Source organism: Sinohyriopsis cumingii, chromosome 18 (genome assembly GCF_028554795.1).
Source record: "Sinohyriopsis cumingii isolate HCF-2022 chromosome 18, ASM2855479v2, whole genome shotgun sequence".
Classification (NCBI taxonomy): Eukaryota; Metazoa; Mollusca; class Bivalvia; order Unionida; family Unionidae; genus Sinohyriopsis; species Sinohyriopsis cumingii.
In genome coordinates, this window is record NC_142978.1 from 41,539,017 (window position 1) to 41,593,501 (window position 54,485).

The 54,485-nt window shown below is 36.9% G+C and overlaps 1 protein-coding gene across 1 annotated transcript; it reads left to right on the forward strand.

Annotated features, from left to right (window-relative positions):
• The first annotated feature begins 11,750 nt into the window (after positions 1-11,750).
• LOC149776481 (arylsulfatase B-like) lies at positions 11,751-32,566 on the forward strand. The gene is made up of 14 exons (XM_089942409.1): positions 11,751-11,964; positions 13,219-13,330; positions 14,576-14,627; positions 16,682-16,785; positions 17,383-17,489; positions 19,721-19,782; positions 20,878-20,979; positions 21,561-21,624; positions 22,574-22,671; positions 24,477-24,613; positions 25,691-25,749; positions 28,056-28,179; positions 31,451-31,632; positions 32,226-32,566. Exons 1-14 carry the CDS (start codon positions 11,853-11,855, stop codon positions 32,396-32,398), a joined length of 1,488 nt encoding a protein of 495 aa, XP_089798535.1. The 5' UTR covers positions 11,751-11,852; the 3' UTR covers positions 32,399-32,566.
• The last annotated feature ends 21,919 nt before the right edge of the window (positions 32,567-54,485 follow it).

Consider the following 54,485-nt stretch of genomic DNA (forward strand, 5'->3'; position numbering starts at 1 on the left):
TGAGATTACTGGACGTAATAGAAGAATTGGAGATATAATGTATGTCGATCTCAACATGAGCAGAAATACAATTACCAATGTGAGAGAACAAAAGTCAGACGATAACGCGGGAACAAAAAATACGTGGACAACAACAAATCCACAATCAGAACCGAGATCAGTAAATGCGTTGCTAAAGCCGGTGATGGAATGACTGGCAATCTCAACATGAGCGGAAATAGCATTGCTAATTTGAGAGAAACAGAATCAAACGATGACGCTGCAACAAAGAAATACATGGACAACAGCAACATTCCCATGATGACATAGTTAATGACAATGATGGACTGACCACATTCAGATCTGAATATAATCTTCATGTAACCGCGTTTAAAAAAAAATCGTAGAAACATAAATAGAACCATTGATAACTTCTTGGGAATTCCAACGGTCATCAACACCAAGCTCTCAGAAATTCACACACAACTGGCTGATCTAGTCAACGTTAAAATAACAATCGAAATTATTAACAATCAGCTCACCAACATCAACTCAAGAATCAAGTCGATAAACACTGAACTCGATAAAAGTAAAAAGATTGCCAATGGTATAGTTCATGTGACTCCGTTCATCAACATGGTATACACAGTAGCGTCGAAAGCATCAGCATGGTCGCCGCAAAACAGCTCTATCAGATATACCGCTGAGGTAACCGGAGTGTATAGGGAATCTATGCATAGTAAAGTGAAATTTAGAATATTTATGACGTATCCATGGCGTCATCCCATCGACAGACTTTCCGGAACTGTGTCAGTCGTGTTAAATAAAAATACCGAGGAAACATTCATATTGGTTTCAGAAAGCAAAGGCTTAACCTTAGTGACTTACTGGTGGTGTCTGGAATTGTCGCGAAAACACTTCAGTTGTTTACTTAGTATAACATACAATGAATCCCACACAATCCTTTCGGTATAATCAAGCATTTGCGTGGAAGGGATCGCTCGAAGAAATCATCGACAAGCATATAACTAACAAAAAATATCGCATACGTATCGTCGTCATCGACAATATTGTATACGTGGTTTCCCTGCTGGTCGCCGAAACATCGACCTTAATCGGTACGGTATCAGCGACGAACGTGATACCGCTCGTGGTTGGAATCAATGTATCTGTTGTTGTCGGTGCTGCTTGAATACTGAATATTATCGCGAAAAAACAGCTGCATGTATCAGTAAAACAATTGCATGAGCAGACAAATAACCAAAGCTGTAACATATGCCTGTATAAATATATCATCGATAATGTCAGTGGGGTTAAACGACGGTGCAAGATCAATGAATTTGCTGCAGTTATTGATATTTATTATAGATATTACAAGAACGCCAACACACCGTTGCCGACGTTGCCAACGCCACATTTAGAATCAGCCGTATAGGAAAAAAACCACACGACCGGAACAGATCATCACGAACACAACGCCGACGATGGCCACAATGATATCAGCAACGTCAAAACGACCAGAATTCGATACTGGTTGTCCAACTCCGATAAAAGCCACCAAGGGTCGGTCACTTGAGCTCGCACTGGCACAATTACGACTTTCTTACAGTTGGCCAAATATCAGAGAAGAATCATTTGGTGAATTAGACGCCAACAATACACTGGTATTCTCGCATTAAACACGCGCTGATGGAACTGGCAAGCAAGTCCAAGGTAGGAAAGTCGTCCGCGTACCAGCAGGATCATATCAAATGGAACAAATCAATGATCAACTTCGGCGTAGAATTAAACCAATAACAGGAAAAGAAAAGATCGCTATCAAAGTTCTCGAGCCAATGTTGAAAAAGCAGCGGTGGATTCTGTGGAATTAAATTACGCCCTTGACATATATAAGTCGTCTATCAGAATAGTGCTGGGATGGCCATTGGAAGCACCAGTTGTTGTTGAACAAAACCAGAACCACAAAAATCTGATTTTACTAAGGGGAAAATAATAATAAAAGACATCGAAGAATTTTTTAAACCATTATTTGTATGATAATATTGGGGGAAGAGGATTTTTCTCGTATAAATATTTAAATCAAGTATTTATCCTGCACGATGGTCGTACCCTGTCGGATCTACCGGATCCCATACTTGAATATTTTAGAAAACGTGGAATTACATGTGCGTTCATTGAAATATTTTAGAGATTACGTATATAATATAGAGGTTTTATTTCGAAGTACTAAGCATGACCGTACGTGAAATTAATGCATATATTAAAGATTTCCCTAGAAGAAATAATATTGGAGTATATGATAGAAAAAGAATTGTTTTGTTATGCATACATTATGGGCAGCAGAATATGGATTAGAATCGTTACAAAAAACGCTTGTAGAATCAGTGATTAACAAGTGGGGAAATGAGAAAATAGGAGTCCCATGCAAAACTAATTTTCTTGATTATTTTAAGATCACCGAAGACCTGTTGCCCACATTCAAAATACGATGGGTAGACAACAGGAAATTAGTGACTTAATTGACGAATATGTTTCAAGGATTTACACCGCGTGGAAAAAACCGGTAATTCTCCGACATAATAACCCGGATAGTGGTGGTTGTCATGTATCGGGGAACATTGTCAGTATCAACTCGACGATTTCTGTAAATCTGGTCTGTGACGCAGTCGACCGTAGTTATACCTGGTCTGTGCAAGTTTTAAAAGGACAGGCCCAACAGGGATATATTATTTACAGCTTTTCTCCGGATGTCCCGCCGGGTCATTTGAATGTATTGGTGCCCACTAATCCTGTTTTTTACGATGTCATAATCCGTCACTGTCACGAATACGTTTTCGTCAAACCGACCAAGACAGTAATTTATTGGACACACGCGGTGAAGAATTGACTGTTCGTTTCTATGTGCGGGACACACCCTGAACGGCCTGTCTCGGCCTATAGCCAAAAAATTCTTGTTAATTTTGTTGATGTCATTATTTTATTTTGTCGTTAATTTTTTATGTTTGGGCTATTCCTCTTTGGGTGAATAGATTCCAGTGAAAGTTGTTTTTTTTAGATGTCTCGCACGTGCATGTACAGCCGCTCGAGTTTCATATTGTCGAGACAACTATATCGCATTTTCTCAGTGGCACTTGCCAGTGGAACAAATGTAGCTATGGCATGTTGTTCGTGTAAATCCGCCAATAACAATTCCGTTTCACGCTGGAGTAACTTGATAAATCTGTACTGAACCGCGAGTGTATATCTCCCCTCTTTACGTCGCTGCTGTATCATTTAAAAATCTTCTTGGATTTTTTTAACATTGAGTTGAACCGGTAGACAATATTTGTGCAGTTGTTCGATCATAGAGATAATCTCGTTAATGTTCTCCTGGTTTATCATACAACCAATATATTTGTTTAATAAAAGATTTCCTCTATACCAATTCGATAACGTGTTGCTGGATCGTGTAAACTTATCGTGATGAATTCATGTGGAGTTCTCTGATCATGTGCAAAGAAGTTTTTAAAAGTTATTTATGTCCATGTCGCCGAGACACCATGTCTTATGGATATTTCGCAGCGTATGTTTATCAACCCAGTTAAAAATAACCAAAAAATTAAGTTATCTCTGATCACTTTGGGAATCTGAGTATACCGCTCTGTAACGCAAATGAAATATGTCTGCCCCATGAAAATATTCTGGATGGATTTGCTTGTTTGTCAAATATGACATGATCGTAAACCACTAGATTATTGATATCCCCGTTAAGATTCTCAACGGACGGCGCTTCATCGATGTCTGTGATAAATTCCATATCATCTTCAGCTGCTGCAGATTCATTAAATTCCTTAAGAACATTATAGCATCGTTGGTGGCGCTGCTAAACAAAGTTTGTCCCATTTCAGCCACCTAATTATCAGGTTGAGCAACAACTGGGTTTTACCCGACCCAGGTTGACCAATTATAATATCTCGAATGGAATTTGGTACCACTGGACGATGCTTGATCTGTCCTTGTTCACGTGTTGCTGAAAAGTCAATTAAGTTCATATTGTAGAAATATATTATCTATAATTATGAATTTATATTGTGTTCGATGCAAGACAGTCACTGGTACAAAATTTCTCAGAGCAACTACGTTGAGAAATAACATGCAGGTACTTGCATGTAAATTTGTAAAATGCGGCGCACAAAAGCATTAGTTTGTGAGTTTTCCTGTTGCAACAGAGGGATGTGATAGTGCTAAGGCACTCGGGAAGGCACACCTGGAACGCCATGGGCTAAGTATCCTGGGGAAATGCATAATCACTCGCGAATTCGTTGATAAGATCGGCGATGAAAGGTAAAATAATGTTAGGAGAGAATCTCCTCGATCTACCTATTAAACGCAGCAATTGCACAGTGGCGTCGATTTATTACGGACCAAGAGGATATTGGAGAGGTACAGCAGCAATTAAAAAACTCGCCGATGCAGCAGATGTCACAGGAGCTGTATCCGCAGATTGATTGTCAAGACAAGCCATATGGCAAATTTATCTTCCACGCCCCATAACTATTTGACATGGATGATTTGATGTCAGCACGCCCAACGAAGTTCATTAGGTAGATATTTTATTTTTACCACATGACGTACATAAAAGGCGCACATACAAATACGCGTTGAATGTCGTAGATGTTGCAAGTAGATGCAAAGAGGCCGAACCGTTATCGTCTAAAACAGGGACTGAACTCTCATCAGCGTTTGAATGAAATTATTCGCGAGGACCATTACGATGGCCACAGTTACTACAGGTTGATCCTGGCAAAGAATGTCTCGGTTCTGTAACGACGCTGATGCAACAGCATACCTTTAAAATCAGACGTGGACACACCGCGATACGTCGCGATCAGGCAATCGTTGAATGATTTAGTCAAATACTTTCACAGCGACTCTTTGGACGTCAATATGTCCAAGAATTACTGAGCTTTCAGGTTGTCACAAGATGAAGCAGGGTTGGGACTGGATTAGTGAAGACACCCAAAGCAGCTGCGTTAATAAGATGTTTATTTATAAACGCAAATTAAATATTAACAAATCTGACACCATTATAAACAAAAAGTTAAGGAAAATTATAAAGTTCTTAACATGGACCTATCAACAACAAGTAACTCAACGAGAAAACTCAAACATGAATTTAACGAATGGAATTTTAAACAAACATGAATTATACCTCCTATCACCGACCAACAAATAAAAGTATATGATCTACATCCCAATATAAACAAGGTCTTATTAAACACAAAGGGATATACGGATATGTATGAATTCATGAATCTATCACTCATATAACGATGTTGAAATGGGAATGCATGAAATTATGAATCTATCGCTCATATAACGATATTGAAATGGGAATGCATGAAATTATGACTCTATCGTAATTATATATATATATATATATATATATATATATATATATATATATATATATATATATATATATAACTGTCGTTGCGCCCATTTGACTTCCAAGATATATCTCTGGTTCCACTCGCTCCAGTCTATAGTCAAAGAAGCTCCCACGCATGGTCCGCCACTCTCAGTCTGTTGAAGGATCCCTCGAGAGTCCTCACATTCAACACAGACCCGATGGTAGCGAAGCATTGGTCCTTCGCATTGAGAACACCAGTACACTCTTCCAATCCAACGTCACCAGACACAGCTTACACGTCACAAAAAAACCACACAGAGTTCTGTAACTCCACATCACCAAACCATATATAAGGCAGGTAAAATTATAACAACTAAACCGTGTAGTTCATATAACACGGTTAAGTACTTCTGCATTGATATATGTTGCGTATGCGCGCACATGAATTCGTTACCCATTACATTAATCGTTCAATGCATGCAGCGTATAATTAAATTCAATTTGTCTTTTAAGTTACAACAAATAGCTAACTCAAACCAGACTATAATATTTCTAATATCATGGCGTTGTATAACCTAGGTATTGACTCTCTGTACAATTTAGAATAAATTCTAAAACATCTAATATATGAAACAATTCTGTCATATAAAACGAATAGTAATAAAGAATACAAACTTAAATTTCAATGCCTATACAGCTGGAGATTTGCTCCCGTAAAGAGGTAAGCTTTCTGACAAGACTCGTCGTAACGTAATTTGTTTATAGAGAATTTGCTCTATATGTATACTTCCACCATTAATACTGGCCGCCATACATAGCCTATCGTGTGCTGAGAAATGGCGTTAAACCCCACAACAACAACAACTATATGTATAGTAGCTGTGACAGATACAGATATGCGCAGCTAGGTACTTAGGTTTTCGCTGTAGGAAATTTGCACACGCAGCATGAGTTGAGTTGCGTTCAGTATTTCGAAATAACTAGAGCCGAAAAAAAATATACCACCCTCGGCTGACGCTGTACGCGGCAACGAAACCCGAGTACATTTGTGATCACATATACATAAATCATACACAATTCCGTGACACAGGTCTCGTGAATGGGTTGCGAGACTACCTCATGTGGTGGCCGCGTTAAACAACAAGGTTCCGAGTGAAATTAACATGAAACCTGTCGATGAAATTTCGAAAAGACCTATACCATGACGAACATTACCGGTGGATCAACCACAACCAGTGTTGATATTAAAGTAACAGTGAGGTATTTATATGAACATGGTGAACATGAGGGTGGTGCAGCAAGAGCAACTGATCCCTTGTGGAGTGTAACAACACAGTTTCCAGCGTGGTAAGATCTAGTGTGCAGCCACCAATCTACAGACTAGATTCAACAGCTCCTTAGCGTGGATTTGTCCGTGAACAGTTACAAGTATTACATGAAAACACCCAGATATCACCAGATTGGATATGCGCCAACAAAAAACGGTACCAAGAGTCACACGCGCTGAGAACCGAAGCTCCACTACGTCTGTCACATTCAAGACATGTCAGAGAGACATTTTTGCGTGTGTTGCCGAGACTACTATCGATTATGTGGCTGAAACTACTATAAATTGTCTTGTGTCATTAGGAAAATATTGCCAAAACATTATTGTGTTACAGTAGGTGCAATTAATATTTTGTCGTTGTTTCAGCGTCATAACAAATTCCACATCCAGATGAATCTGGCGCTGTTTTAAATATCTAGTATAACCAATGAGGAAAACCAGTGAACTGTTTTTTCTTTAAAAATCTAACCCTATGGAAAATATGAAACTGCAAAGCACCACCTTAAAAAAATATGAAAATTTGTGCAAATATGTTTCTCTTTTTCATATCATCATTCATGATATTCTGAATAAAATGGTACATTAACACTGCTGTCATGCATGAAAATAAGTTAATTATGCTTATTTTGCTCTTGCTTACACAGTGTGCCTTGAGACAGTATTGTATGTATAGTGAAGTGAACTTAAACTTAAATCATGCATTTATGTGAAAGAAATAGATACTGAAAATGTTTCCTTTCACTTGTAATGAAATTAAAAAATCAACGATGACAAAGCGAAAATGAATTCCATATTCTAGTGTTAGAATAAAAAGGAAACATATTAACCTTTGACCTCTATGAACCTCATCTGTTCTATCCCTTTTCAAAACTGTAAGATTTATTGGTGGCATCTCAAGAATAATTGTGGCAAGTTGCGTGTTTCTGTCTCTCACCATAACATTAGTTGCTATGCTGACAGAATGTAATGGCATTAAGAGGTTAGTGTTATAAGTGGTCGGACTGGTGTCAGGATAATGTGACTCTGTAGGACTAAGATAATCTATTCTGGTGTTTGCACAGAGACAAAAAAATCCAAGTCAAGGGGTTACATTATTTGTAAAATGTACAAGTTGTAACCCGGTGATTGTGATTTCCTTGTCTTGGTATAAACACCGACATAGATAATCCTTCTCACCCAATGTTTTCCAATTAAATTTAAATAACTTGCACTTCTGCAATTAAGTTAACAGATTCAAAACACCGTATTATTCATCAGGTATTAGTACTGTTTCTCACTCTTTATAAAGGTTATTAGTTCATATTTTTTTAAATAAAAATCTGTATAATTATCTATGCATAGTATAACTATATACGCTGTTATTAGAAAAGGGGTAAAATTAAAGAAAAAGTTATATTTGTTAGGTGTTGAAACTATTGCGTTATGAGCGTCCCGAGCCATGTGTTACTGTTGTTGAACATAATTTACTGCGCATTGATATGATTATGCTAAGGAGGGCAATGGGGCGACCTGTCGACCCTAAGTAAACAAGTTCTATACATGAAAAAATAGAAACAAAACCATTCGATATTATTACTGTATTATCACATTTGATCAATATGTGTCATTTGAAAAGAACAATAAGTGATTAATGTTCTAACTGTGTAGTGACGGATCAGAATCTAATTCGTTATATTCTTGGAAATTAATGTTTTCTTTCGTGGAAATATGGCAAGTGTTGCTATTACTAGTGCAGTGAATGATACGCTGTATGGAAATCTTCTAGCGTGGGGACTGATGAATGAAACACTCTGATTGGTAAGTGCTGGAATTTTCATTTGTTTACAATTTTTTATTAAACTGGCACTGATTAGAGGTGTTTGACAAAGTTTGAAGAACGTAGGTTTGACGTAACACATTCTAGTTATTGCGATCATTGCGGTAGAGAGAATTTAGAGCTGTTCATTTTTGTTAGTCAGTGATGTGTATAGTCTGTGACTGGAACAATGTTTTCTGTCACAGATCGTTCTACACCGCATCGCAAATTTTATCCTATCTGTAGCTCAGTAAATTTTAAGGTCACCATCATTAAATGTAGCTAACATTATCTAATTCGTTTCACATGAAGTATTTAAAACTAATTAGGTACTTTTAGCTACATTTAATGGCTCTTGCCTGAAAATTTAGCGAGTTAGGTCTACAGATAGGATTAAATTCACCAAGCTATGTGGAACGAACCATAGCTTCTAGCATAATACCAAATAGCTCGACTTCGTATGCGTTCTGCATCTGTCTCTCTCAAAATGTTTTTTTTATGGTGTATTCTCAGTTGGAGAGACTTTAAGTTGCTATATGTTTTTTAGTGATAATGTCTGTTGTTGTTCGATTTTAGAATAACTCCGTCAGGCACAGCAGAAAACAGCAAGGGTTTCTTCTTTTTAAAGTAGTGACTGGGATATCTGTTGTTGTTCGATTTTAGAATAACTCCGTCAGGCACAGCAGAAAACAGCAAGTGTTTCTTCTTTTTAAAGTAGTGATTGGGATATCTGTTGTTGTTCGATTTTAGAATAACTCCGTCAGGCACAGCATAAAACAGCAAGTGTTTCTTCTTTTTAAAGTAATGACCAGGATGATCTGACTGAGACAACCAGACTGAGATAAGAAAATTAAGGTTAGCGAAACAGTCTGTGGCATTATGCCCTAGTGCCAGGCATCACTATAAATTGCCGCAAAGCAGACATCGTAGCGATATGACTGAAAATTGTTAAAAGCTACGTTTAAAATGCAAATGGCACACACATGCTCATAATGTACGTTGTGCAAGCAAAAGCCTACCCACTAAGAATAACGTTAATGTTTGTGCTCTGCAGAGAGCAGATCTGATAATTGCTGAGTACATACATGCTGGTAAAGAATTATATCTTAATGGTTTCAGAGAGATGTTGCTGATATTCCTACACGACAGACACAGTGTATAATTTATTGGACATCCTTTGTTTGTAGTACAGTACAGTTCCACGTGTGTTTTTTCTTCAAATAAGTCTTTTAAAACTGGAAGGAAGATCAACTTATGTGCATTTTCTAAAAATTATAATAGCAAGTTATATTTTTTAGCATGCGTGTGTATGTGTGAGAAAATTCACTGCAAGTAGAATATGTGATAGTGTTGTTTAATTACCCCTTCCATGGCGGTTCGTTATCCACTCTGCCCAAGTTAGCTGATTTTGCCAGAATGCCATGTCTCCATTTTTGTTGATTTTTCCAGTATGTCGTGTCACACATTTTGCCAGAATGCCATGTCGCACATTTTGCCAGAATGTCATGTCGCACAGTGATGTTCTCATCGACACTGACCAGTTTAGATGATTTTGCCAGAATATCATGTGACACCGTTCTTTGTATTTATATAAAGTGTCATACTCGTCAAATTGTAAAATATTGTAATACAAACAGGTTATATTTACAGTATTATGAAATAACTCAATGCAGTGTTGTACTATAATGTCATTTTCAACATTCAATTACATTTATCGTTTAGCATGTCATATATTGTGTTGTAGAAGTTTTTCTATCTCCCAAGCCATTTCACATTATATATTTTCATTTTAGGGTTGTATATATGGGTACACTGCCAGCTTGTCACTGGCTAGGTGTAAATCGTAACCTCCTCGTGCAAACATTGTGATTACCTCATCTGATAAAAATCGCATACTATATGCATGTATGAATCACTCTTTGAAAGCAACATTATGAAAGTATAATCATATGTCAATTCATTTAAAAATGATATATCGTTTAATTGCTTCGTTTAGGAATCATCGTCATCGCCTACTTTTTCAAAATGAAGCACAAAAAAGATAAAGCCAAAATATATACAAATTTCATCATTCTAGTATGGGCTATACAATTTTGTGAAAAAATGTTAAACGTAAATTTGTAGGAAACAGATTTCTCTCGACCCGTTTTAGGATGTATGAATTTCTTGCCAAACTAATTTAAAAAAAGACTTCAAAAAAGCATACACTGTGAGTTAGAATGTCCAGACAAGAGTGTCGCAATAAACATGAGCCTTCCAGATACAAAGCTAATTGACTCTGTGTGTGTGTTTGTGTGTGTGATTTGGATTTTTTACGTAGCTTTAACAATTTTTCAGTAATATCCCTACGATGTCTGCAGTGTGGCAGTTTATAGTGATGTCTAGCACTGGTGCATCATGCTGCAGACCTGTAGCGTGATGTCCCACCCAGTCACACTATCCTGACACCATGCCGACCAGTCCTAACACTAACCTCTTAATGCTGAGCGCCAAGCGATGTAGTTGTCAGTACCATTTTTGTAAGTCTTTGGTATGACTCGGCCGGGGATCAAACACACGACTTCCCGCATCCGAGGCGGACGCTCTAACAACTAGGCCACCGGAGCGGTAATTGACTCTATAGCCACCATTGCATAGAAACTTAATGTGAACGCAAAGCTTAACCAAAATTATTATACCAAATAATGTAGGCCACATATACCAACTTCTCAAGGAATTGTATTGCACTCACCAACTTTCTTTTATCTTACAACTGAAAGTGAATGAAAAACGGACCCAAAAGCAAAAATTGTGGCAAACGAACGAACAGACGTACATTGGTAATACTACACGCTCTTTTACATTTATGTTAGTAAGAAGCTCAATAAAAATGGTACGTTTCATGTAGAAACACCATTTTTAACAATTTACTAGACCCTATGTTCTCGCCAGTTTTTGAACCGTGAACTCCAACTCGGGCTCAAAACCCCTTAATCAAATGGCTATGCCAATATAGTTTCGCACACAGGAAGTGCTCAGGTTAGGAAGATTGTGAATGTTCAGTTAATAACTTTCAACTGCCAATATTTTTAGACTCTGAGCTGAAGTTTAAGTTTCTGCTTAGAAAGATAGGAAAAACCGGAGCCTGGTCAAAAGGTGTTTGCTCATTAACCGGGTAAGAAAGATTGGGTTGAAGGAAGCACACCAAGCGTACTTATCGACCCTACTTATTTACTTAACCTCTGATGAATGATAAATGTGTTTCAGCCGAGACCTTAACACATTAAAACAAGTATCACCTGATCTTTATATATCTGACCGCTAACATCAGTGTAGATGCTGTTTTGTGTCTAGTTACAAGCTGTTCTTTTGCCTCTGGTATGGAGATGACTCGTATCCTGAGCTGTCTGTGCATTTGTCTGTACTGGATTGGCGTTGATGCAGTGAAAGAGTCACAACCAAACATTGTATTTATTGTTGCAGATGATCTAGGTAATCTCTCTCTCTCTCTCTCTCTCTCTCTCTCTCTCTCTCTCTCGATAGAAGTAGGACAATTTTGGTATAAGATAATCATTGGGTGTCGAAATATGACCGTATGTTAGAAATATATCGGCAAAACTCAGTAGTCTGTACAACATGGTGAATCTGACATGAACTGCGAAGTAGACCGATGTCAGTACAAACTTTATGTCATTGATGGTCCAGTGCTTGTCTAGCAATGACAGTTCTCAGTCATCTTGAGAAAAAAGAGAGAAAAATGTTCGATTATCAGACAAGATATCAAATATTGTAAAATCGTTGCAATGCGATTGTTAAACATTGTCTAAATGTTGAGTATTATCAAAATTGGTTTCATATTTATCAGAATTAGTAATATACTCTATTTATGTGAGTCAACCAGGTAATTTAAGAATTGGCGTCCCTTACAGCAGCCGGTATCGACGTCATCTTACTATGAAATTTCTGGTAGTGTTCATACCTGTAAGATAATTTGTTCTTTGCCGTGTTCATTTATGAGCAAAGAATGACGTTATAAACAAAAACTTTGGTAAATGACATTCCGTTATTAACAAGATCACTGTATCTATACAGAGGACAGAATGAATATTCACTGCAACGTATCTGAATAACCTTCATCTAATGAGTTTTAATTGACACTTTTTTGTGTAAAGAGCTCTTCTCTTGTTTAGATGTATTTAAACAATATTCTATCCGTGAAGCAGGAGAAAAATTGAATGATTTCTTAAAGTCTAGATGACTAGTATCGTGTCTCTCTGATCTCCAATATTTCTGCCTTCCAACATTTTTCTGCATAAACTTCATCTGTTCGTTCTCGTTATTGTATGGTTCATAACATAATTAAAGACATATTACGACATGAACAGTCCTGGTAACACTGTTTCCTCAGTTTGAATGGACAACAGCTTGGTTGGTTGCAAAACCATCTCTTCTGTCCTTTATCTCATTCCTTTTCGCAGATAGCGAGTCAAACGTTTTAAAACGATTTAATGACCAGTTGCCTATTATCCTTTACCATAAAATCGAGTTCTTTCTAATCCTCGCAAAACCGTACGTTCCAACGACGAGAAGAACCCACCCTTCAGTAGCATTTCATGGAGATTAGAATATTATTTTTACTTATGATATACAGGACTAAAATACCCCTGTGTACAATAGAGGAAGGGGTTAGCTGTTCTAGATGTTTAGTCCAATTCAGTTAATTGAAACTCGAAAACTACATTTCAGGCTGGAATGACGTGGGATTCCACAATCCTGATATGCTTACTCCCAACATTGACAAGTTGGCCTCTGGAGGGGTCATCCTCAATCAGTCTTACGTCGAGCCCCTCTGCACTCCGTAAGTTTCAGGGGTGGTTGTTTGTAGGACAGAGAATGTTTACAGATTATTATAATGTGTGTGTGTGTGTGTGTGCGTGCGTGTGTATATGTGTGAGATCTGTATGCCGAATTTACTGGTTCTTATTTAATGAAGAGACATAATAAATGGTTACGTCGATTGCAAATACAAGTTATCAGCAGAGTAATTAGATCTGGGTGATTTTATCGCGTTGAGATTGATAGTGGAAGGACATTGGATCATGCGAGAGGGGTTTGATTTGTGTCCTTGCATCGCGTCTAGCTTTGATAGCTGAAGGACATCTTATCACGCCAGACCCGAAGAGCCGAACGTAATCTGAAGTCCTTCGTCTATCAAACTAAATGTGATTCAGTCATCCTGATTGGACTACGTACACTAAACATGTTTCACAATAATAATAAAAACAAGTTTTATGATGTGCTCTATTAATTTCATGTCATGCATCTTTTAATTTACACTGTTCATAATAGCGGTACATGGTTTTCAGATCAGCCACGGGAACAGTAGCCTTCGGCATGAGTTGAATAAGGATGGGTATTTAATACCATTGTTGTTACTAATTCATTTTATCATGATGCGCAGTGTCTCAGATTAAAATAATGAAAGAAAACATCAACAGTACTAATGTTTTATTAGCGGATACTCTTGTATTACTTACATTCAACGTAACCGTGCTATCATTCCCTCCATCCACGTACTGGGTTGCTTACATGCCTCAAAGGCTAACATGAAAACATGTACAACATCTGAAAATTTTAAACTTTATGCAAATAATCACACACACACACACACACACACACACACACACACTTGCCATATGACATACCGTCCAACAAACCAAGCAAGCATGAAAACATCCGAATATCATCAAACATCGCCTTTTTTTAATTATAAAAAAAACGAAACATCAAAACCTTCCCTGCTATACGCCTTCGTTTGAACGAGTAAACAGAACGTGTAGAAAGGACAGTAGCAGGAACAAGTTGTCTGGTCTGTCAATTTATTCAATATAAATGTATTCCTTATATTTATGGTTTATTTACTTGTAATTGTATACCTTTTACTATACATTTATGAATCAATTATCCTAAAAGATGTAATTATATTTGTGGCCTCGATAATCTTCTTTCAATTGAAACAGTTGCATGTAGGAATACACACACTCACATAAAATAAATAATGAGTTGAAATTCAACACTACTAACCATATTGTATTTTCGATAGATCGAGGCACGCCTTTATGACTGGCAAATATCCATATAAGTCTGGAATGCAGGTATGTCATAAATATGAGAATTTACTATCTTATGTGTTTATTCTTTACATTTGTTAGGCAGTAACATATGCTTAAAACCTGAAGAAAAAAATTGGTTAAGACAACATCAATATTTAACAGACAATAATCGTAACTGCGAAGTTTCAGTCACACTACTCGTTTTGTGCCGTCTCAGTATTGTAAAAGAGAGATGGAATAACGGTTTTACAGACTTTTTTTTAAAGCTTCTGTTTAATTGTTTTCCATTTTTCTGTGTATAACAAGAATTATTCGTTACATTAAACTTACATGAGAAAGTTTGACTATTTTGGCTGTACATCAACAATTAGAAGCAACATGTATGCGGTACATTTTCGTTCACTGCGCCACTCGGGCTGTGCGCTTTGCAATTTAAATCTTGCTATTGCCGACTTCTAATCAAAACGGAAATGTTTATGTTAAAATATTATCAGGATAAAGCAACACATCTGCATTTAGTCGCAGTTTAATAGAGAAACGTTTCTTCTTTGCAAGCAAGCTATAACGTCTTTTGGGGTGCATGAACAGTAACGCTCAGTATGACGTAACATTGCGGCGTCATCTTCTCGTACTAAAAACTGACGAGTCTGATTGCTTGGCTGCTGGCTTTGTCCCCTAGGCCAACGCTAAAATCACATTAAGAATTAAGGAAGCCGCTAAATTGTGACGGCTTAGACACATTACATTTTAACGTATTTTGATACATAATGACATCTTCCCCCGTGCTTAATTATAATGTCATCGTTCTTGTGTTCTACCACTGGAAACAATATTCCTATTAGGTTTCTTTATTCCGATTGTTTTGTGTGTGTGCCATGTTATGCAAAATGTGCGTATGTATTGTGTACGAAAGACGCCTAAGAGGAAAAACCATAGTAACTATATTGTAAATCAAATGTCATAAGGTCATCAAAGTATCAATTAATCTGAACATTTTATATCACTGTGGCAGTGTGTGTGTGTGTGTGTGTGTGTGTGTGTGTGTGTGTGTGTGAGAGAGAGAGAGAGAGAGAGAGAGAGAGAGAGACAGAGAGAGAGAGAGAGAGATTTAACGTAGCTTTAACAATTTTCCAGTCATATCGCTACGATGTCTGCAGTGTGGCAGTTTAAAGTGATATCTAGCACTGGGACATCATGCCGCAGACATGTAGTATGATGTCACATTATTCATACACCAGGCCAGCCAGTTCTACCACTAACTTCGTAATGCTGAGCGCCTAGCGAGGCAGCTGTTAGTACCATTTTTAGAAGTCTTTGGTATGACTCGGCCGGGGTTCGAATCCACGATCTCCCGAACCGGGGCGGACGCTCTAACCCCTAGGCCAGGTCGTTAGCGTAATAAAGAGTACGAGGCGATGCTTTTCCAACTTCAATATCATGTTCTGCTTTGTATTCGTTGCCGATTTTATGTAAACATTACATTTAGAGAAGAAAGAAAATTTGACATAACACAAATTCAAGTAGCTTCCGTTCTAATCGCATTGTATGTAAAGGCTGAATTAAATTTGAAATTACTGTTGCTAGAAAGAATTCAGTCGTCTATTGTAAACTAAGAAAAGTTACTTTTCTAAAAAGTTAGTCGGTTAAAAGCCTATGAGTTACCCAAAACACCAAATGGATCAATGTCGTCCGGGAAATACAGTCATTCACCGGATGTTAAGGCGAATTATGGTTAATTTATTTTTTTCAAAACGACGCAGCTCTTGAGCACGATTACGGGCTTAGGTTTTCTGCGATAATCTCAAATTGAACAAGTTTTTGTATTTGATCAACAACGCAAATTCACGTTTTATCAAAATTAAACTTGTGCAGTTTTCCGATAGAGCTTACTGAGGAAACTTAGTGTCACTTTCTAACAAATGTTAAATTTTAAAAAAAAAATTGTAGCCGAAAAAGAGCACGAATAAAAACGTATTTGGAAAAGTTTACTGTTTTATTAACTGTATCTTATTTTTTGGCATTGTATAAAATGCATCTCATCCGTTCTCTCAGCATTTATCGTGCACTAAAATGTGAAATCTTGACTGTTATTTCAGCACATGGTTATCTACCCTGAACAGCCCTATTGTTCGCCCCTAAATCAAACATTCCTGCCACAGAAGCTAAAGAAACTGGGATATGACACCCATATAATAGGAAAGTAAGTGGACAGGGAACTGAGTTGGAATGAAATCTGATACAAACGCAAGAATCACGCCACAATTAAATCTCTGTTCATGCACAATGTCGGTAAAATCTTAAACGTTTTATCAGCACATGGTTATCACGTTTGAGCGGCCATATTACTATCTACTAAACTTAACATTCCAGCTACAGAAGCTGAAACAAATGGGATATGACACCCATATAATCAGAATTATTAGTAGCAAGGGAATTTTGTTGTTGTGTTAGTTGCACTGATTTATTTTGAAAATTAAACTTGCGGTAATAAAGTGCTTATACACTTTCGATATCTATATTCCTCATTCATGTATTATTTCAAAGTTTCTATTTTCTATAAAAGGTCAAAATGATAGAAACAAAAAGCGGACAGGAAGGGTCGGGTCATTTTTAGGTCCTTCTTGTAGAATATATCAAACATTTACAAATTTAACGGTAAATAGTCAAGGCTATTATACATAAGGATTAATAACAATTGATAAAAAATGAAATAGATAATGTTTACACAATTAAAAGTATTAAAAACTTGTACATTTTCATGTCAAAGAAATGGCTTTACCTTTGTTATTCTGTTTAGGTGGCATCTTGGGATGTGCAAATGGGAGTGCACTCCAACCTACCGCGGTTTTGACACATTCTATGGTTATTACCAGGCCCAGGAAGATTACTACAATAAAACAGTGCGTAAGTATCCGACCTCCACAATAAAACTCTACAAATAGCTGGCACCTAGCACCTAAAATAAGTATCCAACATCGACAATGATACTTTATGAGTGTATCGTACCTTTTTCATAGAACTACTCGTATCTGATTTAATATATATTGAATTTATTCTTAAGTATTCGAACTCTACAACAAAAATCCGAACTCAACAATTAAAGCTGTATACAAGTATCCGACCTATACGATAAATCTAACCTCTACGATACAACAATATCAAACGTATTAAAACAGCTACATAGACGATACCTACGTTTTTCTAGTGGCTATATGGAAATATTGTATGAATGAAGCGGAGACATTGTATTGTCACGACTGTCTTTCCACTTTATGAGTGAAATATTTAATTATATTTATTTAGGAAACATAGATTTTCTTTTATTATATTATTTTAAGACAAAATCTTTAAATTTTCACGAATTTTTTCCTCCATTCTGTGTCAATAAAATTAACGGCTGCATTACTACATCGATAATCTCCGAAATTTTACAATAATGTTAGGATAGCGACTTTTGACAAATTTGTTTGGTATATATAATCCTTGAAATGATATATTTTGTCAAATTAGTGCCTTTACTCACGCAAAAATGAAGAGTTTTCTATTTCTGTTTGCACATTTCGCGGATTGATACAGTGAACGTTGCTGGGATGAGGGTACTGTAGAAACTTGGCAGAACGATCCAACAGATTTCAGAGAGTAACATCATTTAACAACAGCGTGTAAAGATTTTGAATTTACTTATAATGATTTTGGTTTCTCTTTCTGTTTATTTCTACATTCACACATGTGTATTTGAGTGCTGATAAACTTGGAGTCTATTTCTGTGGCAGAGGCTGCATCCGAATTTCAATTGTCATTTATTTTCGGTTTGCCGTCGACACAAAACAATGCCTGATTTATCCATCATTTTCAGATTTTATTATGATTAAGATGACAGTCCAAACTACTACATAAACAATTGTAATAAAAAGTCTTTCTTACAAATGTGTACCGATAGTCACTGATTGTAACGGGTATCCTATATGATACTGCATGGATGACAGAATATGGAAAAGCAACAGGTCGTGTAAATACAGTTGCTGACAATTTGAAGGATTCGTGTGGAAAACTAATTATATAAAAGATAATACTTGAAGCCTACCTTTTGTTGTTTGGGGCTCACATTTAGGCATCTTTTACTGTGCCTTCTCATTCATTACATGTACTAGAGTGTCTACAGTCTTGAAACATTTTAAGACTCTATTCTCCTACTTTGGGGGGTGGGGAGAGAGAAGTAAAGTAGAAGAAAAAATGAAATAGGGCTAATTATGGTTTAAAAAAATTAGATCTGAATAAAATACCTCAGGGCATATATACTTCTGAAATGAAAAAAGAAAGTAGTTTCAAAAGGGATATCGCCATTTTGGCGATAAATGTGATATCACCACTGCACAGTGCCGATATAATTTTTCACCCCACTGATATATTTCAAAATCTCGTTATGAAATATATAATAAAAGCAAGTACATATAAAATAAAACAAAGCAAATATATAATACCTACTTTACATCTGACATACTTGTAAATATCCGACCGTTCAAATAAACTATTCTCAAATATTCGGTCTTTCCACCTCTATGATAATATTTATCAAAATTTCATGCTGATACAACGCAGGAGCGAGTAAAGTCTGGTGTTTTCTGCCTAAACTTCTCAAGAACTAAAGACCCAGTTTTTGATGGCGTCGTATTTGCAGATAACAAGAACGTGGAACAATTTAACCTCTACCAACGACTAAGAGAAATTTACATCACTTTATACGAATAATATAATGAGAAAACTTCGATAAATTTTTAAACAGTATAACAGCAAAAATAAATAAATAACTGATATATTGCAGTACAAATTATAATAACATAACAAATAAATAAATAACTCATATACTGCAGTAGAAATTATAAATAACATAATAAATAAATAAATAACTGGTATATTGCAGTACAAATAAATAAACGACTGATACGTTGCAGTACAAATAAATAAATGACTGATACGTTGCAGTACAAATAAATATCTTATATGCATTATTTAGTCAGATACTTTCCCCGTGGTTGAATGTAAGAATGTATCTAAGAAAAATTTTATCGTTTAGAAGCAACATGGACAATATGTATTATTCTGGATTACGAACGTATCATATCAAATTATTTCAGTGGACGGTCTCGATTTTCGAGATGGGAAAGAGGTTGTCCGAGACGACAAGACATATTCTCCGGTAAAGATTACTGACACATCAAATGACTTTTCCTAATAAGGGATTCATAAAATGTAAATGACAGGAACTGCGCATTTACGAAACAGAGCAGTATATATATATATATATATATATATATATATATATATATATATATATATATATATATATATATATATATATATATATATGAGTTAATGTAACCGAAGATCAGAAAAAATATCCATGCTTAATTCCTTCGATTCCTTCGAGCGTTTTCGCATCATCTTTATGGACGCTCAGCAGCTGAATACGTAATTTCTGTACAATATTTACAAAATTTACATTATTTTACACCTGAAGAGCATCTGTAAAGATGATGCGAAAGCACTAGAAGGAATCAAGCATGGATATTTTTCTGATCTTTTACATTAATTAATTTTTCTATGTGTTATCCGACACATGGACAGATTCAGATTTTCATATATATATATATATATATATATATATATATATATATATATATATATATATATATATATATATATATATATATATGTGTGTGTGTGTGTGTGTGTGTACTACTACTACTAATAATAATAATAATGAGGACTTTGTATAATGCCTAATCTTTAGAAGCTCTAAGCGCCTTACAACATTAGACAACATCTATAAGATAAAAAAAAAAACATTGAATGATATGATTTCAAAAACAAACATCATGAAATTAGAAAACATTAAAAAACATGCTGAGAATATTTAATGTATGTATGTATGTATGCATGCATGTATGTATGTATGTATGTATGTATGTATGTATGTATATATGTATGTATGTATGTATGTATGTATGTGTTTCAATAACAAAAACACTAACAATTATAATATTTCATTTTTTGTTATTCACAGAATGTCACCAATTAATCATATTTCAGCCCCAACATTTTTCTAATACCAATAAATTTACTTTTATACGACTTTCTCGGAAACAATACTGTATTTGCTTGGGAACGCATTGTGATGAAACGATGGCACGATTTTCCGATTAAAAATATTGCTTTTTATTCCTTTTATTTCTCAAGTGATGAGAGTCATCTTTCGGACTTCAGTCCACTACCCTTTATATGATCATTGCAGATTAGCTATGCAAAAAGAGCTGACTTACTGATATCCCAGCACAACAAAAGTCATCCGATGTTCCTGTACCTACCTTTCCAATCCGTTCATGAGCCAATACAGGTGGGTGATTGATTTGATCATATTACATGCACTTTTGACACCGATAATACACAAGAAACTATGCAGAAGTTGTTGAATATGATTTGGTAAAATGCACATCAAACTGGCGACCGGAAATTATCTCATTTATTTTACTTTCAAAAGTCAATTTCGCCAAGAAGAAAAAGAAAACAAACAAAAAAAGTAACAACACGTTTCTGGTTTAACATAATGATCCTATGGTTATTTGCGTGCTGTAAAGTCACAATGCATAGCCAGCAATAGTTTAAAAGAAAATCAACTTATTTTTTTATATACTGAAAGTAGTTTTTATGACAATACTATATTTCTTTTACCTTATATAATCTAAATAATATCAAACTACTTCCTACTTGTCTTACATAGATGAAAAATAAGGATTATTCATTGTTCTGGACCTTTGATACAGTTCAGTTTTACTTTACGTATATACATATATTTTCATATTCAGTAATCAATTTAATCAAAAGACAGATTAGCATAACATGGATACTCTTGCAGTTATCTCTTGAAAAAATATAAAGTTATCACCTTCATCAATACTGCGTGTTACTTTACTAAAGGTTCCGAAGAAATACGAAGATCTCTATCCAAATATAAAGACAGATGGAAGACGCAAGTTTTCAGGTAATAGCAATTGTTTGGTCCGATACTTCTTGCGTACGAATTATTAAAACTATCGAAGAATCATTCACTAAGCCATATTATAAACGGAAAACAGAAGAAAATAATCAATCCACACAAGCGTTATTGGATTCTGTTAACTGTTATACAAGGAACAGAAGAACATGGTTGAAAAGAATACACTAATATTGTGTTTAGAAAGCCTTCATGGGAAATAGTAGTTGTACTTATCAAAAGACGATGCAAGTTCTTTTTCCTCTTTTCTCCCATTTTGTATTTACTTTTCTTTCTTATATGGCCATGTTTTATGTAGGTTTTAATGATTGCTATTTTCCTTTAAAATTTCCATTCAATCATTTAACAGCGTGTTTCAAGTCACAGATTTTAGGACTGTATAAACCTAATTGGTTGTTTTCTGGTTCTCATCCGCGAATGCACGCCCTGGCGCACTTATCCTGATCTTTGCCGATACTGTAACCTATAGTGTAATTTCTTTCTAATTGTCACTTACTTGATGCTATTTCATGTAAAGATACTTTACATCTACTAGTATTTGTAGCATTTGTCCCAAGCTCGTAAGAACATTGTACATATATTTCCTAGTTTATGTAGCTCTTGTCACGAACTCAAAACAATCAGCTGAGAGACCAATGAGAGCTCGACACCAATCACGAACATAAAAAACGAAGAAGAAAACATAAATCTAATTGACGTAATTTGTTTACACTGGGATATCGTGGCCTAAATTATTATATTTTATCTCTACAAGATACCGTATATCTGCAAATTTTGAATTCCATTCACGATCCTAAACAGGTAAACAAGGAAACACGGAATGTACATTGCAGACTTATCCACTTAACGATTGATCTCGCCATCGATCTTTGGTCCGATTGTATATAATTCTGTATTATGTGTGAAAGGTTTATCTTTCTTTCCTTGCTTTAATAAGGAATGGTCTCTGCGTTGGATGAAGCCATTGGGAATGTCACGGACAGTTTGAAACGTAATGGGATGTTTGACAACACTTTCATCATCTTCACTGCCGATGTAAGGAATCGTTCCTTTTAAAATAGTCCCTATACACAAATTTGTTATATTTGCACTAATCTTAGATATCAAGAAGATGTTTTCGAAACGCTGACCACTTTATTATCATGCATATGAATTTGATTTAAAAAATGTATTTGCTATTTGAAAGATACTGTAGCACGCAAGTGGCCTCATAATCGAGCGAAGCAAAGAATACCTGCCCGACTCTGGCTTGAGGTCGATGTTTTCCCTATTTCCAAAGACCTCACGAGATAAAAGTCATTGTCAACTGAAGAGTTCTCAAACGTATGAATACCACAAGCATATTTCCTCTAATCAACTAACAACGACACACACAAGAGATTCTAATTACAAACTTGCAAGGTTTTTCTTGTTTCACATTTGTATAACCCATTAGTAAGCCATTTCAAGCCGTAGATCGGTAGTTCACGCCAAACACCACAACACACGAACCAAGCACCGAATGCAAATATTTTCTCATATATCAAATTACTTTGCATGAATACCTGAACTTATATAAAGATTTCCTATGTTACGAAATGAGGAAAGTATTCCATGCTACCACAAAGTCTCGTGAAAACTATGCAATATTACATCTGTTAGAGAAATCTTCTAATTGCTTTGTTTGACAAATATCTTCCCAATACCGACTCCAATGAGTCAATAAATAATCACTTAAATCTAGCAAAGCATTGAAAAGAGATGAAATACAAATAGCACCTACCCTATGTTTGTTGCAACGCCATTCTTAGGATCAGGTAAGAATCACACAAAAATCAAATCAGCTTTTTCAAATTTGGACTTCGAAGCTAAAACTGTTTAAAACATATCCTCTTTGCTGACACACACTTGTCAGTTATGCTACATTCTCAAGTATTTCTCTTGAGACAGTCGCACAGAAACAATTTGTTTCATAAATTCTCCAAGACTGGGATGTTAAGAAAGAACACATCTGATATTGGTGGAATTCCTTTCATATGAAACTTGTTCCTACATTTTGATGACTGTACTAATCTGTACGCGCTTTTGGCAGTTAACGATGGTCAGTTTTGACGTGTTGGACAATTTGCCTGGTATGGAAACATTGTATTTTTACATAGCTAAAGACTGATGCTACTTAAAACCACCAAACAAGATATAAGATTTTGTGTGATACGACTGGCTGAATATCTATTCCAAAGTAAGGGACTTGATCGGACAAGCACCAGATATCACATCTTATCACTACCGTATATCACGCTTATCACAACCGTATATCACACGTTATCACTGAGTGTCTATAAAATAATAGCCGAATGAGTATTAAAAAAGTGAATGAATAAATTTGTTAAGTTTCAGCAGGCTGAAATGCACAAGCTCCACTTATCAAATGTATAAAGAAAAAAATATGTTTTGTGACTCTAGATGTACAGGACGAAAAAGATAAATCACATCGCTTTTCACAACCGGAAGTCTGGACGTAAAATTCACGGCAGGTCGTAAAGAAACACAGATTTTTCCAAAACCTTTATATTTTTTCCTTGACTCTAGTACATTCTTTAATTCGGCTGTCACTGCGAGTAGTCAAATTGTATAAGCATTGTTTTGTTATTATTCATTTAGAGAAAGAAGTTGCAACCATGCAATTTTACTTTCAATCTCTCCCAGAGTTCATAGCGTTAAGACACCATTTAAAAGTGAATGTCATATGGATAGCGTAAAAATGTAATCGCGTCATTTCTAGGTGTGCGGTAGAGTTGATTTCACAAAACTGGACTAAGCTAAGTTCAGATAGTAAATCGTCACTTTTCTTATTTATTTAGAATGGAGGGTGGCCATCATACTACGGAAACAACTATCCTCTTCGTGGCGGGAAAACAACTGTGTATGAGGGCGGAACACGGGCGTCAGCTTTCATCTATGGAGCTGGCTTAACAAAATCAGGATACACATATAATGGGTAGTTAAAGGCTGTTCATCTCTCATATATATATATATATATATATATATATATATATATATATATATATATATATATATATATATATATATATATATATATATATATATATGGTTTAGCAAAGTGGAAAGTGATGCTACATTTATAAATTTGACATCCTAGGTTGTAATAAATGTCTGAACGTTAGCACCAATTTACCTGCCCATGCATGGAAATATACAGATCAACCTGAAGAATTTGTAATGACTTTAAAGGATACCAAAGGCACCATCTTAAAATTAATTAAATTGAAACTGTTTATTACTACGACCCTGATAATATTGAGATTTTTTAAAGACTCAAAAAATGTATGCTGTAAATCATTTCACGACATTGGTAAAAACATTCTGACTAAATCATGTTGATTCTTGCCTTGGATTGTATGAACTCGCACTGCACAAAACAAAGGAATTGCAAAAACTGATTTGGTACAGCTTTTTCCTATGTAAATAAACAATACTACATTTTAGATTTTTTTGTTTTTTTAAATTTTATTATTTTTTTGTTGTGGGGGGGGGATATAACGTATGTACTAGTCTAATGTTAATGTAAAAATAACAATTCGTTTGCCCCAAGCACGCGGGAAAAGATGACTCTTAGATGACTGAGTGCATTAATACCTAATCCAAGAGCTTATTTTCCTTTTTAATTAAAATAAAAATGTAATTTGCTTTATTCACATCGCTGAAAGCACAGCTCTGTATTTGTATATTTATAATGTTGCCAATTCATTCAATATCGTCCTTGGCGCCTTGTTATTAATAATTGTATTGAAATCAATACCTAAACTTTAGTCTCAGAACCCTAAGCACACACACACACACACACACACACACACACACACACACACACACACACTTGTGCTATGAAGTATGGGATTACAAGGCGGTCCGTTATAGCGATATACTGCATATATAATCATTCAATGACCGACGATTCGGATTGCAGACAGACAGAACTGGAGTTTGTCGCATTTAGAACAGTCACATTGTTAGTTTGTTACCGATACGGTTTTATTTGCCCATTCTCTTCTTCCAGGTTGATTCACGCGGTTGATTGGAACCCGACACTTGTAGTAGTTGCAGGTGGACAGCCAGGTAAAAATTAAAAAGCATGACAAACATCTGAATTCTCTGATAAACACAAGTGCCAATAAACTATCACATATAAATTATTCCAAAAAGACAGCGTGCTCAATATACCGACCTATTTATGTGTGGATATTTATATTTACTACTAACTTTGTTTACAGCCCCTATGCTGCCGTTTTTCATAAATTTCACCATTCTTCCAGTCTAAGTAAAGTTTGGAAGGAAGGAAATAATTTGATAAGAAAGCTATCTGACATAAACCGTTCTTTGAAATAGTCAAGATGTTAGGTTTTAACGTAATCCAAATATTCAATTTAAAATTTAGAGATGCCAGCCCTTAATTCGGTTAACGACGTCACACTTAATCAGGTTTTGTTTTTGCTGGAATGCCCCTAAAGTAGTGATGTGATATAGTCGACAAATTTCGTTAATGACTAATTTAATAACAACAACATTCGCACTTGGCAAACAAAGATTTATTCGAGAGGGAATAAAGAGGGGCACGGTCCCTTTTTAAAGCAGATCTGAGAATAAAATGCGTTTATTTGATAAAAATAAGACTGGGTTGAATATTGGTAATCAGCTGCGGCGCCAGAATATTGATTAAAGGGCGATCTTGGGCTCAAGACAATCCGACTTAGCGTGGTCTTATGTCATCAAATCCTGTGTGCCAGTTTTCGACTAAAAACGGTTGACCCAAGCATGCTGCCGATCAACATCGGATTAATTCGTGTACATATGGAAAATGGCAGAGTACCTCATTTCGAGGGAGAAATTATTATCTGGTTTTAATGAAACTAAACGATGTGTAGGACCAATTTGTTTCAAGATTACAGTATTATTTAGATGATTTGGCATATTGGACCTTTTGCACGTAACGGCAGCACTGAGCCCAGTGGATAGCTGGTCCAAAAAGTGGTCTTACAGGAATTCAGTAGATCACCTATGCAGTATTCGTTATGTTTTTGCTTGCTTTGTTTATGTGGAGTTTAACACCATTTTCAGCCTATTTGGTGGATGAAGATCCCGGAAAGAATGAATTACCAATCCACGGCAAGCTACTGGCAAGCTTTCTCACCTACCCATGTTGATCGATCCAAGAATCGTGCTACGCGGACAGAGGTGAGACGTGAGAGTGATCAAGGTTTCTTTTAATTTTTCACAAACATTTCCCCCACATACACAAGCGTCATCTTTTATCATCTCGATACCCTTCAAGAATAGAAATGCCAAGTTCAAAGAAAGTACTTACTGCTAATTAGCGGGCAGGGCATTCTCCAAATATTCGAGATAATTTCAACCCACTTCGGTTTCGCACAATAACACAAGTGCATTTCTATAACACTGTTCAAACAATTTTCACAACACTTTCACTAGATACTTAAATGACGCCTGTAAATTTAGCACGATATTTTTTTCAAAGGAAGAAACATGTATTTAAAAGCAATAGTGATGAAATGAGTGGGTGTGACATTCTCCGATTAATTATTGGAGATTAATATTTGCACACACGGAAATTAACATAAACACAAACATTTCCCGTAGGCAGCTGCAATAAACAAATCCATTATGTTGAATGTATTGAACTGCTGCGTATAATTATTAAACGGTTGCAACGGTCTCACCTTCCAAATAGTGAAAAGGAAGAGGGATATTCGACACGCAGCAGACTCGCCTTCCAAATAATGGCAATCGACAAACTTTAGCAGCTTATATGCAATTTCACTTTGACGTAAAAACTGTGAAATTTCACCAACAAAAGTCTTAAAATAAGTCTAGAACTAAGTCAACGTTTCAGTCGTTCTAAAATCGGACTTAAATTTCAGCACTGACACTTAAGTTTTAGTCAAGACAGAGGCTTAGTTACTGAAATCCGGACCTGATATAAAGAAAAGGAAGCTCATGGAGGCTATGTCGTTGAAATCCAAATCTGATATAATGAAAAGGAAGGCCAAGGAGGCAATGTCGTTAAAATTCGAATCTGATATAAAGAAAAGAAAGGCAAAGGCCTGAACATCGAGCACACAATCAAAGCGTGATGAGAATCTAGGACTGTGTTTGGGAAATATATACCAGCGAGAACACTTGAACCAATATCTTCACAAACTGTTGACGATGCTTCTGACTCAGCTATATCGCGCTTTTCACTAACGTGAGTTTGACAAAGTTAGATACTTGCTGCACTAGACAGCACTCAGCGGGATGTAGAACATACTGTATGCATAGCAATGATTTTAATGTAAATTTGAAAAACATAGCTACTCTTCTACTAATTTCCAAAACTTTTATTTAACTTTTTTCTTGTTGTTCAGACGAAGACATTGACGGCATTAATCTGTGGGAAGAGATACGATCCGGTTCAGCGTCAAAGAGGACAGAGTTCGTCTATCATATTGATGAGATCTTCACTCCATTTGAGGGACACGAAGCAATCAGGTGATCAGTTCTTACATGGTTGTAGATTTAAAAAAATAAGATAAGTACATTGCTGGGACTGGGTATAGCTGTGCAGTCTGCTTAGCCAAAGCAAAGTGTTTTCTTTTCATCCTTCTCTGCCAGCACTTTCGTAAGCTAAAAGTCCGTTTCATACTCTAGCTAAAGCAAGTACCTTTCATTAGCACAATATCCAATTATGCGGACGGTCAGTTTTTTTTGTAAGGAATAATTGAATAATGTTATTTAACTGTTGGAAGTATGTTTTTCTTGTGGGGGGGGGGGATGCGAGAACTCTAAAAACCATAATGTTAAGGAACTTGACCGTTGGAGTGTTTGCACAATCTTCAAAGTCTACTATACCACACAGACACCCACGTGTGTGTGTGTGTATATATATATATATATATATATATATATATATATATATATATATATATATATAACATCATTAAAATCAGAATTAAGAATTATTTAACAAAAGTGAAAATTCAGTCAGAACTCTCTTTAAGAAATTCATTTAGAAATTTCAAGAATTTTCGGTAATGCATTTTTTTTATACACTGTTTTAGTGCATCGGTAGCCTATTGTATGTTATTTAGCACCATACACAAAAACAATTCTATAGGTATATAACAAATTATTCTTTTCTTAAATCAATGTTCTATGGCACTAAGACTCAATGGCATTATTTTAAATAATCCATGGTCATTATCGCAAACAACAAATTACCGCACGTTTCGGAATATTCTGCCAATTCAAATTTTATTATACTTTGAAGTAACAAAGCATTACCGTACCGTATTAACGAAAAATATTTGAGTCTTAAATTTTAGAGTTAATTCGAGAGAACATTTCGACTTTGAGACACAATTTGGGATTTTGTTTTTAAAATTAGTGGATAGGAATGGAACAAAACTCTTCATATCGTCTTGTTTGAATGTCAGGATACATGAAAGTTTATATAACTTATATATTTTTTGCTAGTAACATATGCTTTATTAAGCATATAGCGCGTAATTACTAATCATCGAATGGTCTGCTGTTCGTTTCCTGCCAAAGGTGAAGCATTTACTATATAATTACGAACCATCTCGTAGTTTGTAGCTGTTCTTACATAATAACAGCAGATCAAATGCATCCGCGATTTTAAAACTAAATAACATATGAGGCTGATTATGACAAGGATTAAAATGTTTATAAAAAATACAAGGCATGCATGCACAAAAAGCTGACAAGTTAGATCAACAGCGTACATGAAAATCTCGTATAAGAATATGACATACACTGGGAGTTTCAGACAGTGCAGTTCGGATGTAACTAACCAAGTGCATCGATAAACACCGATATGAGCATTTTGCAAGGCTGAATGGTAAAGACACATACAAAACTGTCGGATATATTTAAAATATTTATAGTTTATAAATTAAAGAGAAGACTTTGATAGTTAATATAACAGTACTAAAACAAGTTTGTGAAAAAGGGCGGCAGGTATTTCTTTTGCGCTGTACAATCTGTGTGAAATACGCCCCCCACCCCCCCAAAAAATTTTTTTTATGTGTTTGTTAGTGTGTATGAAATTGCGGCAGATATATGCTAGAGAAAATGGGGGAGCGGAATACATCAGACAGTTAGCATAAATGAAATAGAGAGAGAGAGAGAGAGAGAGAGAGAGGGGTATGTTGACATACCAGTTGCTAGCGCTCTATTTCCATGTGGTTTTGATGAGTATAAAGATGCATGTATCATTAACCTGGAAGTAATGAGTATATATATATATATATATATATATATATATATATATATATATATATATATATATATATATATATATATATACCACGTACTTTAAAAATGATATGGCTTTTAAAGTGTTGACATAAAGCAATTTGATATACCGATACTAATGGTTTATCAAGTTGCAATCCGCCCTACGCGCATATAATCATTATTGCAACTGTGTGTGTGCTGTTGATTTTAGAGCAATGATGAATTTCCACTCATTGATCATTAGTGACATATGAAAACAACGATAAAAGGTATTATTAAATCCCATTTTCTAAATGAATTTAATATTGTACACAATTTCATCGCAATCCTCTCTGCCCTCCTCTCTCATGAAAAAGGGACAAAATACGCGGAAATCTGGAGTGCGAGAGAAAATGATTTTGGGCTGGATTAAAGCACTGAAACTTAACTTACACCAAGAAACCTACAAGAATATGGTTCATCGTATCGGTATGTGTACAGGTTCCTTGGAATTTATCTACAGTGTTTATATAATCAATGATACAAAGTTGCAATAGCCTGTCGACAATATACGGCAAATGTCTTGGTTACAAGGCACACATACAGTAATATATTTAATGCATTATTATTGTTGTTTTTGCTTCTTAAACCTATTATAATATTTTAATAATCGATTATTATTAATTAATAATAAAAATGTCCAAACTCCGCACCCCCTCCAGGCTAACGTTGCAAGATTCATGAAAATATGAGCGTAAAGGATTTTCGCTTGGATTTTTGATCGATTCTGTCATACGACGATGTTAAATATTTCATTTACCTCTTGCTGGTTCGTCATTTCGCTTAGTTTCTACGCCACACTTATTTCCTATTTCTCTTAATCGATACTTTCTGCTATCTTTTCTGCTGTTGGAACATTTTCCTATTTAGATATAAACAGAAGAATTTAAAATTTCAGAATACTCTAAGCTGAGTTTTACATAGTCAAAATTGTTCATAGAATCTCTCATGTATGTACCGTCTTTTTATAACCGGTGCGCAAAAAGTATCCTTGTATATTTCCGATACCGCACGACGACTTTTGTCAGTACTTTTTGGTGTTGAATACATTCGAGATACAAAATCTATGTAGCCGATACACACGAGTGCATTCCTGTCCCATTTTTAAGTCGGGAAAAAAGCTGGTTACTTATTTCTTATTGATTAGAGAATCACGAAGAAGTAACAAACATGATGTCACCCATTTCGGTGCCGACTCGACACTAAAAGTTCAGCTAACAAATTTAACGTCGTCTAAAGATAACCTTCGAAAGACACATAGTAAATACTCATTTATCATAAGGGCTAATTAATCCTAATGGGTTGGTCTTATTTATTCTGTAAGATTCTGTCATCCGTTTATTGCATTCTTTAAATATACTGCGGGGTTACATAGGCACAAGCGGTGCAAAGTAGCACGATATTTATGATATAATGCTGCAACAATAAAAACGATGAATTCAGTATGAAAACGATCCTTTTCTAGGGTTGGAGACTACAAACTGATACAGGGATATCCTGGCCCTTATCCCGGCTGGTACAAACCGGATGAAATTACAGGTGACCAAGGAGTGGAGAAAACGGTCTATGGACATGCGGATTATCTTCGGTTTTATCGGAACGCTAATGCATCGATAGAATTCGGAGCTGAGCTCTTCAATCTGAAAGGTCAGTAAGGTTGTCAGACCGTTATATTGATGTGCATGTCCCACCTCAATTACATTTCTAAAAAAAACAGAACATATTTTGAATACCCAAGTTCACGATTTCACAGTGCAATTGCCTTACGCCATAATAAGTTGCTACTAAACAAAGGCCAACAGTGCTTTCTTTGCTCATGTATTGAAAATATCTTTCATTTTCCACAATAAGTAATTTAGCTTTAATTTCTAATGTAACTATTAGAAAATAAATTTAGGAACACCATTTGGAGTTCTTCAAACTATGTAACCAGCCGTTTAGTTATTCTGTTTTTCATATATATATATATATATATATATATATATATATATATATATATATATATATATATATATATATATATAATTTATATATATAGTCACATAGTTTGAAGATGAATTAACTAGTGATCAATATGTCGCTAAAACATTTTTGAAATTTTTTGGGGTAACTATTACGATTCGAAGATTATTAACAGTATTAATCTCCACACAAATGTGATTATTTTCATTACTTTATTGATGCGAGACCTTTCTTCAGCCAAAATGTTTACCAATAATAATTGTATATAATAATTCTAGCTGACCCCTATGAGCGTAATAACTTGGCAAGAGAGCAGCCAGAGTTGGTAAAGAAAATGGAAGGGATACTTAAAGAGTACAAGAAACACCTTGTCCCCGCCATGCATCCTCCTGAGGACAAGAAGGGCAATCCGAAGAACTTTGGCGGTGTCTGGACGCCTGGGTGGTGCTAATTTCATAAGATCTGGTGTTCGTAACAAATGCTTACTTGCATCTGTGTTTATAAACTCTCCTTATATATTTTACTATATGAAATCGTGAAACTCCATCCCTTGCTGTTATTGACGTCAACTGTAATACGTTCTAAATATTCATGTCGTGTGGGCAGTTACTACTACTAAAAAAAATTTAATTTCTTTTGACAGGTATTATATTGCCTGCTTTTGATGATAAAAAAAATTAAAAACAATCCAAAGCAAATTCATGTGTTCGTGTTCTATCTTAAATTAATGTCTGGGTTAGATTTAAAAAACGCAAGGAGTTTGGGGAGCTTCAATAACATCAGCTGCGTTCTCAAAGCGAAGAAAATTATATTGTACACAGAAATCTAACTTGGATATCAATCCATATATTATATATATGTATATATATATAGTTATGCTCATCTTAATCTGGCACCCGCTATAATAATAATAATAATACTAATAATAATAATTTTATTATTATTATTATTATTATTATTATTATTATTAAAGAGAAATACTTCTTACTTAGTAGACTGGCTGATATACGATAATTATGAGAACTGGATATGATGTTTACTTCTTACCAGCTTAAATAATCTCAAACAAACAGTAATGAAAAATGAGAATAGACTAGTTCAACATTTCTGTTTTTTTTTTTAAAGAATAGTATGAATGCTCGTCACACCTATAAGTTTACATATTCATATCATGAAATACGGTATCAAGCTTTCGTCGGAATAATTCTGCAGGTATTAAACATTTTACTAATTAGAAAGGCTATACGAAACATGGAATCAAAACAAGTCAATAAATTTTATTCTCGGATGCATGCTACAAACACTAGTCGAATTTTTTTCTTCTTAGATGAAGCACACTGAAACGAATGAATAATTGTTAGTAGTGAATGGGGCCACCATAGGGACAATGGGAATTAGCATTACAGACCCCCCCCCCCCCCCCGGGCCACTATAGGGACTATGTAAATTTAACATGGGGAATAGAGTTTGGGCTTGTCTAGGGACAAGGGGAATTGAACATGGGAATAGAGTTTGGGCTTGTCTAGGGACAAGGGGAATTGAACATGGGGAATAGAGTTTGGGCTTGTCTAGGGACAATGGAAATTTAACATGGGAATAGAGTTTGGGTTTGTCTAGGGACAAGGGGAATGGAACAGGGGACTATAGTGTGGGTCTGTCTAGGGACAATGGGAATTTAACATGGGGAATAGATCGTGGGACTGTCTAGGGACAATGGGAAATTTAACATGGGGAATAGATCGTGGGACTGTCTAGGGACAATGGGAAATTTAACATTACGGAAACCCCTGGGGGGATATAGCCTCAAGGGAATTTAACATATGGAAATTGAACATGGTGGATCTGTATAGCGTCAAGGGGAATTGAACATGGTGGGACTGTCTAGGGACAATGATGGTAGAGGGTCAAAAAACAACAGAGACAGAAACATACATACACTAGTACAAGCGTGAGATTTATATATAAAGCATTACCAAGACCTGAAATCTTGCTTGGGTGTTCAAAAATTTGCATAATTGTAATGATGCTATAAATAGCTATAATCAAGGAAATGCTCAACAACAAAATGGATGTGACTAAAAGTAACGTTAAAATGACGAAATTGTCCCAAAATTTAAAGGAAAATAAACATATCCCCGAAAATTAAGTTACAATGGTTTAGACTAAAATGGATACAATTAGTAACTACTTACAATATCAACTTGTGCGACGATCGCGGATAAACACCCATGTATCTATTTATAGCTATAATCAACTGAAATTCATATGAAATCCCACTATCTATTTATAGCTCCAACTTGTGGATTATTCCTTTGGAAAATCCCACTGTCTTTTTATAGCCTCAGCTTGAGTGACGTTCCTGTTTATGAACTCTAGTACATATGTATAGCTACAACCTGTGGAAATCCCCAAGTCCGTATTTATAGTCTTAAAATTTCCAGCGTCAGTGACGTCATTGTACTGAACACTAGGGGATAAATGGCAACAGTGTTGTAAGTGGCTGACCTGAATACGCGCTAATGTAGGTAGGTAGGTAGAGTGTATTTGATAGGGATAAAGTGAGTTTTATAGGAACAAACAGAGACCAATACACACACACACACACACAACGTACGCGCGCAGACATACGCTCGCGCGCGCGCACACACATACACGCACACACACTATAAAATGGATACAATTAGTAACTACTTACAATATCAACTTGTGTGACGATCGTGGATAAATACCTATGTATCTATAATCAGCTGAAATTCATATGAAATCCCACTATCTCTTTATAGCTCCAACTTGTGGGTTATTCCTTTGAAAAATCCCACTATCTTTTTATAGCCTCAGCTTGAATGACGTTCCTGTTTATGAACTCTAGTACATATGTATAGCTACAACCTATTGAAATCCCCAAGTCCATATTTATAGTCTTAAAATTTCCAGCGTCAGTGACGTCATTGTACTGAACACTAGGGGATAAATGTCAACAGTGTTGCAAGTGGCTGACCTGAATACACGCTACTGTAGGTAGGTAGGTAGGTAGAGTGTATCTGATAGGGATAAAGTGAGTTTTATAGGGACAAACAGAGACCAATACACACACACACACACACAACGTACGCGCGCAGACATACTCACTCACACAGACACACACACACACACACACACACACACACACACACACACACAGAGGGAAGAGGAAAAATCAAACCCCAAATATACTATCAACACAGAAAGGAGATAATACAAACCCAAATAAACTATCCACACAAACGTACGCAAATTCATACAAACCCCAAAATCTACTATCCATACAAACGTACGCGAACGCATACAAACCCCAATATACTATCCACACAAACGTACGCAAACTCATACAAACCCCAAAATCTACTGTCCATACAAACGTACGCGAACGCATACAAACCCCAAATATACTATCCACACAAACGTACGCGAACGCATACAAACCCCAAATATACTATCGACACAAACGTACGCGAACGCATACAAACCCCAAATATACTATCCACACAAACGTACGCGAACGCATACAAACCCCAAATATACTTTCCATACAAACGTACCCGAACACATACAATTCCCAAATATACTATCCACACAACGTCGCTAACGCGGACAAACCCCAAATATACGATCTACACTCGGGAGGAAGAAGAAAAAAACAACCAAATATACGATCTACACAACGTACGCGAATGCACACACACACACAGACACACACACACACACAGGGAAGAAGAAAAAAACAAACCCCAAATATACTATCCACACAGAAGGGAGATAATACAAACCCCAAATATACTATCTACACATGGAAGAGGAAGAATACAAATCCCATACCTACTATCCACACAGAGGTGAGATGTAAATAAAATAAACCCCATATCTACAATCTACGCAGAGGGAAGAAATAAATAACCCAATATACACTATCCTCAAAGAGGGAAGAGGAAAAAGCCATAATATACTAACCACACAGAGGGAAGAAGAAAACCATTATACACTATCCACACGGAGTGAAGAAATAACCCTTTATATATACTATCAACATAGAATGAAGAAAATAGCCCATTACATTCCATCAACACAGTGAAGAAGAAAAAGTTTTTTGAAAGCACCTAAGCCCTCACCTGCAATGACCAATTCTGCCAAGCACCTACACCCCACCCCACCCCCAACACTACAAAACCCATTTTGTGGCATAATAATCCTTATGTTCTTGCGTTGTTACCATTACAGTGCAGACAGACTGAAATGTGAACTTACAAGCCCTCTTTGTGTGTGTTGTACCATTTCTTCTTACGACATCAAAATACTGAGCGTCACAGTATTGGTTCGCGTTTTCAAGCTGACCATTTTTTTATATCTCACTTAAACATTTTAACATAAACACTCACACTCACATCGGTAGAGTCAGAACAGACGTGGTACAGTATTGAGGGGCATGTTATCTTTTTTTTTTCTTCAAACTAATAAATTTGGGGTTTGTATGAAGTAAAGAACCGAAAGTACAGTGAACCTCAAGGATGATGACCCAATCTGTCGGTCTATTGATGCGTGTATTTACTTAAGAAGAAATATGACCTCTAAAACACAAAGAGATACGGCAAGCATGATTAGAATGAACACAACGATGTTTTCCTTCACGCCCGTGTAATTTAGAGTTTCAATCGTCTTTGAAGACAAACTTGGTCTCCTTTTGTAGGGCTTGAAATAATAAAAAAAACTGAAAAATCTTAAGCACTTTGCTATAGATAATTTCATCAACAGACTATACAACATAAATACCGTTACAACAATAGAAAGCCTTAAATCTTCTATCAAAAAGAAATGCATGAAAAAAATTAAAGATTAACGATAACTAACCAATGAAACCGAATTTAACAAAGGCAATGACATGTGAAGAAATGCCTCTCACTTTGGAAAGGTAGGCGAATGTACTCTGTCATGCACCATCAACTTGAAAAAAATTATAAACAGAGAGAAACCTGAATTCCAAATTCAGTTGTTTTTTTCTTCAAAATTGTTTCGTTTCTTTTTTCTTTTTATGGAGCAAATCTAAGCACTAATATAGAGTGGAAAAGGGAAAATGCACATACAAGCTTTGATATTTCTGAAAAATGAGGGGATATTCCTAATGTTCATAACCACCTATATATGCTTGGACATGTCTGTGACTTATCCACAAAACAAGATGTACATATTTCTGGTCAAGCTGCAAGTGTGTGCGTGTTTTTGAAAATGGGAAAAATTGGATATACAATTTTCTCGTGACACTTATAAAGTGAAGAGTCTGTGCAAGTGTCAAAAGCCAAAGTCATATAAGTTTTGTATTTTGTACGGCTTGTAAAGATTTCCACTTTAGAAAATGTGAAGTATCACAAGTTATTATCACAAACAGAAGTGGAACATAGGGACTTGCAAGAAAGAAAATAACCCAGACAGTTGGTGTCATCAAGAGTGCTAGAGACGGTACCCGAACTTGCTTGCTTGCTTACTTGAATTAAAGTGATTTTCGCTCTAATGGAGCATGTATCACTGGTTTAATAACGCACCGCGTGATTTTTAATTACTCCTGGGGAAGGAAAGAGAGCCTCATCCCCCAGGCTTTTATGTACTCACAGACTATTTTTAAATTTAGTCACTTAGGTGTAGGACTAACTAGTCCTTAACAACCTGACTGAAAGGCTTTAAACATGAGTGGGAATTGTTTCACCACACACTCATTTTTCTGTCCGAGCGTGGTAAAGGAGGAAAAAGGTGCTCAGCAAGACAGCCGTGGATGTTAAGTACTCACCAAAACGCTAGCCCGTACTTATTTCAAATCAAGTCGTGTCACCAAAAAGACGACGTGTACAACATCAAAGGCATTGTCAAACGCAGAAACCGTAAAGTGGGCAAACGACGTGTCAAAGAAGTCAAAGTACGTTGGAAAGGATATCCGCCCAGTTTTCATTCTTGGATCGACGCTTCGCACGTCATCGACTATAAAAAGAAGTGACCATCATTCCCTTTCACACAGATTCAGCTACTGCGATCACTCCTTCACCCAATTCTTCTCTGCAAGATTTACAAAAACAACCCTTGTGGGTGTGGTATGGAGAACGTGTGCCTAAAACGTAAATCGTCTTTTTCTGCCAAACCTTCGTGTTGTATTGTGTCATCGGTGCAGCCATTGCTAATTTGAGTTTGCAACAAGGAGACAAACAATTGTGGACCATTGTATTGAGCAGTTGCATCGGTTACCTGCTTCCTAATCCCTCCCTGAAATTCTCCTCGAACGGGAACCAGGGGAACCTTGTGTCCAGTGTCAGTGCCAGTCACCACTCCAACAACAACCCCATTTTGGGCGGAGACACTCCTCTGACTTCCAGTAACACCTCGGACAGCCACAAAACTCTGGAATTATGAGCAATAACAACCAATTTTACTTAACCTTACCCAGTGACAGTTCCATGGAGGTGTTTCCCAAGAACACGTTGTGCTGTTACACGGTCAAATTACCTCAGACCATCAAGTTAGATCACGAAGCCCATTGGGAAGTGGCTTTAGTGGAAATCATTCACCCAACACAAATCAAAAACATCACCGAGAAGCAAAACACTTTCGAGGTGGAAATCCTGAATGCCCGATTGGAGGAAGAAATCAATAAAATCGGGTTTTTAGGGGACACAAGACCAGCCAGCAATCCAGCCTTCATTATCTACACCTTAAAAATTCCTTCAGGTTATTATTTTAGTGGTGAACATTTGGTGGACACTATTGCGGACAGGTTCAATTTAGCCTTTGGCAAAGCACTGAACAGAGCCAAAAAAAGTGTAAAGATTGAGTACCATAAAGTGGCTCATCTTCTCGTGATCAAATTTCAAGATACGGACACATTGTCCCTCAGGTTCAATGGTAGTTTTGTTTGAAATTTTGGGTGGACATGCAGAAATGGTCACAAACAATATGAGCCCCAAGATCAATAGTAATATGGATTTTTACAGAGCTTTTGGAAACCCGGTAGAACTGAACCAAGGACTTAATTTGATCTTTGTGTATTCCGATGTGGTGGAGTACAACGTGGTGGGACACACCTCTGTGCCGTTACTGCGTGTCATTCCTTTCAAAGTGGATAGTACCACAAACAATGACCAGGAAGGTGCAAACACCTATCACCGTGAATTTGTACATCCTCACTATTTGCCCGTCAGTAAGTCGTATTTAGACACTGTCAGCATTGCTATAAAAGGAGATCTGGGACAAAATATTCCATTCTCCAAAGGGAAAGTTACAGTGAAACTCCATTTTCGAAAACGGTTCTCTAACGAATTGTAAGTCAAGACAGCGACGAGGGACATTTTCTCCCTATAAAATCCGACCAGATGCGTGTGGAACTTCAGTTTGCAGAAAATCTACTCGCAGATAATACGGTGAACGTCATCTTGTATGCTGAATTTGACAATACGATATAAAGCATCAGTTTGAGAGAAGTCATTCTAGACTGTTAGAAGTCATGGAAGACTTTTATCAATGTTTATATAGTAGGGATTCTTTGGACATGGAATGTGAAGATCCGGAGGAAGGAGAAACCCAAGACAAAGACGAAGAAGTCATCATGATGAAGTCTAGATGGTCAGAACAAGAATCACTTTTAGTTTCCTGTTATGCTATAGTCTTGACAGACACAAATTAAAGAATAGATCAAGAAAGATTGCTATGGATGTCATAACGATCATCCCAGTCAAATTCAACACGATAAATGTCTGATGCTGAGTCAAGATGAAAAATTGGACTAATATCTGGACGAAGCTTGGAGGCTGATCTCGGAAGAAGACGTGTTGCAACAGTGGTATAAAGGCTTGCGTGAACATTATTGTCCTCCATTAACCACTCAAGAGATCCATCGTATCGAAGCTCTCCTGAATCAGAGTGAGGAGACGAAGCGAAGAAACGGTTATTTGTCAGGCATTTTCAAGCAAAAAGTCAGGATCGAATTGATCACTTATTATTACCTGTAAAGAAGAAGAAAAGAAACCACACAAATCAATGGATACCTGGGAACTTTATTACCTTTTGAACCACAGTTCCTACACGGCTTCTTGGAATCCTGTCGTTTGTGCTAAAGATGAACTCCCTCATCGCACACCTCAAAATCATCAAGTTTATGTCATCAACACGGACGACAGTCATCTCCCAGGAACCCACTGGGTAGCCGTCTACTTTCCTCAAGAAGGATGTGTGGAATATTTCGATTCGTATGGATTGCCCCCTTTGGAAGACGATATTGTTGACTTTATGAGAAGAAATGTTCAGACCACCCGATTCAATAATGTGAAATTACAAAGCACAGAATCCTTGGTGTGTGAACAATATTGTGTGTAGTTTCTGCATGATCGTAGTCGGGGCTATTCTTTAGAACATTTAGTGACTTATTTTGATCGTCATTCTTCTAGAAACGATGAGAAAGTAGATCGATGTTTTTGTGACCATTATGCTTATCTTTTGTCTCTAACAAGGAAACGTAGTGTCCATCAATGGCCTAATGACTTCCAACAGTGGAAATCACAATTTCATTCACAATGTTGTCAGCCCTGTCCAAAATAATGTGTTAGTTGAAAAAATGTTTGGTATTTGAAAAAAATGTTTGATGTTATATTGTTAGATTATTGTTAAAAAATGTTAGAGTTGTTGTTTGTTAGTGTTAAGTGATTTTGAATAAAAAATGTTGTGTTTTGAAGAAAAAAATGCCTTTGTGGTTTGTTTAACTATAGGTATCCTGATTCATGCTCTTTGACTTGTTACTTTCTCTCTCATGACACTCATTAAACGTTCCGACTCGAAAACCGTGAAGGGATCTTCACGTTCGCGCTTTGCCTTTAAGAACCGGGATAGTCTTCAGTCTGCCCATCAATCGTCGACTCATCTTCCTACGAAGATGTGCTCATGATTAGCCAAGTTGAACGAAGCCTATGTGAATTTGCTTAGGGTCATGACAAGTCTGATACCGAGACCTGAAGAGATAGACAATATTATAATGTGGAAAGTCACTGAAGACCTGAAAGAAGTTCTCTTCAAGGAGGAAATAAAGAAGGAGAAAGAAGAATAGACGGAGAAGTACATACTTCATAAACAGCAGAGAGAGCAGCAACATCATCAGCAGCATGAACCCGACAGGGGCTTTGTCGACTGTCGTATCGACATCAAAGAGTTCTTCTTCTCATTCCGAAGAAGCAGACCTTATTCTGTGAGAAAGCCTGTCGTCAGAGGAGGCCGCCATCTTATGACCTAAGAGATCGTCATAGCTTCAAGTTCCCAAAAAAATAAAAAATAAAAAATTTCAAGGCTACCCCATACTCTCGAAAAGATATAACATTCCATTGTCTATGATATGATATCAGTTAGAAGAAAAAAACAGAAGTGAGTCTATAAGCACACGATTTCTTTATCTTGGTTAGAAAGCGTGACTCTAAGTCCTTCGTTTCCGTCGCTTATCAAAATTTTTAAAATAGTGATGTTCTGTAAAAAGTGAGTGAGTGCTTCTTTTAGGTCTGTGCGTTTGTTTGTTGTTGGTGATAATAATATGGATGATGTAATTTCGGGTACAACGAAATTAAAAGAATTAGGCCCAGAACTCGGTGTGGAGGGAAGAAATATACGCAGCAGCAGCGGGAGCAAGAAATGCAGACCCAGCCAGTTAGCACTCCACCCACCTCGAGAACACAAATAACATCTAGTCAACAGCCGACTATACCTAACAAACAACCCGCCCCGGAAAGAGTGGTGGCAGAAAAAAGGGTCAATTATGTTAGACAAACGGTATGGCAAACTCAGATGTAATTATCGGAGGCACTACGTTCTTTTCTCACTCCGATAATACAGGCAATCCCAGCTGAAAGAACAACCACAACAACAATAGCACCGACAGACGCCATAGCAGCGGATTTGAAACTATCTACCTCAACTGAAGAATAAGTATCAGAACCAGAAGAGGGAATAGAGGCGGCTGAGGAGGAGGAGGGGGACGCTGACCCTCGTTGAGAAGTACACCAAAATGGGGCTAGATCAAGCATTGTATGACGTCAACAAAGCAGGGCAGTTTATAAGAGCCATACAACACGTTGCCTACAAATCTCTAGACACCTTTAAACCAAGACCTTCTCAATGGGGATTTGGGGTCAGAGTTCTCCCTCCCCCCTTTCCAATTATACAGACAAGCCGACACTGGATACCCCCTCAGTCAACTGGTAGAAGCCATTGCTTACATTGCCGCCCATCATGGCTACGCATTTCCTGATATCAAGAATCATGAGACTAGGAGTGCGGGAAAGATCGTGAGGATAAAAGAGAGACGTATTACCTTCTAACAGAAAAAACAGCCTTTTTAGGGCTCCAAAAGATTGCCTTTTATTAAATAGGGAACTATATTTGGCTTGGTATCCCTCCTTGACTAAACTATTCTCGAAACAAACTTGACTCATTGGAACACCGCAGCAAATTTAACTTTTTAAACCTAACAGTGACAAAACTTGTATATGTCGCTTAGACATATTAATTTAAATAAGACCAGTATGGCTATTTTTATGTACACTAAGTAATAATATTAAATAGATACGTTAGGAAGTAGGAAATTTAACAGAATCGTTAGATCTGAACTAATTGCACAGGTGGTTAACACATTATTGGTACTTTTTATTGTCGATTAGCAAAAACGGGACTTGATTTGAAATAAGTACGGGCTAGCGTTTTGTTGAGTACTTAACATCCATGGCTGTCTTGCTGAGCACCTTTTTCCTCCTTTACCACGCTCGGACAGAAAAATGAGTGTGTGGTGAAACAATTCCCACTCATGTTTAAAGCCTTTCAGTCAGGTTGTTAAGGACTAGTTAGTCCTACACCTCAGTGGCTAAATTTAAAAATAGTCTGTGAGTACATAAAAGCCTGGGGGATGAGGCTCTCTTTCCTTCCCCAAGAGTAATTAAAAATCACGCGGTGCGTTATTAAACCAGTGATACATGCTCCATTAGAGCGAAAATCACTTTAATTCAAGTAAGCAAGCAAGCAAGTTCGGGTACCGTCTCTAGCACTCTTGATGACACCAACTGTCTGGGTTATTTTCTTTCTTGCAAGCCTCTATATACCACTTCTGTTTGTGATAATAACTTGTGATACTTCACATTTTCTAAAGTGGAAATCTTTACAAGCCGTACAAAATACAAAACTTATATGACTTTGGCTTTTGACACTTGCACAGACTCTTCACTTTATAAGTGTCACGAGAAAATTGTGTATCCAATTTTTACCATTTTCAAAAACACGCACTCACTTGCAGCTTGACCAGAAATATGTACATCTTGTTTTGTGGATAAGTCACAGACAAGTCCAAGCATATATAGGTGGTTATGAACGTTAGGAATATCCCCTCATTTTTTCAGAAATATCAAAGCTTGTATGTGCATTTTCCCTTTTCCACTCTATATTAGTGCTTAGATTTGTTCCAAAAAAAGAAAAAAGAAACGAAACAATTTTGAAGAAAAAAACAACTGAATTTTGAATTCAGGTTTCTCTCTGTTTATAATTTTTTTCAAGTTGATGCACGACAGATTACATTCGCCTACCTTTCCAAAGTGAGAGGCATTTCTTCACATGTCATTGCCTTTGTTAAATTCGGTTTCATTGGTTAGTTATCGTTAATCTTTAATTTTTTTCATGCATTTCTTTTTGATAGAAGATTTAAGGCTTTCTATTGTTGTAACGGTATTTATGTTGTTTAGTCTGTTGATGAAATTATCTATAGCAAAGTGCTTAAGATTTTTCAGTTTTTTTATTATTTCAAGCCCTACAAAAGGAGACCAAGTTTGTCTTCAAAGACGATTGAAACTCTAAATTACACGGGCGTGAAGGAAAACATCGTTGTGTTCATTCTAATCATGCTTGCCGTATCTCTTTGTGTTTTAGAGGTCATATTTCTTCTTAAGTAAATACACGCATCAATAGACCGACAGATTGGGTCATCATCCTTGAGGTTCACTGTACTTTCGGTTCTTTACTTCATACAAACCCCAAATTTATTAGTTTGAAGAAAAAAAAAAGATAACATGCCCCTCAATACTGTACCACGTCTGTTCTGACTCTACCGATGTGAGTGTGAGTGTTTATGTTAAAATGTTTAAGTGAGATATAAAAAAATGGTCAGCTTGAAAACGCGAACCAATACTGTGACGCTCAGTATTTTGATGTCGTAAGAAGAAATGGTACAACACACACAAAGAGGGCTTGTAAGTTCACATTTCAGTCTGTCTGCACTGTAATGGTAACAACGCAAGAACATAGGGATTATTATGCCACACAGTCCTAGAACAAAACAATGCATCACCCGTCGTAAGCCATTTCATTGGCTATACTTATTTTCTTACCGCGTTCACTTCGAATTGACTTGAGTAGCTATTCAGACAGTGACGAGAATGGCCATGCTTTACTGGGTCTATCCTATAGGCGATTTATATAAAAAAATATTTTAAAAAATTAAACTGATGCACGAACAATCGTACCATGGACGATCCCATGGAAATTGTGTCCGTCTTATTGCAAAATACATCAACATTTAATTTAACCGTGCAGATCGCTAGAACAAACCTCTGATAATATACATTTTGAAAAGTGTTGTGTGACACGGATCGCCATTGTCGCTTGGTGTCTTCTTTCTTGTTCGAAAAGAAATCGTTTCGTCTTGACTATAAAAATTTAATTTGACTAAGTTTAACGCACTACTTGAACTCATACATTTCATGTTGTAGGTGTAAGCCGTCGTTCTCAGTTTTCTGGAAGTTCGTTTTTGCGTTTCTCAGATGTGATACTATTTTTTATGGACCGAACGAAATTTCTTTTGGCGTGAATCAGGACTCGTGGTTTTGTGGCACAAATGGAGAGCATTGATTAAAGCTCAGTTATGTCGTCTTCGAAATCGCTGACACGGATATGAGCTAACACTTCAGGTTTTGTGTGAGGCGATACGGTACATCATTGCCTTTTACTTTCTCAATGAAATCGTTTCATCTTATTGCAAAATTACATTTGAATAGGTTTCATACGCAGCAGGTCCCTGTATATAGGGAGAGTGTCTTAGCGTCAGAGTATTCATTCCACTCTCAAACGATCAAGAAGATGGAAGAGTCAGCACAGATCGACCTGCTGGTCAAATATTTGCTAAAAGTCATACGAAAGCATAATTCACATGCGAAAGTGGCAACAAAACTTACTCTTTTGGTCGTTGATTTGATGAGAGTCATACGAAAGTGTGTAAGTGCTAATGAAGTTTGCTATATCTGCAAAGGTAAATGGGTATTTGTCTCCAGAATACCTGCTTCGTCTAAGAAAGAGAGACAAAAGTCAAGATACCTAATATCGTTTTCGGGAGAAAGGACACTGGGATTCAGAGTGCCCTACGAGAAAAGAGAAGAAACAGAAACAAAACGAAACAGAGAAGAGGGATTCTGAAGAAGAAGAAATTGAAGATGATGAAGAACTTGTGCCAGTAAAGACATGGAAATGGAAAAATTGACAATGTGAGCCAATGCGTTGGCCCTGATGTGAAATTTCATACTACCTTCTTAAAGAGAATAGACCAGAAAGAAAACGTAAGTGTCTCTTAGTCTTGACATTCTATAATAAGGATGGCGTGATTTGTTTTTTACTCACACTTTATGAAATTGTGCTCTTTCACCTATCTCTATCCCTCTGGAACATGTTTTAGTTAGAATTGAAATGAAAGGATGTTTTCCTTCACGCACGCTCTTTAGGCATGCAAGTCGGTAAACAATAGTCAGTCTATTCATCCATCATTTTGTGTCTTGATGTTTCCTAAATCACACACTGATGCCATAAAATAACTGGCTAAATGGGTTTTGTAGTGTTGGGGGTGGGGTGGGGTGTAGGTGCTTGGCAGAATTGGTCATTGCAGGTGAGGGCTTAGGTGCTTTCAAAAAACTTTTTCTTCTTCACTGTGTTGATGGAATATAATGGGCTATTTTCTTCATTCTATGTTGATAGTATATATAAAGGGTTATTTCTTCACTCCGTGTGGATAGTGTATAATGGTTTTCTTCTTCCCTCTGTTTGGTTAGTATATTATGGCTTTTTCCTCTTCCCTCTTTGAGGATAGTGTATATTGGGTTATTTATTTCTTCCCTCTGCGTAGATTGTAGATATGGGGTTTATTTTATTTACATCTCACCTCTGTGTGGATAGTAGGTATGGGATTTGTATTCTTCCTCTTCCACGTGTAGATAGTATATTTGGGGTTTGTATTATCTCCCTTCTGTGTGGATAGTATATTTGGGGTTTGTTTTTTTCTTCTTCCCTGTGTGTGTGCATTCGCGTACGTTGTGTAGATCGTATATTTGGTTGTTTTTTTCTTCTTCCTCCCGAGTGTAGATCGTATATTTGGGGTTTGTCCGCGTTAGCGACGTTGTGTGGATAGTATATTTGGGATTTGTATGCGTTCGGGTACATTTGTATGGAAAGTATATTTGGGATTTGTATGCGTTCGCGTACGTTTGTATGGATAGTACATTTGGGGTTTGTATGCGTTCGCGTACGTTTGTGTGGATAGTATATTTGGGGTTTGTATGCGTTCGCGTACGTTTGTATGGATAGTAGATTTTGGGGTTTGTATTAATTTGCGTACGTTTGTGTGGATAGTATATTTGGGGTTTGTATGCGTTCGCGTACGTTTGTGTGGATAGTATATTTGGGGTTTGTATGCGTTCGCGTACGTTTGTATGGATAGTAGATTTTGGGGTTTGTATGAATTTGCGTACGTTTGTGTGGATACTTTATTTGGGGTTTGTAATATCTCCTTTCTGTGTTGATAGTATATTTGGGGTTTGATTTTTCCTCTTCCCTCTGTGTGTGTGTGTGTGTGTGAGTGAGTATGTCTGCGCGCGTACGTTGTGTGTGTGTGTGTGTGTGTATTGGTCTCTGTTTGTCCCTATAAAACTCACTTTATCCCTATCAGATACACTCTACCTACCTACCTACCTACAGTAGCGTGTATTCAGGTCAGCCACTTGCAACACTGTTGACATTTATCCCCTAGTGTTCAGTACAATGACGTCACTGACGCTGGAAATTTTAAGACTATAAATATGGACTTGGGGATTTCAATAGGTTGTAGCTATACATATGTACTAGAGTTCATAAACAGGAACGTCACTCAAGCTGAGGCTATAAAAAGATAGTGGGATTTTTCAAAGGAATAACCCACAAGTTGGAGCTATAAATAGATGGTGGGATTTCATATGAATTTCAGCTGATTATAGATACATAGGTATTTATCCACGATCGTCACACAAGTTGATATTGTAAGTAGTTACTAATTGTATCCATTTTATAGTGTGTGTGTGTGTGCGCGCGCGCGCGAGCGTATGTCTGCGCGCGTACGTTGTGTGTGTTTGTGTGTGTGTGTGTGCGTATTGGTCTCTGTTTGTTCCTATAAAACTCACTTTATCCCTATCAAATACACTCTACCTACCTACCTACATTAGCGCGTATTCAGGTCAGCCACTTACAACACTGTTGCCATTTATCCCCTAGTGTTCAGTACAATGACGTCACTGACGCTGGAAATTTTAAGACTATAAATACGGACTTGGGGATTTCCACAGGTTGTAGCTATACATATGTACTAGAGTTCATAAACAGGAACGTCACTCAAGCTGAGGCTATAAAAAGACAGTGGGATTTTCCAAAGGAATAACCCACAAGTTGGAGCTATAAATAGATAGTGGGATTTCATATGAATTTCAGCTGATTATAGCTATAAATAGATACATGGGTGTTTATCCGCGATCGTCGCACAAGTTGATATTGTAAGTAGTTACTAATTGTATCCATTTTAGTCTAAACCATTGTAACTTAATTTTCGGGGATATGTTTATTTTCCTTTAAATTTTGGGACAATTTCGTCATTTTAACGTTACTTTTAGTCACATCCATTTTGTCGTTGAGCATTTCCTTGATTATAGCTATTTATAGCATCATTACAATTATGCAAATTTTTGAACACCCAAGCAAGATTTCAGGTCTTGGTAATGCTTTATATATAAATCTCACGCTTGTACTAGTGTATGTATGTTTCTGTCTCTGTTGTTTTTTGACCCTCTACCATCATTGTCCCTAGACAGTCCCACCATGTTCAATTCCCCTTGACGCTATACAGATCCACCATGTTCAATTTCCATATGTTAAATTCCCTTGAGGCTATATCCCCCCAGGGGTTTCCGTAATGTTAAATTTCCCATTGTCCCTAGACAGTCCCACGATCTATTCCCCATGTTAAATTTCCCATTGTTCCTAAACAGTCCCACGATCTATTCCCCATGTTAAATTCCCATTGTCCCTAGACAGACCCACACTATAGTCCCCTGTTCCATTCCCCTTGTCCCTAGACAAACCCAAACTCTATTCCCATGTTAAATTCCCATTGTCCCTAGACAAGTCCAAACTCTATTCCCCATATTCAATTCCCCTTGTCCCTAGACAAGCCCAAACTCTATTCCCATGTTCAATTCCCCTTGTCCCTAGACAAGTCCAAACTCTATTCCACATGTTAAATTCCCCTTGTCCCTAAACAAGCCCAAACTCTATTCCCATGTTAAATTCCATTGTCCCTATAGTGGCCCAGGGTTTTTCTCCATGTTAAATTTACATAGTCCCTATAGTGGCCCGGGGGGGGGGGGGCTGTAATGCTAATTCCCATTGTCCCTATGGTGGCCCCATTCACTACTATCGTTATTCTCTCATGCGACACACGGTCAAATGGCCTAACTAGACTCGGGAGATGACTGTTACACCTGCATTACCTGGACAGCGAGACTACCCATCCCCTGTTAGGCAAACTTAAAACGTTATCTAGTTTCAAATCCGATTATTTCAGTTATGTACCATGGGTTGCGGACTGCGTGCACGAACTACTTACTTCCGAAACTGAATAGCCTGACACAGTGCAAAAGAAACTGAAGGGACCCGATAAGCATAAGCATTTTTATGTTTAACCAAAAAGCCGAACAAGTTAATCCATTTTTACTAATTGTTTTACTTAGTTTCAATTATTATCAAGACACTTTTTACACTGACATAGCAAGTGTGTGAAATTCTTTTGCGTAGAATCTCAGGATACATATATCACCGCCAAGGTGATCGTCTTTGCGAAAAATAAAAATTAAATTTATCCAGCAAATCACCATTCTTAATTTCAAGCCGATGTCAATGAAAACGTCTTCGACCTTCTCCATCTGACACTAAAAAGAAAACTCAGATGCAAATGACGGCAATTTTTAACTGGTCTGCAGACCGCGGTTGTTATTACGTCAAAAATAACCTGACAACGTCTCGCGAACAAATGCTGCATCGTCAGTAACAACAAACAGGGGCTCGTATCTTTGCTTATACAGTGTGCCTGTCACACATGTTCTATATTAATACGTGGGAAGTATCACTACGATTGGCTTCGAGTTTCTTTTAGACAGTGGAAGTTATTCTACTCGCATCGTGAATAGAACCTGGATCACAATTCATTTTTCTATATAGTGTCGGTATTTGTTTATCAATACTGAACTTTCCACTGTGCCCAAATCAATATAAAATCATAATTTAATCGAAAATACCTTCAAAGATGATTTCACGGTGAAATTTTTGTCATAGGTTCACCGGCATTTCTTAGAGAGACTGGACTGTAAACAACGCAATGTGCAATGGAACACATATTTTACTTCCGGATCATCACCAAGGCTTTATTACTCACTGTGCACTGTCGCCGAAATACACAAAGACAACCACACCATAAGCTAAAGAATAAACAATTACTTTTAAATGGATACCATGAATGCCTAAATCTAACTCTTGTATCACCATCAAAAAGAGACAGGAAAAAATGCTCTGAAGATAGACTTGGACAACATTCGGGTGTAATGAACCAGAACTAATAATTGTGATCTGATTCCATCAGATGGATACGAGTCCTTTCTGAATGCTTCGAATGCACGTCAAGTGCTGTATTTGGACCACCTCGGCTATTTACGAAACAAGGAATGACAAAGGAGCTGCGAAATCATGGAGTGAGTGTGTGTGTGTGTGTGTGTGTGTGTGTGTGATTTGGATTTTTAAAGTAGCTTTAACAATTTTTCAGTCATATCAGCCACGACGTCTGCAGTGTGGCAATTTATATTGATGTCTAGCACTGGTGCATCGTTCAGTAGGCATGTAGCATTATGACCCACCCAGTCACATCATCCGGACACCAGGCCGACCAGTCCTAACACTAAACTCTTAATGCTGAGCGCCTAGCAAGGTAACTGTTAGTACCATTTTTATAAGTCTTTGGTATTACTCGGCTGGGGTTCAAACCCGCGACCTACTGCACCTGAGACACACTCTCTAACCACTAGGCCCGCGAAATCATGGAACTATTTTTCATTTGTAACTTATGAGTCAATCATTTTTAATCGTAGAAATAGCAGTGGTGATATGGATCGATGCGGTCTATTTTTTAATTATAATTTTGTCTCGCAGAAATAGTCGAGGTGGCCAGAATGGTAAAAGCAGGAGATGATGTTTTTCACACCAACATGCGTGCTTGCAAATCAGAAATGCCATGTCAGTTTTGGCGACATAAATCGTCAGATTCGAGACCAGTCAACCGTATTTAGGTTCCTCCATACAGTTTCGAACTCTGCACACAGGGCTTGATTATTACTGATGAAGAATTCACCAAGCTTTCCTAATTTGTTTTTCTTATTATTCAGAAAGATGTTATATATTTAAATTTTGTTAAAATAACCTTTAATTCCCGTTATTTTAGTGTAGGAATGATATGTGTAGTTTGAGTTATAGAATGTACAGCGCAACCTTACTTCAAATGTGCATCTTTGAAAAGACTGCTAGCGCAATTTGGTCATTTTCACTTCCTGGGTTTTAGAGTTAAAATACACGATAACTGTATTATTATTATTATTATTATTATTATCTACTTATTTATTTATTTTGTAATTGATTTACCACACATTCAAATGTATTATTGTCCACTCTGGGTAAATTTAATTTCCCTATTTTAATAGGCTAGAATTAGTGTACTTTAGACTTGTTTGAGTTCATTTTTTGAGCACACTTGAGCAACCATTTCGATCAGATGTCTGCTTTAGGCAGCTCGTTGTTTCCCTAAATACCACATATACGTAAATAGTACATGAAAGTAGCTCAGAGGTATGCCAACATTCTTTACCAATCTGCTCAAATGCACACATCTTCGCCTTATACCAATCTCGCTAATAAATTAAGGGACCCTGGGAAACCGAGATGTCTAAAACACTCGCCTTTACCGATCACGGCCATCTCACCTCTGTCTGTGCGGGTTCGAGTCTCGAATTCGGTCAATGTGTCTACAGAGTTCGTACTTCGTTTGATCAACGGTATTTGTTTTTAGTGACCTGCTGAAAAGATTGTAGCTCAAAATAGTTATGAGGTTTAAGCTTGTAATATGTTCCTATCGGGCTTAGGCTGGGTAATAAGTGGTTTTGAGGCGTAGGCTGGGTAATAAGTGGTTTTGAGGCGTAGACTGGATAATAAGTGGCTTTGAGGCGTAGGCTGGGTAATAAGTGGTTTTGAGGCGTAAGCTGGGTAATAAGTGGTTTTGAGGCGTAGGCTGGGTAATAAGTGGCTTTGAAAGCGTAGGCTGGGTAATAAGTGGTTTTAAGGCGTAGGCTGGGTAATAAGTGATTTTGAGGCGTAGGCTGGGTAATAAGTGGTTTCGAGGCGTAGGCTGGGTAATAAGTGGTTTCGAGGCGTAGGCTGGGTAATAAGTGGTTTTGAGGCGTAGGCTGGGTAATAAGTGGTTTCGAGGCGTAGGCTGGATAATAAGTGGTTTTGAGGCGTAGGCTGGGTAATAAGTGGTTTTGAGGCGTAGGTTGGGTAATAAGTGGTTTTGAGGCGTAGGCTGGGTAATATGTGATATGACTTTGAGGATAGCAACTATGTGCTTATGAGGCTTCGGCTAGGTAATATGTGGCTATGAAGTTTAAGCTGGGTAATATTTGGCCTTGAGATTTAGGCTGGGTATTATGTGATTAAGAGGTTTGTATGTGGTTATGAGGCTTAGGATGGGTAATATGGAGTAATAATGTTTATGCTGGGTAATATATGATTATGAGGTTTACGCTGAGTAATATGTACAATGAGTGTTAGGTTAGGTAATATGTATTATGAGGTTTGGGCTGGGTAATATGTGGTTACGAGGCTTAGGGTGGGTAATATGGAATAATCATGTTTAGTCTGGTTAATATGTGGTTATGAGGTTTAGGCAGGGTAGTATGTAGTTATGAGGATTAGGCTGCCTAATGTGTTATGGGGTTTAGGCTGGCTAATGTGTGGTTATGAGGTTTAGGCTGAGTAATATTTAGCTATGAGGTTTAGGCTGGGCAATATATAGGTATGAGGTTTGGGCTGGGTAATATTTACTTATGAGGTTTAGGCTGGGAAATATGTAGCTATGAGGTTTAGGCTGGGTAACATGCAGCTATGAGGTTTAGGCTGGGTAACATGTAGCTATGAGGTTTAGGCTGGGTAATATGTAGCTATGTGGTTTAGGCTGGGAAATATGTAGCTATGAGTTTTAGGCTGGGTAACATGCAGCTATGAGGTTCAGGCTGGGTAACATGCAGCTATGAGGTTTAGGCTGGGTAATATGTAGCTATGAGGTTCAGGCTGGGTAATATGTAGCTATGAGGTTTAGGCTGGGTAATATGTAGCTATGAGGTTTAGGCTGGGTAATATTTAACTATGAGGTTTAGGCTGGGTAATATTTAGCTATGAGGTTTAGGCTGGGTAACATGCAGCTATGAGGTTTAGGCTGGGTAATATGTAGCTATGAGGTTTAGGCTGGGTAATATTTAACTATGAGGTTTAGGCTGGGTAATATTTAGCTATGAGGTTTAGGCTGGGTAACATGCAGCTATGAGGTTTAGGCTGGGTAATATGTAGCTATGAGGTTTAGGCTGGGTAATATGTAGCTATGAGGTTTAGGCTGGGTAATATGTAGCTATGAGGTTTAGGCTGGGTAATATTTAACTATGAGGTTTAGGCTGGGTAATATTTAGCTATGAGGTTTAGGCTGGGTAACATGCAGCTATGAGGTTTAGGCTGGGTAATATGTAGCTATGAGGTTTAGGCTGGGTAATATGTAGCTATGAGGTTTAGGCTGGGTAATATTTAGGTATGAGGTTTAGGCTGGGTAATATTTAGCTATGAGGTTTAGGCTGGGTAACATGCAGCTATGAGGTTTAGGCTGGGTAATATGTAGCTATGAGGTTCAGGCTGGGTAATATGTAGCTATGAGGTTTAGGCTGGGTAATATGTAGCTATGAGGTTCAGGCTGGGTAATATGTAGCTATGAGGTTTAGGCTGGGTAACATGCAGCTATGAGGTTTAGGTTGGGTAACATGCAGCTATGAGGTTTAGGCTGGGTAATATTTAACTATGAGGTTTAGGCTGGGTAATATTTAGTTATGAGGTTTAGGCTGGGAAATATTTAGTTATGAGGTTTAGGCTGGGAAAATTGTAGATATGAGGTTTAGGCTGGGGAATATGTAGCTATGAGGTTTAGGCTGGGGAATATTTAGGTATGAGGTTTAGGCTGGGGAATATGTAGCTATGAGGTTTAGGCTGGGTAATATTTAGGTATGAGGTTTAGGCTGGGGAATATGTGATCCTTTACTAGATTTACATGCTAACGCGAGCGCCGTCGTCAAAGTCTTTTGGTGGCGAATTGTTAAATTTTCCCTAATGTCAGAGTTTCAGTTCCATTCAGAAGTTGCTCAAATAGATTTATCTCTCAATATTCACATGATATGTATGGAAAGGCTAAGTAAGCTAAGCAACGGAGTGCATAACCGTAGTCGAAACAAGACGTCTTTGTTTACAACACTGGCTTACTTCGCGTTGCTAAGACTCAAACGTTAAGATTTGATTTCCATCGTTACAATCGAAATGATCGTGCTTAATTTCTAGGGAATTTCAAAATAAGTTTCATTTTTCAATCTATTAACATGTACTTATTCAACAGAGCCGCAATAGTCTTTTAATTCTACTGACTTCCCACCAAAATTATCAGATGCCCTTTTCTATTGGTTCCGGTTCAAGATTTTGACTGGGAAACAATGCATAAAACAGGATATACTGTACAATCTGAAAGTTAAAGTACAGAACGGACGAATGGACGGACAAGACTTACACTTGCTTTCCTAGCAACTCTATATTAAGCAGTATCAAGAATGAGTGCATTTAATCATTCCAAATTATTTCACAATGAACAACAATGTGCGTGTCGCCGATTTTGACTGGAAAACAAAGCACTGACATACGTGATAACAATTCAACCAATGTATATGATAAAGAATGGACAAACGAACATGGACGGACCTATTAACCTGATAAGTCTGTTATCGTAAGCAAGACGAAGCAGAGTGCGTGTGATGCTCGTTTCTGATCCT

Bases quoted from the DNA above. Each gene is read 5' to 3' on its own strand.
- LOC149776481 (XM_089942409.1), top strand. From the start codon at position 11,853: ATGGAGATGACTCGTATCCTGAGCTGTCTGTGCATTTGTCTGTACTGG. The intron at 17,490-19,720 runs GTAAGTATCCGA...AAATTATTTCAG, and splicing joins TTACTACAATAAAACAGTGC to TGGACGGTCTCGATTTTCGA. The intron at 31,633-32,225 runs GTCAGTAAGGTT...TAATAATTCTAG, and splicing joins TGAGCTCTTCAATCTGAAAG to CTGACCCCTATGAGCGTAAT.